Consider the following 71,088-nt stretch of genomic DNA (forward strand, 5'->3'; position numbering starts at 1 on the left):
TCTATTTGAACATGTATATTTTAAAAGTTTTTAAAGTGTAATAACAGTGTTATTACTATGGTTTTACCATGAATGTTTTTTCTAGACCTCCACAAGGCATATCCTTGTTGCTAACGGTTGTGGGCCCATCTCAAATGAACTTGCCAGTACCGGGGGGTGTTGGGGGGCGGAGTCTCCCCACAGAACCAAGTAAAAAATATCAGAAACATCTCTCTGAGCTAAAAACTTTATGCTAACTCATAATGCTAACAACCGGGGTTATATATACATACCGGGATCATCTTCCACATCAATCACAACTCTTACAATTGCCGCGGGAATTGTCTAGTTATTCACTACTTCTTCCAAAAAGTAACTGAGTTAGTGACTGAATTACTGTATTGTAAAAGTAACTAGTTACAGGGGAAAGTAACTATTTCCATTAATCTAAAATAAGTTGTATGTCAAATAATTTAACATTTTCTGAGCAGTATTCGAGTCAGTTGAATAAAGAAGACAGGTAGTTGAGTTATAGAACCGAGTAATATTCATTCGCACCTCACCAGTAACACATTTAAGTAACACTTGCAACAGAAATAAACAGTAAACAATATAACAAAAAAACTATTAGCAGTACACAATATAAAGTGAGTTTAATAAGTCAAATCTAACTCTCACAACCTGAGACAACTGGTCAAATAGACATATGCTACAGTACTTTAAGTATTTTCACACAACAGATTTAAACATTTCAACAATATAAAGTGTGGCACGGCAGCTGAGTGGTTAGCGCGTCTGTGGCACAGTTCTGAGGTCATTGGATCAAATCCAGGTACCAGCATTCCTGTGCAGAGTATGCATGTTCTCCCAGTGTTTGCGTTGGTTTCCTCCTGGCACACCCACACTTCAAAAACATGCATGTCAGGTCCCTAGGTGTGAATGAGCGAGTAAGTTGTTTGTCTTTGTGTGCCCTGCAACTGGCTGGCAACCTGTACAGGGTGTCCTCTGCCCATTGCCCGAAGATGATTGGTATGGGCTCCGGCACTCCCGCGACCCTACCGAGGATAAGCAGTGCAAATAATGGATGGATGGAACAATATAGAGTGTGTTTAACACTGCTGTGTAAAATAAATCAATCTTACAACCAGAAACACAGGTCAAGTAGAAATAGGAAACTGCACTTCAAATATTTTCTTCACACCAAAAATCAACAGAAAAACGTTATAAAGTAACTCTCCAATCCTTCTGTGTGATGCTATGAGCTTACAAACATAAGAACCACATTACCCATAATGCAACATTATTGCTAAGAATGCGGTGTGTGTCCCCTAATGTTTACAGTTGTATGTTACGGTGTACTTGAAAGTGACACAAAAGTAAACACGTATCCACGCCAACACACCTCATCTCAATTTATTCAAAGTAATGCACCACTTTTGAACACCAGTATTGGTAACCGCTTTGTAACGACAGAAATTTGTTTTTGTTAGGTTACCCCGTTACGTAGCGGTTTTATTTATAGCGGTGTTAAATATTTCCAACACTGGCAGTTAGACCTTTTCAGACCCTCTTTTATGGCATTTTTCCCACCATACGATATCTACAAATTTGCGTTACCAAAAACTGAACTACCTGGCTGAACTACCTTCCTACAATGCCTCTCTTCACTTCAGCTCAGGATTTTGTGAGCTGTGTAAAGACTTTGCGAGTCTGCAAATCGGCTATATATTAATGTATTTTTCACTGGTACGGTATTTTTGCACCGAGGCTTGCAGTGAAAGGAGTAGCAAAAACATGATAACCATTGATATGAAGCTTGCGATTATCAAAAAAATGAAGCAGGCACGTGAATCACTACCCACGCTAAGTTGCATGGCCGTAACCATTTGAAAATCAGAACTATTATTAAAAAGCAAAAAAATCTTCTAAGTGCAAGACAATCCCTTTCATTTCTGATCTGCCGTCCCCTCCACCCCTGCATCCACCTGTCACTCCACTCGACCAGCTCAAGTCATGTCACACTGAAGGTAAATAAAATGTAATGTTTTTAATCTGGAGTACTGGGAGTTGTGGAAGGATTATGTTGGGAATCAAATATCAAAATGTATCGTTTACCAAATTGTTCGAATTAGTTATCTGACTCCATTAACCAAACACAACCTACATTCACCCAACAATGCGCGCTCGTTTTTTGATGGAAAAGATGAACAAGAAAAGCCGACATTTTCACACGGGGACAGATTTAATTTCATTAGCAATTTAACTAAGTGAACTCCATCGAATATGGCCGAATTAGCGTCGCTCGAGTCTCTGTGAAGCCTTCTCTTCAAGTCCTCTCGCTTCTCCTCTCGGCCCACGTCTTTCCGCAAAATGGTGTCCCGGCTCCTCCCATGGGCGCGCCAATGAAGCCCCCTGTCTGGACCAACCAAAACAGTGGAGAGCGTTTCTCCAAACAATGCCTGCCGTCCTCCGTCAGAGTCCTGTTATCAACAGAACTAGACAAAATATTCTGCTTTCGGAACGGTGTGACCTGTCATTGAACTGAAGCCTACTCGGTGAAAATCTTCATTGCACTCAATAAATGTAACTTGTATTCAATCGTATACAATCCTTTATAGTCAAATGTATAAAATCCTTCAATTAGCTACACATTGCAATAGGTTTCCAGTCCCCCTGCTATCCTGCTAAGTTAAGATCCCTTCTTCATAACGTTCTCATGTTTTATACCGGTGTCTCTTGGAAGAAGAATGCAATGGACGATTGCAACTGTTATTGGCTATGTGTCTTCGCCTTCAAATGTCAAGATCCATGTTTCGAACAAGATTGAAGAGCGCTCCGATATCTAGGAACTTCCATCGCCAGACACCATCTGTCCGTTCAGAATAAAAAACATGGCCGACTGGAATGTGGATGAACTTGAGGGGATGCGGGTCAGGCGGAGGTTATGGAAAGCAAGAAATGGTTGGCGCACGCAACTCCACTCGACAATATTTACGAGTCAGGTGGCATTCAAGAGGAGGGAGGACATCCGGTTTGAACGTGCACAGTATGAAAATTTAGGTCACGTTCCCAGGTTTTGTTGGAGGATGATTAATTAGGAAATTACTAGGAAGAAAAATCCAAAGGCCTTTATGAAACAAAGCAGAGCTTAAATTACTGGCAAGGCTTGGTGGAATACACGTGTAACTCTTTGTTTTGAGTTCTGTTTGACCGGGAATGGCTACAAATACAATGAAGCTAGTTGAATGAATGAATGAAAACTTTATTCGAACATTAAAATAAAAAAACAGAACAAAAGTTTGACTCCACACACAGACACACACATACTTTTCCTGGTGGTTCTCACCTTTGGGATTATGGATTTACTACAGCCCCTTAAATTATAATTTCCCTCCTTCCGAATGAATAATTTATGGATGTTTCCTGTATCGATCCCCAATCCAAGGTGCGTTCTCCTGTCCCGGCTACTCGTATCCTGGTTCCGTTACCTGTATCGATCCCCAATCCAAGCTCCGTTCTCCTGTCCCGGCTACCCGTATCCTGATTCTGTTTCCTGTATCGATCCCCGATCCAAGGTACGATCTCCTGTCCCGGCTACCTGTATCCTGTTTCTGTTTCCTGTATCGATCCCCAATCCAAGCGCCGTTCTCCTGTCCCGGCTACCCGTATCCTGCCTGGTTCCGTTTCCTGTATCGATTCCTGGCTTCCCGCTCGTCCCGGCTACCCGACTTGTTCCGATCTCCGACCACGCTCCGTCTCCTGTCCAGGCTGCTCGACTTGCTTCCGATCTCCGACCACGCTTCGTTCTCCCGTCCCGGCTGCCTGGCTTGTTCCGATCTCCGACCACGCTTAGTTCGCGAGGACTTCCCGCTCATCCTGCCCGGCATGCACCAGATTGCTGTCTCATTTTCCTCTTGCCCTGACATACCCGATCTTTTTATAAATCATTGTGTGAAACGTTACGTTATGGATGTTTTCTGGAACTATGTTTTTGTTGAACCTAAATAGCAGTTGTGCAGTTAAAAATTTTACCAAATCATCCAATTTTAATAATTTGGACTACAGGAATAAAATATTAGTGTGATCTCAATATCCTACCCTGTGTATGGTTCTACTTGTCACAGACCAGAACGGACACAGGACTCAATAGCGTACGTTTCTCAGTTTTTTTTAAAAAAGAGGGAGAGTAAGGCTTGCTTGCTTGATCCGAGGACTGGTGGAAAACAGGAGCGAGCGAGGCGGGAGTGACACTTCCGTGTCGGACGAAGACAGGCGGGAATAGTAAGTCGTTTGGCCGGGGCTGGAGATCAGAGGCGATGTCGAGTTCGTAATCGGGGTCGTAGGCAGGAGGCAGGCAGGTAACGAGGCAAAACGGGTCAGGTAACTGGGCCAGGCAGAACGGGCGTAATCAGGTCCAGAAACGGGTCAAAAACGAAGATCAGGCAGGAGAAAGGTATAGCAGAAACGGAGTCGGACGGGAATGCTCACTGAGTGGAATACAACAGTTCGCAACGATCTGACAATGACTGAGAGGAAGTTGGGGGTTTAAAAAGGGAGTGTCCACCAATCAGCTGTCCGGGCTGTTGGCGCCAATCAAGCCTCCACAGGTGCTCCAGATTGGCAATCACGACACTAACTGAAAGACTGTGATGAGGTTAGCCCATTAGTTCCAGTGATAACTGAACTTTTTTATGCTGGTTATGTACCAGCAGTCTAGGTGTGACCTACTTTTAAGGTCATGGTTTTTGTTTAATTTCTATTATTATTACGTGTTTTTTTCCGGAGTGCCACGAATAAGCTTGTTGTAAACAATACCCACTAGGTTGTAATCAAAGACAATAAATGTCATGATTACTGATTTGAATCACCAGTGCCCGCTGATTGGCTCCCTGTCCCTTTTTTTTCATAACTTTATTTCTCACACAAATTTTGACAGAGGTTTGATTCCACCATCATACATCAGCACAAACACAAAACATATACACTTGACACACCCATAAATAACAGAAGGAACAACAGGAGAAAAATAAATAAATAAATAAAATGTTAATACACTACAATCAATAAAATAAAAATGGGGGGGAGGTGTTTAGACATCAAGCAAAATTTGTGTGACAGGCTTCCATCTTTTCTCGAATTGATCGAGTTTCAGCTGAAGTCTTGCAGTGATTTTTTCCATAATGTACATTTGCCTGTCCCTTTTTAATCCCGGTCCTGTAACTCTCCTTTGGTCAGTCCATCTGCGAACCTCTGTTGTTACAAGACAAGCCTTTTTGCCCCTGACTCCCGCCTGTCCTGTTTTTGCACCCATTTTCCCACCTGTCCATTCCTGATCCCCCCATTTGTCTCCGGCTACGACCTGTTTCTGATCCCGACCACGTCTGCTCTCCCGTCCCCGGCTTACAACCCGTTTTTGATCCTGACCACGTTTTGCCCTCCTGTCCCGACTATCGACCTGTTTTTCCGTCCCTGACACCGCCATCTCTCGCTACGGAAAATCAACTTCGACTTGCTTCCCATGTCCAACGAACACCGGAACGTAGGCGCAGCCCTTCCTCTTTCCTTCAATAAAACTTGTGAGAAACGTACGCAACTGGGTCCTGTTTCCGTTCTGGTCCTGACAAATACAGGTGTTTCATAAGCTATAAGGATGGAATTTATCCGCTTGTCTCACTGGGCCATCAACACAGGGGTGTGCCATCAAACGGGTATACTGGAACGGCTACAACAACAAAAACATCTTTTATTCCCCAAAAAGAATTCAAACAGAAACCAGCAGAACCAGTTCACAAACAAGAAAGATGTTTATTTTTTCTCCCTCCTCTGCAATAGAAGGCAGTATACCATTATCAAACAACCAACTTCTCACATCATAAAAAAAACAACATCGTGCAAGGTTCAGGCTGCAGGCGGATTTAGGGGAAGTCACATGACTTGCAATATACAGCTATATCTTTTCTCCAGCAGGGGGCGTTCATAGCAGTCTTGCAAATGGCATTTCTTTAGAAATGCTCCCTCGAGCTGGGAAATCCTGCTCTTGGCCACTGGCTTACCACCGCCACCTAGTTGCTTCAACCTTAACTCCAAGCAAACCGCAAACATGCACCTAACTAGTTTGTCATGCAGGAAAACTTGAATGCCCAGGGTTGGGTAGGGTTATTTTAACTTGATTACTTTCAATGACTTTTGGATTACTCCAATACCAAATATGCTAATAGAAGACAAAAGAAACTAAATATGAATAAAATGATGACTCACAACATGTGGTAAGCTTCCTCTCCTGGCTTTGATCTCTTTGATCTCCGGCAAAACTAACATAAAATGCGACAGAAACAAAATGAAAATAAATCCAAACAGCTTGCCGACATCATTTTTACAAACCCTTACGATACCAAACTGTATGTAACATCCTACATGCCGACATTTTTTGTGTAAATTTTGTGTAAATTATAACTATAACCTTATCCTCCTTGTTTTATAACCTCATCTTCTCTGTTCCTTTATCTTCTTGTTTTTTTTAACCTCACAGTGAATGTGTGAAACTGGAGTGTCATGCCCAATTTCGTTGTCACAATATGTTAACCCATTTTGTAACAATGACAATAAAGGTAGGGCAGCACGGCGTCGCAGTGGTTAGCGCATGTGCGGCACAGTTCATGTCATGGGAAACTCCTGCGTGGGTTCAAATCCAGCTCCAGACTTCCTGTGCGGAGTTTGTATGTTCTCCCCGTGCTTGCGTGGGTTTCCTCTGGGCACTCCGGTTTTTCCTCCGACATTCCAAAAAAACATGCATTTCAGGGGAATTGGCCGGTCCAAATTGTCCCTAGGTGTGAATGAGCGAGTGAGTGGTCCCCGTGTGCCCTGCGATTGGCTGGCAACCAGTTCAGGGTGTCCCCTGCCAAATGCCCCATGATTGCTGGGATGGGCTCCAGCACCCCCGCGACCCTACTGAGGATAAGCGGCGCAGCTAATGAGATGAGATGAGACAATAAAGGTATATTCTATTCTATTTTTGCCGTTCCATGTATTCCGTTACTCCCCAAAATGTAGTCTTTTGATTCATATTTAGTTTCTTTTGTCTTTTATTAGCATATTTGGTATTGGAGTCATCCAAAAGTAATTGAAAGTAATCCAGTTAAAGTAACCCTACCCAACCCTGCGTATGACATGACATCAGACGTTGAGAATGGTCCAATGATTATATCATCTGGAGATCAAAATTAGAGAACACTTTAAAAAAATTAATAACTTTAAAATAATACCGTCTTCACAACAGTTTTAGGTCGTTTTTTTTGTGTCAACCATGCGACCACAACACTTTTTCCACAAAATGACTCGAGAAAACAACGACAATGACTTTGGCATCGGGAAAAAATGTGAAGGTTACAATAAGTAGCAATTAGTAAGAAATCCGACTCGCACTGAAAGTAAACTCAGGACCAGTTCTCCTCTGTCCACACAACATGCTCCTCAGTAAAGCTTAGTCCAACCATAATTGTACTTGTTCTTTTACGGCAAGCCATCCCAATTCTCTTTCTACCCTAGTTAGAGCCTGTTTGTGTTGTTCTCTGAAGGGAGTAGTACCTCTCATTGGAGGAGATCTTCAGTTTCTTGGAAATCTCTCACATGGAATAGCCTTCATTTCTTAGAACAAGGATAGTCTGTCGAGTTTCAGATGTAAATTCTCTTTTTCAAGGCCATTCTGATAGGCTAATGACAACCACAAATGTGATGCTGCAGAGACTGGACTACCTCAAAGGAAGGTCGGTTTTATTGCATATTTAACCAGCCTAACTCTTTTCAGCTGTGCCAATATCATTACACAAGGTTTTTCTAGGCATCTTTTCTGTCACAAACCAGAAACAGAGACAGGAGCCAATAGCGTTCGTTTTACCCAGTTTCAATTGAGAAAAAGAGCAGTTCTTGCTTCCACGATCCGATGATCGTCAGTCACGGGTAGCTGACGGCAGGAACGCGGAAGTGGCACTTCCGTGTCGAGCGAGAGTAGTCGTAGACAGCGAGAAAACGGGTCGATGGCCGGGACGGAGGAGCAGAAGCAGTAACGAGTCCTTAAAGAGGTCGGCAACAGGTATCAGGCAGGAAACAGGGAAAAACAGGTCGATGGCCGGGACGGAGGAGCAGAGCAGAAACGGGTTCAGAAACAGGTCGGCAACAGGTATCAGGCAGAAAAAAACAGGGCAGGATAATGTCGGAGAGTACAAAGCTTGCCTAGCTGAGAGCATAGGTTCGCAGACGGTCTAACGGCTTCCTCTTGGAAGACGGGGGTTTAAAAAGAAGGAATAGAAAACATACCTTTGCAGCAGAAAATTGTTATTTAACATGTTAACAATGTACTGGGTGTATTTCTGAGTAATTTAATGTTATCTTCATTAAAAAAAAATTATTCCCTTAAGCAAAACAAGGACATTTCTAAACGACCCCCAAAACTCGAATGGTAGTGCAGCCTATATCAACCACACCAGCGGTTGTTTTATTCGCATCTTTCCGCTCTCGTCAAATCAAAATAAAGGCATGGCTGGCTTAAATATTTGCATAGCGGGATTGTGAAAAGCAAGTTTCCAGCATAAACAGCACCTGCGGAGTGTTTGCATGCCGAAGTGGATCTAAAAAAAAAAAAAAGAATGATAATTGAGGCTGTCGTTTTGTGCTATTACAAATAGCAAACAAGTTTTTTTTTTTTTTTAAATACATCATTAAACAAAAAAGAAGTAGTGGATATATCCTGATCATGCACAGCAAAAATCTGGGAAAAATTTAGAATCAAATATGATATAGGGCAGGGGTCTCAAGCCTGCGGCCTGGGGCCATTTGTGGTCCCAAGAATGATAATTTTAGGCCCCGGTCTCAATGAGAAAACTCAACTCTTGAATAGTCATCAATAGAGATACAGTGGAACCTCGGTTTTCGAACGCCTCTCAGTTCGAACAAATCGGAGTCCGACCAAAAATTTCGAGAAATTCTTGCTTCGCTGTTCGGTCAAAAAATCGGAGTTCGGACGCCGGTAATGCGTGAGTGCGTACGCTAGGGTGCGATGCTGAGCGACGTACGGGTGGAGATCGCTCTGTTATTGCGTGCGGACGTGCTTCGTTTTGCTTTCGCTTTTAATATAGGTGTACCAAGTGTTTTAGCCCCTAATTATGCCTCCGAAGAAAGTCAGTGCAAGCAGCAAAGTTGCTACTGGTGAAAAAAGAAAAGTAGTGCGTACAACTATTGCATTCAAGAAAGAAATAATAGCACCACTGTCCATCAGCGCCTTCTGCTGACCACCACAAAGGTAAAAAATCCTATTGGTAATTCTTTTCTTTATCCTTTTTTTTAAATTTTGACACGTTCATGTTAGCTTACTCTTTCGTACGGAAGATTACGATAACGCGGACATACGATCAGCCTGGGTTAGCTTTATGTTTCCGTTAAACATTCTAGGTAAACATTCAGGGTGCTGGAACGGATTAAAACGGTTTACATTACTTTTAATGGGAAAAACGATTTCGGTGATCGAACAAATCAGTTTTCGAACAGGGTTCTGGAACGGATTATGGTCGAGAACCGAGGTTCCACTGTACTAGGTATGAAAAGCAGTACACAAAATCCCCATGCGTTTGCAAAAATAATAAAACAGGACTTGTACCTGTATGTATTATTTAGCACCATCTAGTGGTGTAAAAGTTTCATTCATTAAAATACTGATATTGATTTAAATCTTAAGCAAAAGTACATGAACTATAATATAAAGTTGCATGTTTTAAAATACTTCTAGGCTGAGAAATTAGCGCTTATTTTACATAACTCTAGAGCTGACATAATTGTGTGCCATCTTGCTGCTACAGGTACCCAAAAAACAAAAACCTTTAGAAAGGCTGGCCAACAAAAGACGGAAAATGGGGCCATTTGGTCACTTTGAGTCTCCGTAGTTTGAATTCTTCCTTGAGCTTTGTAGCATTTGTTTTTGACTAATAGTTAGAAATTACACAGTGTCCCTTTAAGATTAGTGGAGCCTCTACTCGTTTGCCTGCCGGTGTTTGGGTTGGTTTGGGGTGGATTTTTTGGGTATTTTTTTTTCCAAAATGTTATAAAAATAAAATTGTGATTTCACAATAATAATAGTGCAGCCCACGCAAATTATGAAGTCATTTATTATTGATTGATTGATTGATATTCATATTAATAATTTATGTTTTTTTTAATCTTTTTTTTGTTTGGCATTTCAGAAAGGCGGCCCCCACGCAACAGAGATTGAGACCCTCGATATGGAGGTTGTTTAAAACATCACTTGAGACACTTCCTTAATCCACATTCCTTTTGAATGAACTCAATAAACCGTCTTTCCTTGGTGCTTTAACGCCACCTAGCGTCAGGTTCTTGATACAGCTTTTAACACGACAGACGGTGATGTCGAGAAATCCGAATTTTTCCGCGGAGGTGACTTTGCGGACATCTAGCGGCCGATAGTGTTAATGCATGTATTCAATATAAAACGTAAAAATGATGATGGCAAGTAGATAGCGCGAACGCAACACGTTAAAGGGACTGTGTGTACTGTTTAGCGCCGCCTAATGGTAAAAAATGTCACTCATTACAAAAAGACTATCCGAATTTAAATAACCAGTGAAAATACATGAACTATAAATAAAAATACTTGTAGGTCAAGAAATGTGTACTTAGTGGACATAAGTCCAGCTGCCATCTTTGTTTCTTCAGTTGCCGCCCAAAACCTATTTCTTTCTTTCTTTCTTTTTTTCTTTCTTTCTTTCTTTCTTTCTTTTCTTTCTTTCTCTCTTTCTTTCTTTCTTTCTTTCTTTTTTTCTTTCTTTCTTTCTTTCTTTCTTTCTTTCTTTCTTTCTTTCTTTCTCTCTTTCTTTCTTTCTTTCTTTCTTTCTTTCTTTCTTTCTTTCTTTCTTTCTTTCCTTTTCTCATTCTCTTTCTTTTTTCATATTTCTTTCATTAATATCTTACTTATTCTTGCTTTCTTTTCTTTTTCTTTCTTACTCTCTTTTCCTCTTCTACTTTTTTCTGTTTACCTTTCCCCCTTGTTCTGCCTTTCCCCCTTTTTACTTTTCATTTTCATCTTTCTTTTTACTTTTGTTTATTCATTCCTTTATTCTTTCCTTATTTTTCTTCTTTTCATTCTTTCTTTCTTTCTTTCTTTCTTTCTTTCTTTCTTTCTTTCTTTCTTTCTTTCTTTCTTTCTTTCTTTCTTTATCTCTTTCTTTCTTTCTTTCTTTCTTTCTTTATCTTTTTCTTTCTTTCTTGTTTTACCTTTTCTCTTTCCTTTTGTCATTCTATTTTTTCATATTTCTTTCTATTTCTTTCATTAATATCTTACTTATTCTTTCTTCATTTTGTTTTTCTTTCTTACTCTCTTTTCCTCTTTTCCTTTTTCCCGTCGTTCTGCCTTTTCCCCGTTTTACTTTTCTTTTTACTTTTTTTATTCCTTTCTTTATTCTTTACTTATTTTTTTCTGCTTTTCATTATTTCTTTTTTCCTTTTCTCTCTCTCTCTCTCTCTCTCTCTCTCTATCTATCCATCTATCTATCTATTTACCTACCTACCTACCTACCTGTCTATATTTCTTATTTTTTTGCTTTATTTCTTGCTTTTCTTCTATCTTTTCCCTCGTTTTTCTAATGGTACTGGAGTAATTAAATAATTGCCTTTAAAAAGTCCTAAAAAGTGCTTGAATTTGTACATGAAAAAGGTAAACAAACCCTGAATCTAATACACACTGTATAAAACACACCAGCAGTTTTATCAATTTGAAAATGATGACAGTCCTACAATTATTGAGGGCCATCTTACAATCTCACCACACATTATTATAAAGTGTTTCCAAAATATCTAATACATCATACATTCAACTCACTTCATTTCCAGGTACATTTTTCAGAGCTTGTTAAAGATATACTAAAACGGCACAGTCTTGTACCACGGACAGACTGAGGAGATCTTTTCTTCCTCATGCCATGAGGCTCTTTAACTCCACCCGGCGGAGTAAAGGCCCACATTAAACCACGCCCCCCACATGGCATATTACCGTATTTTTATTGCAGTGTGTATTCTGTGTAGCACTATCTAGATACTCTATATAACACGCTACATCTATCTATCTATCTATCTATCTATCTATCTATCTATCTATCTATCTATCTATCTATCTATCTATCTATCTATCTATCTATCTATCTATCTATCTGACATAAATCTATCTATCTATCTGACATAAATCTGTCTGTCTGTCTATCTATCTATCTATCTATCTATCTATCTATCTATCTATCTATCTATCTATCTATCTATCTATCTATCTATCTATCTATCTATCTATCTATCTATCTATCTATCTATCTATCTATCTATCTATCTATCTATCTATCTAGACATTTATCTAGACATCTATCTATCTATCTATCTATCTAGACATTTATCTAGACATCTATCTATCTAGACATCTATCTATCTATCTATCTATCTATCTATCTATCTATCTATCTATCTATCTATCTATCTATCTATCTATCTATCTATCTATCTATCTATCTATCTATCTATCTATCTATCTATCTATCTATCTATCTATCTATCTATCTATCTATCTATCTATCTATCTATCTATCTATCTATCTATCTATCTATCTATCTATCTATCTATCTATCTAGACATCTATCTATCTAGACATCTATCTATCTAGACATCTATCTATCTAGACATTTATCTAGACATTTATCTATCTAGACATTTATCTAGACATTTATCTAGACATTTATCTATCTATCTATCTATCTATCTATCTATCTATCTATCTATCTATCTATCTATCTATCTATCTATCTATCTATCTATCTATCTATCTATCTATCTATCTATCTATCTATCTATCTATCTATCTATCTATCTATCTATCTATCTATCTATCTATCTATCTATCTATCTATCTAGACATCTATCTATCTAGACATCTATCTAGACATCTATCTAGACATCTATCTATCTATCTATCTAGACATCTATCTATCTATCTAGACATCTATCTATCTATCTAGACATCTATCTATCTAGACATCTATCTATCTAGACATCTATCTATCTACAGGGAGTGCAGAATTATTAGGCAAATGAGTATTTTGACCACATCATCCTCTTTATGCATGTTGTCTTACTCCAAGCTGTATAGGCTCAAAAGCCTACTACCAATTAAGCATATCAGGTGATGTGCATCTCTGTAATGTGAAGGGGTGTGGTCTAATGACATCAACACCCTATATCAGGTGTGCATAATTATTAGGCAACTTCCTTTCCTTTGGCAAAATGGGTCAGAAGAGGGACTTGACAGGCTCTGAAAAGTCAAAAATAGTGAGATATCTTGCAGAGGGATGCAGCACTCTTAAAATTGCCAAGCTTCTGAAGCGTGATCATTGAACAATCAAGCGTTACATTCAAAATAGTCAACAGGGTCGCAAGAAGCGTGTAGAAAAACCAAGGCGCGAAATAACTGCCCGTGAACTGAGAAAAGTCAAGCGTACAGCTGCCAAGATGCCACTTGCCACCAGTTTTGCCATATTTCAGAGCTGCAACATCACTGGAGTGCCCAAAAGCACAAGGTGTGCAATACTCAGAGACATGGCCAAGGTAAGAAAGGCTGAAAAACGACCACCACTGAACAAGACATACAAGCTGAAACGTCAAAACTGGGCCAAGAAAAATCTCAAGACGGATTTTTCTAAGGTTTTATGGACTGATGAAATGAGAGTGAGTCTTGATGGGCCAGATGGATGGGCCGGTGGCTGGATCGGTAAAGGGCAGAGAGCTCCAGTCCGCCTCAGACGCCAGCAAGGTGGAGGTGGGGTACTGGTATGGGCTGGTATCATCAAAGATGAGCTTGTGGGGCCTTTTCGGGTTGAGGATGGACTCAAGCTCAACTCCCAGTCCTACTGCCAGTTTCTGGAAGACACCTTCAAGCAGTGGTACAGGAAGAAGTCCGCATCCTTCAAGAAAAACATGATTTTCATGCAGGACAACGCTCCATCACACGCATCCAAGTACTCCACAGCGTGGCTGGCAAGAAAGGGTCTAAAAGAAGAAAAACTAATGACATGGCCTCCTTGTTCACCTGATCTGAACCCCATAGAGAACCTGTGGTCCCTCATCAAATGTGAGATTTACAAGGAGGGAAAACAGTACACCTCTCTGAACAGTGTCTGGGAGGCTGTGGTTGCTGCTGCACGCAATGTTGATCGTGAACAGATCAAAGCACTGACAGAATCCATGGATGGCAGGCTTTTGAGTGTCCTTGCAAAGAAATGTGGCTATATTGGTCACTGATTTGTTTTTGTTTTGTTTTTGAATGTCAGAAATGTATATTTGTGAATGTTGAGCTGTTATATTGGTTTCCCTGATGAAAATAAATAATTGAAATGGGTATACATTTGTTTTTTGTTCAGTTGCCTAATAATTATGCACAGTAATAGTCACCTGCACACACAGATATCCTCCTAAAATAGCTAAAACTAAAAAAGCCCCACTCCAACTTCCAAAATATTCAGCTTTGATATTATTGAGACTTTTGGGTTCATTAAGAACATGGTTGTTGTTCAATAATAAAATTAATCCTCAAAAATACAACTTGCCTAATAATTCTGCACTCCCTGTAGACATCTATCTAGACATCTATCTATCTAGACATCTATCTATCTAGACATCTATCTATCTATCTAGACATCTGGACATCTATCTATCTATCTATCTATCTATCTAAAACTTGAATTCTTTTGTCTGAAAATCCGCCACGACTCTGTCGCCCGCTTCCTTTTCGTCTTGAACCTTTCGCCTGTGAAAATAGACATAAAGGTGGTGTTTTTATTTGGATTTCCATGTTCCATTTTGGATCGTTACTTAAAGCTTACCTGCATACGGTCTGCATTTGGGTTAGGGTCTCCGGCAGAGGCTTCCCAAAGGACTCTGGCAGCAGTAGAGAGAGGAAGGCTCCGGTAATGGCCAAAGCTCCCATTAGAATGTACGGCAGGGACTTATAGTATTGTCCTATGGTATGAAGAAAAAAAACTGTATTTTTATCCGATCTCAGTCAATTCATGGGAGTGAGGTAAGACTGCACAAGCCTAGGTAGATGATGAAAGGCGAGATGATTGTCCCAACGCGAGCCGACATGGAGCAACATCCCATGGCCGTGTTCCTGATGACGGTGGGGAAGAGCTCGGACGAGACGGCGTACACGATGCAAAAAGCCGAGGTCACGCCGAATTTTCCCAGCATCTCCAGCAGCACCGCCACCCACTCTAGATCTGATCACAGGTTAGGACAACATGAGGATTTCTCATAAATGTTTGGATTAGGGCTGCGACTAAGGACTGGTTTCATAGTCGACTAGTCACAAGCCAGGAACGGAGACAGGACCCGATAGCGTTCGTTTTACTCAGTTTTTATTAAGAAGGAGAACAGGACTTGCGTGCTTGATTCGATGATCGGCGGTCATGGGTAGCAGATAGCAGGAACGCAAAAGTGGCACTTCAGTGTCGAGCGAGGGTCGTCGTAGACAGCGAGAAAACAGGTCGATGGCCGAGACGGAGGAGCAAGGGCAGTAACGAGTCCAGAAAAAGGTTGGCAACAGGTATCAGGCAGAAAACAGGGCAAAACAGGTCGATGGCCGGGACGGGGGAGCAAAGCAGAAACGGGTCCAGAAAAGAGTTTGGCAACAGGTATCAGGCAAGAAACAGGGCAAAACAGGTCGATGGCCAGGACGGGGGAGCAAAACAGAAACGGGTCCAGGAAAAGAGGTTGGCAACAGGTATCGGGCAAGAAACAGGGCAAAACAGGTCGATGGCCAGGACGGGGGAGCAAAAACAGAAACGGATCCAGAAAAAGGTCGGCAACAGGTATCAGGCAGGAAAACAGGGCAAAACAGGTCGATGGCCAGGACGGGGGAGCAACACAGAAACGGGTCCAGAAAAGAGGTTGGCAACAGGTATCGGGCAAGAAACAGGGCAAAACAGGTCGATGGCCAGGACGGGGGAGCAAAAACAGAAACGGATCCAGAAAAAGGTCGGCAACAGGTATCAGGCAGGAAATCAGGGCAAAACAGGTCGATGGCCAGGACGGGGGAGCAACACAGAAATGGGTCCAGAAAAGAGGTTGGCAACAGGTATCAGGCAGGAAACAGGGCAAAACAGGTCGATGGCCGCGACGGAGGAGCAAAAGCAGAAACGGGTCCAGAAAAAGGTCGGCAACAGGTATCAGGCAGGGAAACAGGGCAAAACAGGTTGATGGCCAGGACGGGGGAGCAAAACAGAAACGGGTCCAGAAAAGAGGTCGGCAACAGGTATTGGGCAGGAAACAGGGCAAAACAGGTCAATGGCCAGGACGGAGGAGCGAAAGCAGAAACGGGTCCAGAAAAAGGTCGGCAACAGGTATCAGGCAGGGAAACAGGGCAAAACAGGTCGATGGCCAGGACGGGGGAGCAAAACAGAAACGGGTCCAGAAAAGAGGTTGGCAACAGGTATCAGGCAGGAAACGACAAAACAGGTCGATGGCCGCGACGGAGGAGCAAAAGCAGAAACGGGTCCAGAAAAAGGTCGGCAACAGGTATCAGGCAGGGAAACAGGGCAAAACAGGTCGATGGCCAGGACGGGGGAGGAAAACAGAAACGGGTCCAGAAAAGAGGTCGGAAACAGGTATCAGGCAGGAAACAGGGCAAAACAGGTCAATGGCCAGGACGGGGGAGGAAAACAGAAACGGGTCCAGAAAAGAGGTCGGAAACAGGTATCAGGCAATTTCAACCGCGATAACACTACATTTTGGGGACCCATAGATCTCTGTTGGGACCCATAGATTTTTGAGCATGCGAGTCCCTGGGACCCATCTCTTTTCACAGGTAAAATGAACACTGTTTCAGTAGAGATTATATTCATGTAGAGATGCCTGAAAAATGTGTCTGGCGGCAATACTCGAGAATGGAATTCATTGTCGACTATGCCTGTTATTGACTTAAGCATTTATTTGAAATCGTTACCTATCGGAATAAGATGGACGGACAAGATCATGGCGCCTCCCATCAGCAGGGTGGAAGACTGGCACAGGCGGCGATGACAAAAGTGAAGCAGCAAGAGGGCGATCAGGTATGCCGGAACCTCTGTCACAGCAGACAGGAAGCAGTTGAGGTAAGGGTCGCCGTGAAGGTTGGATGTGTTGAGGATCAGAGCGTAGTAGCTGATGGTGATGATAAACCTGGGGGCCCGGGAAAGATGGGGACCAATTTATTTGCTATCATGATATTGGGATTTCAGATTATGTTTCCTGATAGATTTGAAAATGTGGGATTTGTGAGCTTTTAGCAGTGCCTCTCGAATAGTGGGGTGCATACTCCCCAACACTAGGTTTTTTTGCGTAAAATTACCGTTTTTCTCCCCTTAAAATGCCTACTAATTAAAAAAAAATCTACCTTTTTAATTTTTTTTTCAAACAATTACAAAAAATGTCACAGTTGCCATGGTGCCCAATTGGCCCCGCCCGTGTGTCACCAGCTGCGGCTTGCTGACGGATTGGCTTTCCTTCTATTTAAGCTCAGTGCTCTCCTTCACTGTTTGTCAGTCCGTCAACGAACCTCTGCCCCGCAAGACGTGGGTTTTGACTCTGTCCTGTTTTCCTGTTGGTATCTCATCTCATCTCGTCAGCTGCACCGCTTATCCTCAGTAGGGTCGCGGGGGTGCTGGGCAGTGGGCAGGGGACACCCTGAACTGGTTGCCAGCCAATCGCAGGGCACACGGGGACAGACAACTCACTCGCTCATTCACACCTAGGGACAATTTGGACCGGCCGATTCACCTGAAATGCATGTTTTTGGAATGTGGGAGGAAACCGGAGTGCCCGGAGGAAACCCACGCAAGCACAGGGAGAACATACAAACTCCGCACAGGAAGTCTGGAGCTGGATTTGAACCCACGCAGGAGGTTCCCAAGACATGAACTGTGCCGCACATGCGCTAACCACTGCACTGCCGTGGTGCCCCCTAACCTGCTTATTGGGGGTATTAGGGGTTCAGTGTCTTACCCAAGGACACTTTGACATGTAACACGGACAAGCCGGGATTCGAACTGGGATCCCTAAATCCCAAGACGAGCGCTCTACCTCCCGAGCTACTGCCGCCGGTCTTAATTGTGATTGTTTCAAAACTAATTTGATGGGACTAATCTAGTGCAGAAGAACTATACCATGTAAATATCTGCATGTATACTTATTCCCAAATAAAAAAAATGGATCTTTTTCCAAGAAAATGCTGAACCTGATGCGGCCCCCGACTCCAAGATGTTGCCCACCCCTGGATAAGAACATGGAATGAGTTCTAGTAGGTGTGCAAATGATCAAGTAATAAGGGGCCCCAAATTTAATTTTGCTTAGGGCCTGATAGGTTGGTCGTTTTGGTTGTAACATTTCTCAGAATTCACTGTGTGAATATAACTTGTTTTTATATTCCTAAATATAAAAACAATCTTTCACACACACACACACACACACACACACACACACACACACACACACACACACACACACACACACACACACACACACACACACACACACACACACACACACAAAGTAACGTTTCAATAATCAGTCTAATTGCATCTTTTGTACGTTTATCAGTCTTGTACTCTTTTATTTTGAAGTCGCATTTCCGGTGTATTTTTCTGTTTCCTGTGTGAATAAAGTTAACTGCACACACGGGAGCGGGCAGTGCTGCCGGGGCACTCGCCACAGCATAGTGCTCTCCCGCTTGGGAAATTTATTTACCTTAATGCTTGTTTTTATTTGAGTAATTCTGCCAACATAGAGTTTATATAAGTTTTAACTTTATCAGGCCCCTTGAAGGATTATTTTGGTTTACCCGGATGCCCCCATGCTTTGCACACAGCAAGTGTAGCAGATTTTTAGGGGACACCATGGAAAAATATTTAACATGGATGAAAAAACAGGCGGAGAGGGACAAAGAAGGAAAACCAAAGTCTCCCAAAAGCAAAGCTGAGGAAGTACAGTGGGACCTCGCTACTTCGCGGTTCCACGTTCGCGGATTCAGAGCTTCGCGGTCTGTAATGGTAAAAAAAAAAAGGGGGCGTCGCTACTTTGCAGATTTTCACTTTTTGCGGGAATCCCCCTCGGCCGACGACCCTAGCACGGCGCGCCGTTCTCGTTTCCCGGTGTTGTGCCCAAATCCGACTCCCGTACAGGATCCTCCCCCCCTCGCGTGAACGCGCATTCTGCTGCGCCTCCGACAAAAGCGATCGTATTTTATATAATACGCTTATTGAAACCATAAAGCGAGCTAATTATAACAATTGGGAGATCCTAGTCTATATAACGCGTTTATTTAAACAATAAAGCGCGATCGTATTCTACAAAATGCGTTTGTTAACGCGGATGAAAAAGTCACCAACGTCACGTCTCCCGCTCGGGCGGCGATGGCTCTACATGGCGCTACACGGCCCTCGATGGCTCCGGCCGACGGACAGGGCTGCGGGGTAAAGGGGTAGGGGGGACCTGTGGGGTTGGGGGGGCGGTGAATCGGAAGCCGCACCAAAACCGCGCGCCGGTGTCGTGCCCAAATCCGACTCCTGTACAAAATCCCCCCCCCCTTTTCTTTTTGAAGGTGCGTCGCTACTTCGCAGATTTTCACTTTTTGTGGGTGGTTTTGCTCCCCATTAAACGGGTCTAAAAAATAATAATTAAAAAAATATATATATACATAATATATATTTTTTTCTTTTTAAAGTGGCGTTGCTACTTCGCAGATTTTCAGTTTTTGCAGGTGGTTTTGTTCCCCATTAACCGCGATAACCGAGGTCTTACTGTATAACAAAAGAGTTCCTCTTAGGAGGCGTGACAGAAAATAATCGGGAAGACCTGGACTAGAACGGATGAGTGATTAGAACGTCTGCTCAACAGATCAGAGATTCAGGGTTTAATTCTATCTACAGGTCTCACTGTGCGGAGTTTGCATGTTCTCCCCGTGCCTTTGTGGGTTTTATTCCGGGAACTTTGTTTTTTTTCTCCCACATTCCAAAAACATGTGTGTCAGGTTGATTGGCTGGTCCAAATTGTCCCTAGGTGCGAATGAACGAGTGAGTTGTCTGTGTCATGATTACCGATGTGAATCACCTGTGCCCTCTCATTTGGCGCCAACCTCTGCGGGCTCCGATTGGCTCCCTGTTCCTATTTAAACCCAGTCCTGTCCATCCCCTGTTGTCAGTCCGTCTGCGAACCTCTGTATATACAAGGCAAGACTTTTTCGACCCTGACTCCAGCCTCTCGTTTTTGCTCCCGTTTGTGTCCGGCTACGACCTGTTTTGATCCCGACCACGTCTGCTCTCCCGTCCCGGCTTACGACCCATTTTTGATCCCGACTACGTCTACTCTCCTGCCCTGGCTTACGATTCGTATCCAACCCTGACCAAGCTTTGCTCTCCCAGTCCCGGTTACCAACCAGTTTTTCCATCGCTGACACCGCCATCGCTCGCTACGGAAGATCCACTTCCGTGTTTGGATCACAGTCTGAGTGCTAGAGCGACTTGCTTGCGGTGTCCAGCGAACACCGGATCGTGGGCACAGCCCTCCCTCTTTCTTTCAACAAAACTTGTGGTAAACGTTGCGTCCTGACAGTCTGTCTCTGCGACTTGCTGGCAACCAGTTCAGGGTGTCCACTGCCCAAAGACAAATGAGATGGGCTCCAGTAGTCCCACGGCCCTAGTGTCGATAAGCGTGACAAAGAATATTTGGATGGACTAGAGCAAGAGATATAAAAACCAATTTTTCACTATAGTTAGCTAGTTGTTAGTCTCCTACAATCAAGATTGAGTTTTTTTTATATATTCAGACTTCCTTAAAGGTCTTCCATATAAAAGCACGCAAGAGAAGGACCAACATACCATAGAATTGAACACATCAGGGTGATCGTGAACACGTTGAAGTTGCTCAGGATGGAACCAATGTTGTATTTCTTCTCTTTTTTTAGAATTGCATCTTCAATCTGGAACAATGTGATTTCAAGAACTTTAAAGGTATGGATAGACATGAAGGAGGTGAAATTTGAGCAGCAGTATAATTCACACCGTATTCTTTTAAGTTGAACGTAATGACTTCATTCAAATTTTAAACTACATTGCACCTTTCCATATTGAACTACTAAAGACACAGTCACACGCTGTCACAGTCTTGTTCCACGGACAGACTGAGATCACTTCTTCCCCATGCCATGAGGCTCATTAACCCCACCCGGGGGAGTATAAGCCCACATTAAACCCCAACCCCACATTTGCATATTACCCTATTTCACTACAGTGTGTATTTGTCGTAACACTATTTAAATGCTCTTTATTGACACTCTATCTATCTATCTATCTATCTATCTATCTATCTATCTATCTATCTATCTATCTATCTATCTATCTATCTATCTATCTATCTATCTATCTATCTATCTATCTATCTATCTATCTATCTATCTATCTATCTATCTATCTATCTATCTATCTATCTATCTATCTATCTATCTATCTATCTATCTATCTATCCATTTATCCATCTATCTAAAAGGAACACGATGTGAAAACTAAGTACCGTATTTTCCGCACTATGAGGCGCACCTAAAAGCCTTTATTTTTTTCAAAAGCTGACCATACAGTGCGCCTTATTTATGGATTAATATTAAGTCGCAAAGTCTCGCAACTAATGCAGCAGCCGCCGACTAGATTTTCCCCCGAATGCCAAGTAGTCCGCGGTGTATGCTGGGATTTATTTACCGGCGTTTCATTGGCTAACCAATGTGTCAATCATCATTTGTATCGATCACTATTGGCTTAAGTTATTCGGAGGTAAAGGGGGCGGATCCTTTTTATCATTTACAGGCTGGCATAGGCTAAAGCGGCAAAACAAAGCCTGCTATTGGCTGAAAAAGATGAATGTGAATCACACGTTGGGTTGACGGCATAGAGAAAGCATTTTTTACTATTCTGTATTTGTAAAAAAAAAATTCTCCTGAATTTACTACACTCACGGATATAAGAGGACCGTGGTTGCGCATTATTATTGAACACAACGACTTCGGTGAGCTACTCCGGCTATATATTTTCCCTGTATCTTGTTTCAGACTGAACTCGATGTTTCTGTGATAAGCGGTGCAGATAATGGATGGAATGGAGTGTCTATTTCTAAATTAAACTCAATTCCAAGTGTTTATTGTCATATGCAGAGTAAAGTTGCGAGCGAAAAAGAAAATAGAAACTAAGGAATGTTTGGCATTTCTTGAATCCCAAAAAAATGACTAAATTTTGTGCAGGTTTGGGGAGTAACGGAATACACGGAACAGTAAAAATGATGTTGGCAAGCTGTTTGTTTCATTTTGTTTCTGTCGCATTTTATGTTAGTTTTGCCGGAGATCAAAGAGATCAAAGCCAGGAGAGAAGGCTTACCACGTGTTGTGAGTCATCATTTTATTCATGTTTAGTTTCTTTTGTCTTTTATTAGCATATTTGGTATTGGAGTAATCCAAAAGTCATTGAAAGTAATCCAGTTAAAGTAACCCTACCAAACCCTCTCAATGGCCACTAAGAATATTAAAAACTGCCTGACAAAAGAGACCAAAATTGCTATTTGCCTCAACCAAAAAGTGCATACTGTTAGTCAAATGCACATTAAAAATAACTTAAGAATGATATAAAAACGACTTGGTCTGTAAATTACACCTCAAAACTCTATCTACAACCTTTTCAGATATTTAGAAACAGACACCTAGATGCTTACCTCAGCCTCTGTAAAAATGGCCTCTGGTGTATCGATCTTATTCATCGTGGCCGCGTCCTTCAGGATTTTTGCCGCCTCCTCCACTCGGCCTTGGGAGAGCAGCCAGCGTGGTGACTCCGGTATGAACCTAGGACAAACGGTCCTGGTTGGTGAAAGGTTCTTACCTCAAAGATGACCATTAGGTGATCTTGACGTGCTCTCACCACCATAGAGGGATGTATATTAGTCCACTCGCGGCCATGGGGATCAGCAGAGTTCGCCATGAGCGCAGGAAGTAGGCTACGGGGGGCATGAGCATGTATCCTATGGCTGAACTCATGAAAACCCCCATGGAGCAGAAGACCACGCGGGCTTTGGGGCCTAGAATTTCCGTTCCTAGGAACATAGACGTGCAAAGACTTTCCATAAAAGAACAGAAATGGCTAAATTATTACATATGTACATATGAGACATCATAGGCGCCGCCGCCAGCGGCAGCCTTTCCAGCAGCTCGGTGTTGTTTCGCTCTTTTTGTGATTTATTGTTTTAAGTGTCTGCTTCTATCTTTTATGATTTTGTTCCGTTTGACAACTACACAATGGATTACTTTCTATCATAACGTTTTGGGTTTTAACGCACAAAAATGCGTTTATTCGAGGAATAACCTCATTGCCCTGAAGAATTCAAGTGCCGGCGTGATGATGGGGTTCTATCGTTGATGCAGAGCCGGAGCTAAGGTGAAGGCTAAACAGCTATCGGCTTCGGTACCGTCCGTAATCATGGGAAACATGAACTCTCTACCAAATAAGAACAACGCACTGGCTGCGCTGGTGAAAAACATCAAAGCGTAAAGGGAGTGCAGTTTGTTTGTGTTTTACAGAAACGTGGCTCACGTCTAGCATTCCGGACGCTGACGTGGAGCTACCCGGCTTCAGCGCTGTTAGGACAAACAGAGACACAAAAGCCTGCGGGAAGCGGAGAGGAGGTGGACTCGCTATCTTTGTGAATCGAGGTGGTGTAACCCTGGGCACAAAGATTTCCATCTGTTGCAGGTACTGGCCTAGCGTGTGACGTCATTCACTCTGCTGTTGCTAAACTACAACACAGCACCCCGAGTCCATCCTGTTAATCTGTTAATAAACAACAACTCTATCTATCTATCTATCTATCTATCTATCTATCTATCTATCTATCTATCTATCTATCTATCTATCTATCTATCTATCTATCTATCTATCTATCTATCTATCTATCTATCTATCTATCTATCTGTCTGTCTGTCTGTCTGTCTGTCTGTCTGTCTGTCTGTCTGTCTGTCTGTCTGTCTAAGCAAAGTAAAAATCAACAAATCAGTTCTAAAAGCTTCCAAGTGTCCACTAATCCATCAAACAATTAAAACACAGAAAATATTCCAAACATTCTGAGGCTATTGAAGATTTTACTGTACATGACAGCACCTCCTCAACTACCAAAGTTTAAACACAATTCGTAAGACATACTGATGTGTGTCCGAGATCCTCAATCTTGACAAATGTAAAAATAACACCTCTCAAATTCAAGAAATAGTCAAGTATGATATCCACGAGGTTTGAAGTAGATTTCATCTAATTGCCATATCATGACATGGTAACTAAACCTGTCTTTTAACAGTGTCTGAAATAACGTCTGCCGGGACGATTTTTTTTTTCAAAATAAACGTCTGCTTTATTCCGATTTCGAAATCTTCGTTCGGTTCGGAAATTTCGGAATTTTGTTTCGTTTGCCAATTTGCATACTCGGCAGCCAATCAGAAGCCTGAATAATTTTTGTGCTTCCGGATTTTCCCGAGCGTTATGTCCAAGGTTGGGTAGGATTACTTTAACGCGATTACTTTCAATTACTTTTGGATTACTCCAATACCAAATATGCTAATAAAAGACAAAAGAAACTAAATATGAATAAAATGATGACTCACAACACGTGGTAAGCTTTCTCTCCTGGCTTTGATCTCTTTGATCTCCCGCAAAACTAACATAAAATGCAACAGAAACGAAATGAAAATTAATCCAAACAGCTTGCCAACATCATTTTTGCCATTCCATGTATTCCGTTACCCCCCAAGCCTGCACAAAATTGAGTCATTTTATTCATATTTAGTTTCTTTTGTCTTTAATTAGCATATTTGGTCTTGGAGTAATCCAAAAGTAATTGAAAGTAATCCAGTTAAAGTAACCCTACCCAACCCTGGTTATGTCATGATGACTGATTCGAGGCAACTGCGTCTGCCCCGTTGGCGCCAACAGCCACGGGACCTGATTGGCTGTTGGACTCTTTTTAAACTCCCGTCTTCCGAAAGGAAGCCGCCAGACCGTCTGCGAACCTATGCTATCAGCTAGGCAAGCTTTTGTACTCTCAGACATTCCAGCCCTGTTTTCCTGCCTGATACCTGTTGCTGACCTTTTTCTGGACCCGTTTCTTCTTTTGCTCCTCCGTCCCGGCCATCGACCTGTTTTGCCCCGTTTCCTGCCTGATACCTGTTGCCGACCTCATTTCTGGACCCGTTTCTGTTTTGCACCCCCGTCCTGGCCATCAACCTGTTTTCTCGCCGTCAACGACTACCCTCGCTCGACACGGAAGTGCCACTTCCGCGTCCCTGCTGTCTGCTACCCGTGACCGACGATCATCGGATCGTGGATGCAAGCACTGCTCTCTTTCTTCATAAAAACTGAGTAAAACGAACGCTATTGGGTCCTGTCTCCGTTCCTGGCTTGTGACACGTTATAAGGTCGTGGATTTGCATGTAATTTTCCAAAGTAGACGCACAGAGAACACAAGAAAAATGGAGAAGTGGTAAGGAATCAAGCCAAAACCTCATCCCCAGAAGAAAGATTCAAAAGAAGCTAACAAAATGTATGACGCTACAAAACGAAAACGTACGTTAAAAGTATTGGGGAAAGAGGAGTTCACGTGGCTTGTAGCAGCCGACGCAACGCAACATAGCATGAATGAAGGTGAGTAAATACAGGTACATACAGATGGCAGATGGAAAACAGTGATGTCATATACATGCAATGAATGTTATAAGTAGATTTATAATAAACTTCATTTTAAAGTGTTGTCCTGTTATATATTCTGGTTATCAATCCTTAATACTTGAGTTTCAGACACTGCTCTTAAACATACCCAACACAAAGGCGATGATGTAATTAGAGAACCCGCCAGCGCCCGTCAGGAAAAACGTGAATGTGAAAATCTCCCAACTGTTTGAAAATATTTGTGCCGTTATCGCCACCGTCTGGAGGAACATCATCGCAAACAGCGCCGGCTTCCTTCCATATCTGCGCACACGGAACACAGATATTCCCTTTCTGGTTAATGAGCAATTCCATACATCTTCAACAGAGAGCATGCAAATTTCGCTTACCTGTCTGACACTTGGCCAGAGACAAATGCCCCGACTAGAACGCCAAAGTAGTGGATAGAGGTAGCCAAGGGTATTTTGTGTGCGTTCTCACAAACCAGATCCCACTGATGAATTTGCACAAGAAAACTGTTACCAACCAAGGACATTTCAATTTCACTCCCCCAAAGTACAGCATCCTAATATCTGTCTACTGTAAGGTTTTAACATTTATTAAACTGAAATCTGACTCCGAAAACACGTGTCTTGTCTAAACCCTTACAGTTGGAACACATTCAGAAGCCGGAGAAGTTTAATTAGCCAAACGACGAGTGTAGTCCACATATCAATTTATTTGGCCGGATCAAAGAGTTGAACAAATCAGGTAAATCTGCCTGTGCCAATTACAATCGTGTGCAGAAGACGACGAGGTCCCCTCCTCTTATCACCCATGGCGATGAAATGTTCACGCCCCATGATCAAGCCTCTGGCTGATTGGTCTGCGCCATGTTGATGCAAATGTCCCAATAGTCCTTTGAAGCTTGGGAGAAGGGTGATAGGTCATCGCCCTCCGGACAGAATGAGCACAACACACACATTCGAACCCCCCAGGCGAGGTGATAAGTCATTGTTATCTGCACAGACTGAAACCAAAAACAAATTCCAAAGCACAGGCGTTTTACAACACCCTTCTAAAATGTTGCACTCAAGGCTGAGGTCAAACTTAGGACAAGTAATTTGAGTATAAATGGAATAAAACAGCGTATAAAATAGTATATAACTTCAGTACTTAGATTAAACATATTTCATTATTGAAAACTCTTTCTTTATCATTCATAATGACATTTTTGCAAATGTCTCATTGTCATATGTTCAGAAATGAAGTAACAATCAAAAATTAATATATAAATATTACTTAACAATCAACGAGTCTCCATAGTAGACTGATTTTGACCACTCCTGAATGTTTTAGAAGATTCTTCATCCCTAGCCATCCTCAGTTAAATTATCAGAATTGTATTTCTGCTTTCATTAGATTTGATACAAGTGTGTTGAAAACTCCTTCAACATCTTCAACGACCAGACATGGTTTAGCCATCATATTTGTAATACAGTGTCACCTCTACTTAGAAATGTCTCTACATACAAAAGTTTCATGTTACAAAGTATCTGAAGGGGAAAATATTGTCTCTCGTTACAAAAGTGTTTCAAGATACCAAGTCAAAAACACTGAACAGTATACATTGCCATTCGCTGCTCCCAGAGTTCTACCTGGCGTGAGCCCCGCCATGCTCGTTGTGTCTCCTTCCCAGCATGCCCTTTGTGTCCCCTTCCCGGTTTATAAACAGTCTATTGTATGGTACCGATACTAAGAGCTATCATTCCCAAGAAAAGTGTTTAGAGGTTGGGATATCCCTTATTATGATGATGTCTGCCTCGCGCATTTCCGACGGATTGTCAAAAGATGGCAAAAGCAGACGTCATTGGATCAATTTTTCATGAAACGCAAGGCAAAAAAGGCTGTTGAAGACCTGTAACCAAAGAGGCCAGTTAAAAAGCTAAATTCAAATTTTTATTATTTCCTTTTTCCTTTGTTTCATTTTACATTACGTGCCTCTTGTTTTATGTTTATTGTGCAGCAATCGAATTTTATTATATTATTGTTTTATGTTCTCATGCTCTATTATAATCAGGGTTGGGAAGGGTTACTTTAACTGGATTACTTTCAATTACTTTTGGATTACTCCAATACCAAATATGCTAAACAAGACAAAAGAAACTGAATATGAATACAATTATGACTCACAACACGTGGTAAGCTTTCTCTCCTGGCTTTGATCTCTTTAATCTTCGGCAAAACTTACATAAAATGTGACAGAAACAAAATGAAAATAAATCCAAACAGCTCGCCAACATCATTTTTGCCCTTCCATGTATTCCGTTACTCCCCAAGCCTGCACAAAATTTAGTAATTGTATTCATATTTACTTTCTTTTGTCTTTTATTAGCATATTTGGTATTGGAGTCATCCAAAAGTAATTGAAAGTAATCCAGTTAAAGTAACCCTGACCAACCCTGATTATAATTCATTAAAATAAAGAAACTTTTGCGGGGCTTGGAACGGATTAGCGCATTTACATTCAAAATGTGTCTCTACTTACAAATTTTTCAGGTTACAAAGCTACTCTCATAACGAATTCAATACGTAAATAGGGCTACCACTGTAGTATTGGTGATAATTTATCTCATCCCTTTTGAAGAACAGTTTAACTCATGTTCTGAAATTATATACCGTAAATTCCGGACTATAAGCCGCTACTTTTTCCCCAAATGTTCAGCCCTGCGGCTTATTCAGTGAAGCGGCCAATTTATGTAATTTTTCTAACGGCCACCAGCGGCGTTGGAGTATAAAAGGTAAGATTAAGACCAGTAGAATATGTGCGCCAAGAAAGACTGCAACCTCTAAGTTTATGCATACATTGCCTGTAAAGGAAAGGTACGTTCCCGAGAATGAGGAAGACGCCCTTGATGGCGATAGTTATGAGGAGGAAGTTGAGGACGATCTACCGTGAATTTCACGATTACGGGATGCTTTCTTTTTGACGGGCACGTTTGATGCATTGTGAGCGTGATCCTACTAGCGTGTTGGTACCTTTCAAAGGCACGGTTTGGGATGAAAGTTATATTATTATTATCAAAGCTTTGAAAACTCTCTCGGTGTACCGTCTTTCTTCGTAAATATGTGTAACCATGTATAATATGTGTTTGCAACTGTTTATTTTTGCAATGTATTTATTTTAGAGATTTATTCTGTTATGTGTTCTATGGGCGAATCAAAAAGAAGGGGCAGAGCAAACGCGTGCTGATGGGAAGTGGGGTAAAGCTAAGTTACCGGTAGATCCGTCTGTTGTCGCAGCGGACAATAGTGGATATATATTTTTCCCACCCTTAACTTTGGAAATATACATTTTGTCTCATGGATTGCTTTCAACGGGACCGGGACTTTACAAGTCTGCATCATACGTTAATTACGGGTATCATTTTCCATTCATGATGCCGATTGTGGTTCTAAGACTGTCTTCTATTTTTTTAGTTATGTTAAGATTGTGGAGAAGGGTTGTTCAAACCTCACATTGTTTGTTTGCTGTTATTAGTGTCAATAAATTTGTTCAAACCAAAAAAAAAAAGTTCGATCGTGGAATTTACAGCCTGGTCTAAAATTGTGATTGCGTCACAAGTTTTAATGCGTGCGCACGGGACTTGTACAGAGGTGTGGGTTGTGTAAATACAAAAGTGGCAAATCATTTAAGAAGTGGTGGGTGCGGCTTATAATCAGGTGCGCTCTATAGTCCGGAATTTACGGTAAGTAGTTTTGGACTCCATCTTTATTACAGCACAAGCTTGTAGAAAAATGCTCCGTGAGAGACTGAGTTAAGACTTTTAACTCACCTCTGTAACAATGGTGGACTGGTAGATGTCTTTGCTATATGTCCACCCATCCAGGCAGGGTTCCAAAGGGATGTGGGCCACGTCCACCCCGACGTCCGGGAGCACTCCATTTTGAGAATAATTCTTAATCAAGTCCAGGTTGAGCCTGGCGCAAGACCTGGGCTTCACCACACCATCTACCATTTCATTGGGGATCGTTACGTTCCTCCATGCCTGGCTGATGTTAGAGTTATCGGGGATACGGCACTGGTGAGACGGTGTGTCTGCGACGAATACGACGTAGATGCCGATAAAGCCATTGGGGTAGATGCTGATGGCCAAAGCGAAGAAAATCCTACGCTGAAAGGTCCCCCACGGTCCCAGAAAAGAGGTGATGCTGTCATAGTCTCGAAGTTTCAAGTCGCCCATCGTAAAATGTCCGCTAAACAAATGACCGGACAAGAAGCGGTTGAGACCGATCCAAAATAAAAAGTAAAAGGACCTAAAACGGCCTCATCCGTGTTTACACATTAACTCTGTAGTTTGCACTTATTACTTACACTGAATGAAAATGTGTCTGCTTCGAGGGAACTGGCCTCAGACGATCTCTTGGAAAAGGTGGTAATCATTGACGTGTCAATGTACAACTGTCATAAATTGCTTTTCAAGCATTTCTCTATCCTCTGATTTTCTAACAAAATAAAGCAGTTACGATAAGGTCTCGGAGCTACCTTAGCAGTACTGTCAAAGTACATTTATCTTCTCACCAGGGTTGGGTAGGGTTACTTTAACTGGATTACTTTCAATTACTTTTGGATTACTCCAATACCAAATATGCTAATAAAAGACCAAAGAAACTAAATATGAATAAAATGACTAAATTTTGTGCAGGCTTGGGGAGTAACGGAATACATGGAAGGGCAAAAATGATGTTGGCGAGCTGTTTGGATTTATTTTCATTTTGTTTCTGTCGCATTTTATGTTCGTTTTGCCGGAGAACAAAGAGATCAAAGCCAGAAGAGAAAGCTTACCACGTGTTGTGAGTCATCATTTTATTCATATTTAGTTTCTTTTGTCTTTTACTAGCATATTTGGTATTGGAGTAATCCAAAAGTAATTGAACGTAATCCAGTTAAAGTAAACCTACCCAACCCTGACCACTTTTGACTGTCGTAACGGCAATGTAACGCCGGGAAAAGGAATTAAATACACCCGTGACTGAAAAATAACACTGTTATTCCCAACACTGTTTCTCAATAATAACTGCAGTGAGAAAATAATAAGTGGAGTTAAATAACAATGTCTCAATCAAAAATTGTGTGTTGTAAGACAGAGCTAAAATTGAAAACAAAACTAAAAGAATAGACGAATTAATAAAAACCCTGAGTTTTGGCTGTCAGGTTCCAATTTGAAAAGTTAATATTTTAACCCCCGTTCTTTGGAATATCAGTGACTGAGTGTGCAAATGTATCTACATTGGTACTGTTGGAATTTAATTATTAGAATATACCGTTTACGAAATTGTACGAATTAGTTATCTGACTCCATTAACCAAACACAATCTACATTCACCCAACGATTTATGCGCATTCGTTTCTTGAGGGAAAAATGAACAGGAAAGTCGACTTTTTCACACGGGGGCAGATTTATTTTCCCTAACAATTTAACTAGGTGTACCCCATCTAAGACGGCCGAAGTGACGTTGGAGTCTGTGTGAAACCTTCTCATGAAGTCCTTTAGCTTTCTCCTATTGCCCATCTTCTCCCCGCATAATGGTGTGCCGGCTCCTCCCATGGGCGTGCCAAGGAAGCCCAACGTGGGCTTCACAAACTCATAGACAAGCGTCCCGATGTCCCTCAAAACAACACCGGGCCTTTCTGCATCAACAGCGTCTGGGTTTGCTGATTATCTCATCAGCAGTACGCCCCGTTCCTGAAAAGAACCTCTTCCACCACTTATGCCTGCCCTGAGCTTTCACTGCTCATTGAATAAAGGCACAGTCAGTAAATAACTATAGCATTAAACTCAATAAATGTAACTTGTATTCAATCGTGTAAAATCCTTTATAGTCAAATGTATAAAATCCTTCAGTACTTAGCTACAAGACCTTTAAATTTTATGTTCATAGGCATACAATATTGTTGGTGACCTGGTGCTCTTGCTTGAAAATACAAATAGTTGAGATTTGGTTTTATATTCGGTTTTAATTACATTTGAATTAACTGAGGGCAAGTGAGGTATTCATGTGTTTTGATTTCAAACACAATTGGAAAGATCTACACAATCATTATCAAAATTCAATCATCAGCTGTGACTTATTCAAAAATAGCATCTTCAGATTTAAAATGAGAAAAACACGTTTGATACACAAAACAAAAGCTTCTTCAGAAGCTATACAGTAAGACTTTGGAGGTCACTTTTGGTTTCATTTTGTTTCTGTGGACATCTACTCCCTCCGTTTTCCTCGTAGTTCTTTTTGATGGTTCCGCAGGACAACCTGGAAAGATGGCGCCATTGGGGTGGTCACGACACAAACTGTAAATGTTTTTGAAACTCTGTTGTAAATATTAAGGGAAGAAGTCATACCCTTGCCATTGCTGCATCTGTTCCAGAGTTTCCGGAAGATCTTTGTTCAAGGTCTCTGGAAGGAAGATGTTAACTACACTAGAGCCAATGGTGAGACTTCCCATAACAATGTATGGCAGAGCCTTGTTATATGTACCTGAAATTTGAAAATACAGTATTTGAAAAACATACCACACTTATAGAAAATGGGCGCGTGATAACCCTACATACCTAAATAGATAACGTAGGGAGCCGTGATGCTTCCGATGCGAGCGGCCGATGAGCATATTCCCATGCCGAGGTTTCGGAGCACGGTGGGGTAAATCTCTGCCGTGTAGATGTAAACTACTCCAAACGCCATAGTGAAACCAAACTTTCCGGTCATTTCCAGTGCTAAGGCCACGTACTCGAGGTCTGGCGAATAGAAACCTCAACTGTATTCTATTGCGGTACATTGAAAGGCACAAAATAAAACTTTGGAGGATTCAAACTGAGCTATTGTAATTACCGTATTTTCCGCACTATAAGGCGCACCTAAAAGCCTTTATTTTTTTCAAAAGCTGACCATGCGCCTTATAATACAGTGCGCCTTATATATGGATCAATATTAAGTCGCAAAGTCTTGCAACGAAGGCAAGCAGCCGCCGACTAGATTTTCCCCCGAAGGCGAAGTCGTCTGCGGTGTATGCTGGGATTTGTATACTGGCGTTTCATTTCCTAATCATTATTTGAATCAGTCCCTATTGGCTAAAGTTATTCGGAGGTAAAGGGGGCGGATCCTTTTTATCATTTACAGGCTCGCATAGGCTAAAGGGGCGAAACAAAGCCTGCGATTGGCCGAAAAAGATAAATGTGAATCACACGTTGGGTTGCACTACGGCATAGAGAAAACATTTTTTACTATTCTGTATTTGTAAATATTTTACTCTCCTGGATTTACTACACTCACGGTTGTAAGAAGACCATGGTTACGTATCATTATTGAACGTGATGGCTGCAAGAGAACTTAGGTGAGCTATGCGGCTTTATATTTTCCCGGTATCTTGTTTTACAACGATCTTGATGTTTCTGTGATGAGTCTATTTTTAAACTAAATTCAATTCAAAGTGTTAATTGTCATATGCACAGTAAAGAATCCCGTTTCCCTGCACAATAAAATTCTTACTTTGCTGTCCACACAGTTGCCAGCAAAAAATAAAATGGAAACTAAGAAATGTTTGGCATTTCTTGAATCCCAAGACTTTAACCTTCCGAATGATATTTGGAACGATGCATTTGAGTGATTGGTGACATCGTACAGACACTGTTTCCGTACATGTCTGAGACACGTATTTGCTTCTTTGCAAGCTTTGGGAATGTTAAGGGGGTAATAAGTTGGACTGAACTATCTGACTGTTTTGTCCACGTTCCCATTGTAGCGCCTTATAATCCGGTGCGCCTTATGTATGGAAAATATAGGACCAAAAACCATTTTTTGGGGGTGCGCCCTATAACCCGGTGCGCCTTATAGTGCGGAAAATACAGTACTCATTTATCTTGGCTAATGTGGACCAAAACTCCTTCGTTATATGTGAAAATCCGCAAAGAACATTTCCTCCAACAATTTATGTTTAATGATTTCTGAGTTAAGAATTTTTGCCTTGGAATTTTGTTCCGCAGACGTAAGACTTACTTGCTGGAACGAATTGGATCAACAGCAAGACTCCCCCACCAATTAGTAGAAAAATGGACAGTAAAGCCCTTCTATAACATCGTTTCAGGAGCCATGTTGACACAACGTAGGCAGGCACTTCAATGGTCGCCGACAGGAAGCAGTTCATAAAGGGGTTCCCACTGAGGTTGGAGGTGTTCAGCGATAAACCAAAGTAGCCCACATTGATAGCCATCCTGGGTTGGATGAAATAGATGATTCCACAACTTGCATTAGGATGGTAATGATCTGTGTGTTTTTCGATCATGCTCACCAGAGAATAAGACACATTAGGGTGATGGATCTCGTGTTCTTGGATCTGAGGATGTCAAGCATGGTGTATGTCTTGCTGGGGGGCAGAGACTGGAGGACCAAATTTTGTATACTGCTGTAACTGAAGTCTGTAGCATGAGATCTACCTATTAAGTGCCACATGGATACTCCACCTCAGATCCTTTGAAGATAACAAGCGGTGCTTCGACGTTGTTCTTCCTGGCGGCGTCTCGAACAATTGCTTCGGCTTCCGCCACTCTACCCTGAGTAATAAGCCATCGGGGAGACTCTGGGATGAACCTGCATATACACAGTTTCGATCGTATGACCTAAAATCCTGGATAGCTCTCGAGTGACTAGCGTACCACCACAGAGGAATGTAAACCACAGAAGTCGCGGATAAAAAAGCCAGCAAGGTTCTCCACTCCCTGATGCCATACGCAATCCATGGGAGAATCATGTAGCCAATTCCGTAGAAGAGGAATGCCCCGAGGGTGGTGAAGATCACACGGAGTGTCTTGCTCAGCACCTCGGTCCCTGTCCAAGGCAAAAAAAAACAAAGATGCTGACTCGCAACAGACACAAGGCGGGAGAGACGAGCCCTTACCAAGTACAAATGCAGAGATGTAGAGGGAAATCTGGGAGGCTCCGACAAACAGGAAAGTGATGCAAAACATCCTCCATGACTGGGAGAAGGACTGCAACAGGACCGAGATGCATTGAGCTCCAAGAGACACAAAAACAATCTTCTTTCTTCCGAACCTAAAGAGGAAACAATTTGGGGGGCTTGATTTTAAGACTTCTTCAAAACAATTTTTATTACAGATCTTTTGACCCTTGTGGGCTTGTTTATATATAAAAAAAAACATTTCCAGATGAAGCCAACTACCCAAATTTCTCAAAATTCTTCAGTTTAGGCTCTTTGTTGCTTCTTTTATTGCTGGACTCCAACCACCGGAGTGGAAAAACCTGGTCTGCACTCATTGACTCTGCAGCTGGCTACAACTCTGCTGCCTCTGCCTCACATAGTGGGGTTAACAGCAGGAGGGTGGTCGTCGAGGCTACATTGTACGGGTTTTTACAGCTGTAACAAAACAGCATTGAGAATAAAACGGGGACACGCTCTACAGTCTCCAATAAAAGTCAGTTGGTTCACTCTCAATCACCAGAATTGTAACTTTTCAATTAAAAAAATAGTTGTACACACCACTCTAACAGGATATAGCTCAGACCATCACGCGCACAATGCTCACAATGCCTTCCGCATTTCTATCCCTGCATGATTTTTAATAAATGCATCTGGTAATCACGGATGAAGCACCTGTCAGACAGCTGGCCTGAGATCAATGATCCGAGAAGATATCCTACAAACAGAGTAGAAGACGCAAAAGGAACCTTCCACTGGTTGTCACAGACCAAGTCCCACTGTAAAGACACAGTCAATTATTTCTTCCTGTAGATTTTTCACTTTAATCACGTGACGGCCATTCTGACCTCGGTGACAATGTTGGCCTGGTAAATGTCTTTGCTGTAGCTCCAGCCGTCCACGCAGTCCTCTTGCTCCAAATCCGGGAGCTTGACGTCCATGCCCGGAGTGTATCCTTCTGCTGAGAGGTTCCTGACCACGTCCAGCTTGTAGCGCCGACATTGGCTGCGTACCTCCTGGCCGTCTACCTCAATGATTGGAATAATGGCTTCCTGCCACGCTTCCGTGAGGTTGACCTCTGGAACAAGGCAGTGATGCTCGGGGGCTGCCCCGACAAAGACGATGTAGAGTCCGTTAAATCCTGTGGAGATAAAAATGGTATTGAGGAGCATAAATGTGATCCAGAAGTAAGGTCCAGTCTCTCCCAGGAAAGCCGTGTCTTCGTTATAGTCGCTCATGTTGGACGGTGCGTGTGCGGTGGTGACTCGATCACTGAGCAGAACCCTCAGTGGGTCAGTCAAACCCCTCAACCCCAGCAGATCATTAACACCACCCTTTCAAGACATTTGGCAGCGGAAGAAACAATCAAGACTGATAGGAAGAGAAAGGATATTTTTTATCACGACACATCCTCTTAATCGGCTGATTTCATTTGATCAAACACTCTCCTGAAAAAAATGTCTCAATCCATCTGTGCCTCCCTGTCCCACTGCCAGCACATCAGTGGGCAACTGTTAGCTCCAAACAACATTCCACACTTGTTAAATACTCCTTAGAGGTACACGTGCTTGTACTCTAAATGGGTCTAAGTAGCTTTTCAGTACCCAAGTGAACTGGGTTTTAAAGTGGCAGCCAGCATGTGAAAGGTAACAAAAAAGTTTATTCATTTTGAACAACTTGGAAATTTTAAATGTAAACTAGTTCTAATAATGGTATTTGTCACTGATAACAACGCAGTGAACAATGTTTACAAAAAGATAAGTCAGGTCACATTTATTTGTATAGCCCTTAATCATAAAATGTCTCAAAGGACTGCATAGGTTACAATGACACCATCCCCTGATCTGAAACCAACATGCAGGCAAGGAAAACTAAAAAACCTCAGCATGAGGAAAAAGAGAAACTTTGAGAGGGGGCCTCTCAATTGGCAACACCTCTTCCAGGGTGCAATAGATTTAGCATTGGGTAACAATACACAAAACATTAATTAAAAAAAAAAACATAGGTAATATGTAATCATCTGTCCAAAGTGCATTTCAGCAACGAAGCCTCAAGCCTGTAAAATTGTCCTGGCACCCCAGGATAAACAGGTGATAAAAGACAAAAACATGAAAAAACAATATTGGTATATGTCACGGTTGCCCATTGCCCCCAATTGGCCCCGCCCGTTTGGCGCCAGCTGCGGCTCGTTGACTGATTGGCTTCCCTCCTATTTAAGCTCAGTGCTCTCACTCACCCTTTGTCAGTCCGTCAACGAACCTCTGCATCCGCAAGACGTGCGTCTTGACTCTGTCCGGTATCCTGCTTGTGTATCCTGTCCGGTATCGATCCCGTCTATCTGGTCCTGTTTGATATCTGGCTCCGGTCTCCAGTGTTTGGTATCGATTCTGTCTGTCTCATCCTGTCTGATATCTTGCTACAATCTCCAGTATCAGGTATCATACCCGTCTATCTCGTCCTGTTTTATATCGGCCTCCAGTGTCTGGTATCGATCCTGTCTGTCTCGTCCTGTCTGATATCTGTCTCCAGTCTCCTGTATTTGATATCAATCCTTTCTGTCCCGTCCTGTCCAGTTTTGACCCCATCGGTCCGGTATCTGCTCATGTAACTGGTATTGATCTTGTCGGCCCCTGGCTTCATGTTGTTCCACACCAGACTTCTGCCTTACTTCTTCCAACGATCGCCGAACCACTGGCGTTTGTGTTAACTTGCATGACTGCCCCATTCCTGAAAATAAAGCTTGTATGAGAAACGTTACGCATCTGGGTCCTCCTCCTGTTTTGGTTCTGACAGTATAGCAATGCAAAATTTACATGGTAATGCTTGTAGACTGTTGTAAGTGAATTGCAAGAATAGTGCAATGAAAAATACAGCATTGTAGCAATAGGGCATAAAAAATAGTGCAACAACATGTAGCAGGAACAAAATTCGCCAAATAAGACATGAATATCCTATTTTCTATAGATAGGTTTCTTGAAAAAGAATTTGATGCTGACTTATCAAACTTTATCAATATATTCCTTCGTCATTGCGAAAGGACTGATCGCTATAGAAACTCTGTCAAATGTAATATCCCAAAAAGTATTTAACGCAAAGTTTTCTAGATTGACAATCAGTCAAGTCAAACCAAAATCGCTTCCTTGTGGCTCCCTGACGCTTTTTCAAAAATGTTTGATAATGGAAAATGATATGGTTTCTGTAGGAGGACAAACATGACACAAGAATACTCAGCGTATATTCTCATTATAGACATCCATACAGTATGCAGTATATATATTGTTATAAGTTTAAATCAAGATTTTCTTTTTTTTTTGCGGCTTTAAACATATATGCAGGGTTGGGTAGGGTTACTTTAACTTGATTACTTTCAATTACTTTTGGATTACTCCAATACCAGATATGCTAATAAAAGACAAAATAAACTAAATATGAATAAAATGACTAAATTTTGTGCAGGCTTGGGGAGTAACGGAATACACGGAACGGCAAAAATGATGTTGGCAAGCTGTTTGGATTTATTTTCATTTTGTTTCTGTCGCATTTGATGTTAGTTTTGCCGGAGATCAAAGAGATCAAAGCCAGGGGAGAAAGCTTACCACGTGTTGTGAGTCATCATTGTATTCATATTTAGTTTCTTTTGTCTTTTATTAGCATATTTGGTATGGGAGTAATCCAAAAGTCATTGAAAGTAATAAAGTTAAAGTAACCCTACCCAACCCTGCATATGTTGTTTTTTGGGGGGGTCCAATATGGCTCTTTCAACATCATGGGTTGCCGACCCCTGTCCCCTGGTATGATTCTGAAAGAAACTGTGCTAGGACCAAGTCTCTTCCATACAGTCCATTCAGTCCCGACGATAAACGCCTACTAGTTGAATATGTACTAGAGGCAGTGTTGTTCTTGTGTGTGTGTCCAGGAGACTGTGTGTGAGGGTGGTGCCTGTGTGCTGGGATGGTGTCACTCTACTTGACCAGTTCAAACTAAAAAAACACTCCACCGCAGAATTAGTCTTACAGGATGGAGAAGGTGAACGACTATGAGGCTGACACAGAGTTCCTCGGAGACTGGGGGCCCTTCCAACGCCGCCTCGCCTTTCTACTCTGTGTCACCATGATCCCCAACGGTTATGGCGCCCTGATAGTAGTCTTCGTGGCCGACACGCCGGCCCACCGCTGCCTGGTGCCTACACAGGGACCGAACCTGACGGACGAATGGCGCAACGTCAGCATCCCCTTGACAGAGGACCTGCAGCCTGCTGCGTGCTCCAGGTACCGTTTGGATGCTCTAAGGGCTTACTCAGAGGCGGGCTTACGTCCTTCTCAAGTCAACCTAAGCATCGTGCCCCAAGAAGGCTGCCTGGACGGGTGGGAATACGACCGCAGTATCTATGCCTCTACGATTGTGTCTGAGGTGAGTAGAATTGCTTCATTGAATTTTGAGGATATCAAAACTCCAAATTTTCTCAGTAGTAAAACAACTCAACTTAAGTCTAGTTTAAAAGATATTGAGTATGCTTATCTGTTACAAAATAAGATCAACGCCAGAAAACAGGGAAAGATTCCTTATGATCCAGAACTTTCTCGAACCGAAATTGAGAAAGATTTGAAAAGGAGGCCCATGGAGGCAGGTTTACTGATCAACTTAAAATTTAGTGGACTCTGATCATGAGTGCAAGTACTGAAAAGCTGCAAAGACACTATGCCAAAAATGCCATTGGAAGTCTTTGGATTAAATTTTACCATTGAGCCTGACAGAGAGCAGAGAACAAGTCTCAATGAACCATGCACACTGCACAAAAAGTTTCACTCATCCACTTTGGGTGAAATCCAAACTCTTGATAAGATCCACAGGAAATTAAGATTATTTGGACTATTACTTTCTCCCATGAGAAGAGTTAGCGATGTTTTCTATATGAGACCAAATTTAGGATTTATTGAAATGAAATGAAATGATCTGCACTTATATAGCGCTTTTCAAGTCAAAGACTTCCCAAAGCGCTTTACAATGTGCTCCACATTTCCCAATAGCGGTCTTGCAGCCATGTAAGGCGCTAACCTGCTTATTGGGGGTATTAGGGGTTCAGTGTCTTACCCAAGGACACTTCGACATGTAACACGGACGAGCCGGGATTCGAACTGGGATCCCTTGATCCCAAGACTAGCGCTCTACCTCCTGAGCTACTGCCGCCCCATATTCAGGGATTAAAAATAATTTTGAGGCCAAATCATCCATGAGAAATTACAACACCAGTTTGACTGATTGATATGGAAGTTTGAGGGGGAGGTGGGCCATTTTGGTGTGTAGATATTTCCATAATACAGAAAGGAGAATTTATAACAATACCAAACTGTAGCAAAAATTCCTATTGAATCAAAAGTTAGCAATCCTTCTCAGACATGATGAAGCCTCCTTTTACCTGCGTGGTGTAATGTTTTAAAAGGATTGTTTGTCTTAACTTGATTATTTTGAGTGTTTTTGGAGTTTAATCCAGATCTCTGTGTTTATGTTGCAGTGGGATCTGGTGTGTAGCAATCAGTGGAGAAAACCACTGACGTTGTCGCTCTACTTTTTTGGCTACCTTTTTGGATCCTTCCTCTCTGGCCAGCTCTCTGACAGGTTAGCAACACATTGCTTGAACGTATAAATTTTTTGGTGTATTTTTATATTTTGCTAATGGAGTTGTCACGGTATTTCACATTCCCTATTCTCTTCTTTATTACACCGAATGGAGATGGGTTCATGAATCTTCTTTTGATTTCAGATTTGGCAGGAAGATTGTGATGTTTGTGGGCCTTGCTGGCCAGCCACTGTGCGCTTTCCTCATGGTCTTTGCTCAGTCCTGGTTGGCTTTTTGTGTCCTGTTCTTCTTTGGTGGGGTGTCCCACATCTCCAACTACCTGGCCGCCTATGTGCTTGGTACGTAAAAGCATTAGGGGGTTCTTGGAAACTCCTGTCCATATGGTGCACACAGTATCTCTGTCTCTCTCTGTTTCTGTCTCTCTCTGTCTCTCTCTGTCTGTCTCTGTCTCTCTCTGTCTCTCTCTGTCTCTGTCTCTCTCTGTCTCTCTCTCTCTCTCTCTCTCTCTCTGTCTCTCTCTCTCTGTCTCTCTGTCTCTCTCTGTCTCTGTCTCTGTCTCTCTGTCTCTCTGTCTCTCTCTGTCTCTCTGTCTCTCTTTCTCTCTCTGTGTCTGTCTCTCTCTGTCTGTCTCTCTCTGTCTCTGTCTCTGTCTCTCTCTCTCCCTGTCTCTGTCGCTCTGTCTCTCTGTCTCGCTGTCTCTCTGTTTCTCTGTCTCTCTGTCTCTCTCTCTCTCTGTGTCTGTCTCTCTCTGTTTGTCTCTCTCTCTCTCTGTTTGTCTTTCTCTCTCTGTCTGTCTCTCTCTCTCTCTCTGTCTGTCTCTCTCTCTGTCTCTCTCTCTCTGTCTCTCTCTCTCTGTCTCTCTCTCTGTCTCTCTCTGTCTCTCTCTCTCTTCTCTCTCTCTCTCTCTCTCTCTCTCTCTCTCTCTCTCTCTCTCTCTCTCTCTCTCTCTCTCTCTCTCTCTCAAAAAAACACACACAAACATTTTTGGACCATGGCCAACCCAAACACCCAAACACCCAAACAAGTTAGGCACCTAAGTTGGTCATGCTTTCGTCCCTCCAGAAGAAACGGGACACAAGAAAGCGGCCATGTCACTCGGGCCAGGGTGACACAAAACACTGTTCTGTTTAACAGCAGGGCCAGACAGATTTGGCTGGTTTACCCCTGCCGCATCATACAGGTGCCCTGCCCATCCCTCAGAACGCGTCCAAACATCCCACTATCCTTTTACAACACCTCTCCACTCATTCCTATCACCAACAAGAAACAGCAAGTGCATACAGAACCTTGGCAAAAATGAAACAAATGAGCCTCAATGGCCATTTAAAACCCACTCGTACTTACTTGCTACTGTAAGTGACTTTGTACTGAGAGAGTGTTTTCAATTGGAAAGTAAAGTGAAAGGTCTTTGTTGCAGGAGCGGAACTTCTCACTCCTCAAGTGCGCCAGTTCTTCACCACAGCGGGCACGTGCTTTTTCTTCGCGTTGGGCTACATGCTTCTGCCACTCCATGCTTATTTCCTGCGAGATTGGAGGATGCTGACGCTGGGCATCAGCACGCCCGGGTTCCTTCTCTTAACTCTTTGGTGGTAGGTGTGCAATTTTCCAACCCTGGTGCCGGTTTAACCGCTCAACCGGATCGTGTTTTATTGCATGTGCAGGACCATCCCCGAGTCGCCTCGCTGGCTACTGTCTCAAGGAAGGATTGGTGAAGCCGAAGCTATTGTGAGATGCGCTGCCAAGAGGAACAAAATACAGGCGCCTTCCAAAATTTTCGTTTCTTTGCAGGTTTGTGTCTTTCGGGTTTGTGTGAGGAATTTAGTCTGAGGTTATTAATGTAGTTTCAATGGTTCATAAAAAGGGTCAGTAGTTAATAACGGTAAGGAATTAAACTATATCTTTCCAAAATTTGAAAATTTACAGTTAAAGTTGGTTCAAAATCTGCAGGCTTGCTATAAATTATTGTACTTATTAACATACACTTCAGTTAAATTTTTATGTGGAAATAGAAATAGAGAACTAAAGGATTTCACTTTGGTAGACAATCTATTTTTGTCAAAAGTTATAATTGCCACACGAGGTCGCTGATTTTAAAAATCGGTAACATGTTTAAAATCTATAAAGAATTGCTAGTTTAATCATTTACGATTACGTGGAAATATGTATTTTCCCCGACCAGACTTAAGCTAAATTTGCAATATTATTTTCTCTACAAAGCTGTCAATGCTCTAGTGAATTTAATACTATGTGCCATTTAATTTATGTTTACCTCTCTTTGTAATCTTCTGCTCATTGATTATCTATAATTTGATAATTCAACGTTAATGAAACTGTGCAGAATTTGAAACTTTATCCCTTTCTGCTGTCATCTCTTGGATTCTTCCATCACTGCAGCCTCAGTAAGCCCATTCATGATGCACGTGCTCGTACATGCATTACTTCGATGCGCTCAAATGAACTCTTCTTTTTTTCATCTTTCTTGGGGTTTGTGTTGGCGGATGGACTATAATGAAGCAGCCCTTTTTTTATTTTCACCATTTTTATGCTACACTAATAAATGAGGGGACGAGCATGACATCACCTTCCAGCAGTCCTAAAGTGTTCTGCCCTAATGGCACTGGTAAAAATAAGAAAAAAGCAAATTGGTGCAGTGAAAAATAAAGAACAAGGGCTCTTTGAACTGAGTTGGACATTGTTAACACATACCTAATAGAGAAAATGTCTAATTTTTAACGGAGGGGTTATTCAGGCAAAACAATGACCACTTGTAAGCGTATTTCCGTAGTGAGCAAGATGATAGATGCTTGTTAGTGATGAAAAATAGGCCAACAAAAATTAAATAGACGCTCAATCTCAGCACTTCACCATCAATCATTAAACCAGCATATCTACAGATGTTTTTTTTTTCTTGTAAGAATTTTTCTTGCCCTCTTTATCTGGTTCACTGCTCAATGTCCACTTCCCGACAATAATTGACATGCCGACGCACATGTTTGTGCGTGTTCCAAAGTGGAACCCTGCGGGGGAGACAGAAGACCCGCTGAAACTGGAATGTCCGGCAAAACGACCCCCAACATGCTGCCGTGACCCTAAGCCCAATTTCTATTTGTCTCATGGGAGCCGTTGTAAAAAGGATTTTTAATTAATAAAAACGTCAATGTTCACTTATAAGCAAGATGACATTCATTGTTAAAATCTCATTGAAATGTACATTTTATGGAATGTCTATTGTCCTGTAGAAAGAATGTGGCCCGGAAAAGATGTACACCATCTGCGACATGCTTCGCTCTCCGAACATCCGCTGGATGTCTGCTGTGCTGTGGCTTGTCTGGTGAATTGCACTCACACATGAATCCGTTTCTTCGATTTTCTTACTAAAGAAAAATATTTTTTAGAAGAAAACGTTAGTTGTCAACGGACAATATTTATTGTTGCTGAAGTAAATTTCAGGGTTTTTTTTAGATTTTATTTTCCGCTTATGTCACGGAACGGACCAGGAGGCAAGAAGTGTGAACTCATTTGCGTGTACGATCTGTTACTTTAATTTAGAAAATAAAAGTTGTCCAACACGCAGGGACCAAAGACAAAACAAAACAGGCTTAAAAGGGAATCAAAAATTCAAACTAGGTAATACTCACAAAACAGGTTTAAAGGCAATCAAAATCACAAACTAGGCATTTACTCAGGACAAACGGGCATGAACAGGTTTTTCCTCAAGTTAAGCAATGGTCTGGCAACGGGCAGTCCCAAAAGGAGCGCTTAAGTATCCCACACGCAATCAAGTCAATCTGTCTCAGCCGGTGTCAAGGGGCGGAACCAGCTGGGTGCCATGACGACCGTGCAGGACATGACAGCATAATTTTTGGATTTTAGGAAATGTATTTTTTTTACTATATTCCACTGAAATAAAAGTATTAAAGTATGTTTGGAATGAGAAACATTTCACATCTTGCTAATTTAAGCTTTTTTTTTCTATTGTCGTTCCCAAATATTTTCAAATGAATCTGAAAGAAATTCTCTACCATCTACTAGCCATGACCAGTTCACTGATTTTATTACATCCATCCATCTGCACCGCTTATCCTCAGTAGGGTTGCGGGGGAGCTGGAGCCCATCCCAGCTATCTTCGGGCAGTGGGCAGGGGACACCCTGAACTGGTTGCCAGCCAGTAGGAGGGCACAGAGAGACAGACAACTCACTCGCTGATTCAAACCCAGATCCCTGCAGTGAGAGCACCGTTGATGACATAAAAATAGGTATTAGATACTCCATTACAGTGCCATGTTGTACAACCTTGTCATGGAGCATTATGGGAATGAGTTCGCCCAAAACAACGGTATGCAACAATTGACCAATCACCTTCAAGATATAAGAGGTGAGACAACGTGGTACTTTGAGTAAAAATAGTGTGATGATGAGGTAAAATCGAAGGCCGTTTCATATGTCGTCCAGGAGCCTGGTAGTCTAGTAATTTAGGATTTAGGCTAATTATTATTGTTGTTTGGATTGGAGGGAGAGGGGCGCCACCAGGCTGTTCTTGCCCAACACACACCACAGGAAATGGTGCCCCTATGACCCTTGTGTTTAAGGCATTCACCCATCATACCAACCCACCCACCCCATTATTTTCATGATTAGAGTTAAAATAATAATAATATTTATTATTATCATTTTTATTAATGTTATTATTGTGCTGGGTTGCGAGAATATAGTCAGACATTAAACCGGTCCATGGTACAGAAAAGGTTGCTGACCACTGTTTTGGAGTATGTTAAAAATATCACGTGAAAGATTTGAATATTGAAGGATTTCGTCAGGAATTGCAAAACATAAAATTGGTGAACACTTAAATTGAGGAAGAAATGAAACATACTAAAAAGTACTACAAAAAAGAGGTACTATAACATTCTAACAAGTACTGAAGAGTACCGAGTAGTATGAAAATGTCACAAGCCAGAAAGGGAGACAGGACCCAATAGCGTTCATTTTTACTCAGTTTTATTGAGAAAGAGAGCAGTGCTTGCTTCCACGATCCGATGATCGTCGGACATGGGTAGCTGATGTCGAGCGAGTATAGTCGTAGGCAGCTGGAAAACTGGTCGATAGCCGGTACGGGGGAGCAGGGGCGGTAACGAGTCCAGAAAAGAGGTCGGCAACAGGTATCAGGCAGGAAACAGGGCAAAACAGGTCGATGGCCGGGACGGAAGAGCAAAGTTGAAACGGTCCAAAAACAGGTCGGCAACAGGTATCAGGCAAGAGAAAACAGGGCAGGAGAATGTCGGATAGTACAAAGCTTGCCTAGCTGAAAGCATAGGTTTGCAGAACGGTCTGACACTGGTAACAGGGAGCCGGGGGGTTAAAAAAGTGGCAGGGAGTCAATCAGCGACCAGGACTGTTGGCGCCAACGGGGCAGCCATAGGTGACCCGAATCAGCAATCATGACAGAAAAAGAATGAAAAAGTATGAAAAATGCACACTTTTTCTAACTTAGGTAGATAATTATTATTGTTATAATTAATAATGAGATTAGTGGAATATTCTCAGACATTAAACCGGTCCAAGGTAGAGAAACGTTTGCCGACCACTGGCGTAAACCCTCTCTTCGGCAGGAACACGATATCCATCGCCTACCTGGCCCTGTCGCTCAACACATCCAACCTGCATGGCGACGCCTACCTCAACTGTTTCCTGTCGGGGGCAGTAGAGATCCCCGCCTACATCATAACTTGGATCATGTTCCGCCGATGCCCCCGTCGACTCACCATGGCCGGTAGTCTCCTGGCCTCGGGATTGTTCCTCCTGGTCATCCAGCTCATTCCTACAGGTCACAAACACAAATCAAAGCATTCCTACAACACAGTGGTACTTCTTCTTACAAGCTAAATTCGTTCCAGAATAGTGCTCGTAGCTCAAAACGATTATTTAGCGAGCAACTTTCCCTGATTTGAAATATTAAAAAGTGATTGTTCTGCTCCTGTCCTCCCGAAAGCATATACCGTATTTTCCGCACTATAAGGCGCACCTAAAAGCCATTATTTTTTTCAAAAGCTGACCATGCGCCTTATAATACAGTGCGCCTTAATTATGGATCAATATTAATTCGCAAAGTCTTGCAACTAACTTGCCGCCGCCGACTAGATTTTCCCCCGAACGCCAAGTAGTCCGCGGTGTATGCTGGGATTTATTTACCGGCGTTTCATTGGCTAACCAATGTGTCAATCATCATTTGAATGGATCACTATTGGCTAAAGTTATTCGGAGGTCAAGAGGCGGATCCTTTTTATCATTTACAGGCTGGCATTGGCTGAAGCGGCAAAACAAAGCCTGCAATTGGCCGAAAAAGATGAATGCGTATAGCGCGTGGTTGATGGCATACAGAAAGCATTTTTTTACTATTCTGTATTTGTAAATATTTTATTCTCCTGGATTTACTAAACTCACAGATATAAGAGGACCATGGGTTATTATTGAACACAACAACTTCGGTGAGCTACTCTGGCTATATATTTTCCCTGTATCTTGTTTCAGACTGAACTCGATGTTTCTGTGATAAGCGGTGCAGATAATGGATGGAATGGAGTGTCTATTTTTAAATTCAACTCAATTCCAAGTGTTTATTGTCATACATACAGTAAAGTTGCGAGCGAAAAAGAAAATAGAAACTAAGGAATGGTTGGCATTTCTTGAATCCCAAGACTTTAACCTTCCGAATGATGGAACGATGCATTTGAGTGACATCGTACGGACACCGCATCAGCACGTGTTCTCGACACGTATTTGCGTCTTTGCAAGCTTTGGGAATGTTAAAGGGGTAATAAGTTGGACTGAACTATCTGACTGTTTTGTCCACGTTCCCATTGTAGCGCCTTATAATCCGGTGCGTCTTATGTATGTCAAAAATAGGACCAAAAACTATTTTTTCGGGGTGCGCCCTATAACCCAGTGCGCCTTATAGTGCGGAAAATACGGTAATTGAACCCAAAATAGCTATAAAACACATCTTCTTGATCATTAAAATCACATTGAAATAGTAATTAAATATACACCAAATACAGTGAAAAGAGAAATAAGATTACATTGACTACCGTATATGAAATGCGAGTTTATTATGAGTGCCCGTGCTTCAGAGGAAGGAGGCGTTTAAAGGAGTCACGGAGATCGCATACCTGTCAGTTCTTGTGTCCCTGTATACTTCCATAAAAACAATGGCCAACATTTAAACATTTAAAATATGTTCTATTTATAATTAAAGGTATACAATCTCAAGTACTAAAACACAACTTGTACCGGTAAATGTAAACGTGAAAGAAGGATTCACTTATATTATCTTTTTTCCTCATGTATTGCAGAAGCATCAGATTTAACACTCTCTATTGGGATACTGTATACAAAAAAAAGTAATATATCAATTAGCTATTTTTTCCTTTTCTGCCCTAGCCCCTGTGCAAATTTTCCAAACCAATTCAGCCTGTGACTCAAAAAGTTTGGAGATTGCTGCTTTACATAAACGCTTTTACAGCACAATTCTTTACTTGCCTGTAGTTTTTTGAATGTGAAAACTGGGCGAGCTAATGCTAACAGTAAGTGGTCACGAGTGGTGATCTGTCTTGAGCGGTCTCTAGTGGTAGCCTCCGGGACTTCTCGTAAATGAGATTTCCCTTCGTTTAGCGTGGTAGATCACGCTTCACGGATCGCTTACCAGCATGGGTCGTCAAGGCACTAATGAGGACGCAACTCTGGACAGCTTTTTCCACTTTTGACGGTCTTTGGCCTGTTCTTGGGTCGGGGCAAAGTTGGCACCATTCCAATCCTTAATGTTGTTCTTTTACGGTCTTCCTCTCCTCCTGCCCCCCGGGACTGTGCCAGAGAATTATCTTGATCAGTCTTAGTCGATATTACTGTAGTCTTAGTCTTAAATTCGCATAGAGACGCTCCCCTACTTATGACCATTCGACTTGCGTAAAAAGGGTAGATACTAATATTTTTTCGGGTTGTCGAAAAATATCCGGACATTGCTGTAAGTTAGATTTGGTATTTTGTGCACCTTTTTCCGTAGTGTAGTGCTTCTTTCGGCCACCACCGACGTGTGTTGCTGTGAGAGTTCACCAAGCATCCACCCCGAATAAGAAATCCGGCTTCCTCTTCCTAGTTCGTATCTAAACATTCTATACTGTATCTCCAGCGCGCTAAGAACTTTGCCATTTTTATTGTTTAATATCTTGTGCATCCATTCAATATGGTTGGCGTAAAGTTTTAAGAAGTGGTGAGCCGTTTCTTAAATGAAAGTGGAATAAGAAAGCTTGATGCGGTTGAGAAAATGGTCGGAACGCTTTTTTTCGGCAACTTTTTACCACGGAGGAGGACCTCTGGAAGCACATCTTCCAAGAGTAAGTTGCACTCATCTTTATTTATCTTTAAAGAGCATATTTGTCACGAAACGGACCGGGAAGCAGGAAGTTGGAACTCAATTGCGTAGAAAGAAAAGTTATCCATCACAAACACGGACCAAAAACAAAATAAAGCAGGTTCAAAGGCAGGCAAAATTACAATCTAGGCATTACTCAGGTCAAACAGGCATGAAAAGGTTATCAAAAAGGTTAAGCAATGATCTGGCAGCGGGCAGTTCCAAAAGGCGCGCTTAAGTACTCCAAGAGCAATCAGTCCAATGCGTCTCAGCCGGTGTCAAGGGGCGGGGCCAGCTGGGCGCCATGACAACCGTGCAGGACATGACAATATTACTTTATGAAATGTTTATTTTTTAGTACAAAACGATACAGGTTAGCCTTAAACATACAAAATATAGCACTGTAGCAACCTACGAACAAATTCAACTTACGAAAAATTGTCCGGAACTTGTTCATAAGTCGGGCAGCGTCCGTAACAGTTTTCGTACAAAGAAGTCCCACTGTACTTGACTTGACCCAAAACTCGAGTATATTCCTGCTGGCAGACATGCACTGGCTGGCGGTGACTTTGGAGATGATGGGGAAGTTCTGCTTGACATTAGCCTTCTCCCACGTTTACGCCTACTCGGCAGAACTCTACCCGACAGTACTGAGGAACACGGCCTTGGGTGCCTGCTCCATGGCCTCCCGGATAGGCAGCATCCTCGCACCATACATCATCTACCTAAGTAAGAACGAGTATGAATGTGCTTCAATTTCCTTTAAATAATGCAACATCATCTCTCACTTTATTTCTCTTTGTTTCCGCTTTTTACCGCATTTTTCACACCCTTTGCCACAGGAAGCTATTCTGTTTCACTACCGTACATCCTAATGGGCGGCCTGATCTGTATTGCGGCGTTGCTCAGCCTCCTGCTGCCCGAGAGCTACGGAATGCCACTGCCGGAAACCCTTGAGCAAATGCAGCCCTTCCCCGGGTGAGCAGTTGCCGAGAAACCGGCCTCGCTGCCCGTGTCCATGTAGTGAGGCCGATGTCGACGCTTGTCTTCAATGGCCGCTCGGCATGGATCATTTGTAAACAAGCAATGAAGTTGATGTGATAAGCCGTCTTTAGAATTGGGGGGAGGTGGAAGAGAGAGAGAAAGATAGAGGGAGAGGGAGCACGCAAAGAGAGAGAGAGAAAGCAGGTGCGAGAGAGGGAGCACACGAGAGAGAACTAGAGGTAAAACCATAAAGAGAGAGTGGGAGAGAACAAGAGATAAAACCATACAGAGAGCGAGAAAGAAAAAAAGAGATAAAACCATAAAGAGGGAGCGAGGAAGAACAAGAGATTAAACCATAGAGAGAGCGAGAGTAAACAAGAGATGAAATCATAAATATAGTTAGAAAAGAACAAGAGTCAAAACCATAAAGAGAGAACGAGAGAGAGAAAAAGAGATAAAACCATAAAGAGAGAGTGAGAAAAACAAGAGATAAAATCATAAAGAGAGAGTTCAAGAGATGAAGAGATAAAACCAGAGAGAGTGAGAGAGAGAACACGAGATCAAACCATAGTGAGAGAGAGAGAGAGAGAACAAGATGTAAAACCATAAAGAGAGAGCGAGGAAGAACAAGAGATTAAACAATATAGAGAGCGAGCGTGAACAAGAGATAAAATCATAGAGTGAGGAAAGAACAATAGATAAAACCATAGAGAAAGCAAGAGAGAGAACAAGAGGTAAAACCATAGAGAGAGCAAGAGAGAACTAGAGATGAACCATAAAGAGAGAAAGAGAGTGAGAGAGAGAACATGATATAAGACCATAAAGAGATAGCGAGAGAGAACAAGAGATCAAACCATAGAGAGGGCGAGAGAGAGAGAGAGAACATGATGTAAAACCATAAAGAGAGAGCGAGGAAGAACAAGAGATTAAACCATATAGAGAGCGAGCGTGAACAAGAGATAAAATCAAAGAGAGTGAGGAAAGAACAATAGATAAAACCATAGAGAAAGCAAGAGAGAACTAGAGATGAACCATAAAGAGAGAGAGAGAGAGAACATGATATAAGACCATAAAGAGATAGTGAGAGAGAACAAGAGATCAAACCATAGAGAGAGCGAGAGAGTGAACAAGAGATAAAATCATAAAGAGAGAATGAGGAAAGAACAAAAAATAAAACCATATAGACAGCGAGAGAGAGAACAAGAGATCAAACCATAAAGAAAGAGTAAGATAGAACAAAAGATAAAACCACAGAGAGACCTAGAGAGAGAACAAGAGATAAAACCATAAAGAGGGAGCAAAGAAGAACAAGAGCTAAAACCATAAAGAGAGAACGAGAGAGAGAAAAAGAGAGAAAACCATACAGAGAAAGTAAGAAAACAAGAGATAAAATCATAAAGAGAGCGTGAGAGAGAGCAAGAGATAAAACCATAAAGAAAAAGCGAGAGTGAAGAAGACATAAAACCATAAAGAGTGAGAGAACAGAAGATAGAGAGAACAGATATAGTGAATACGGTAAATAGAGAGAAAGAAAGATAGAGAGAAACAATCAGTAAAGAAAAAGCGAGATAGAAAGAGTCAGATAGAAAGAAAGAAAACAATTGAAAAGAGTTGTCTACCCCACACAAAAATATCGAATAAAGATTCTTTGTACAATATAGTCTTTAATTACACTAAAATTACGAATATTCAAAGGAAGTCTCGCATTTAAAGGAACGGTTATGCCCATTTCAATGCTCTGACTGTGGGAAGGAGGTTTTTCCCCAAAATCTAACAATACCCCAGTCATCCTCTCTTTAATGCGGTGCACAGAAAAACATCCCAGAGCACGATGCTACCACCCCTATGCTTCACGGTAGGGATGGTGTTCTTCGGATTGTACTCCTCATTCTTCTTCCTTCAAACACGGGTTGTGGAATTATGACCAAAAAGTTCTATTTTGGTCTCATCTGACCACGAAACTTTCAGTTCATTGACCAACTCATGTAGTGTAGTTCCGGGCTGATTCCTCACTTTACTTAGAATGATTGAGACCCCACGAGATGATATCTTGCATGGGGCTCGACTCCGATTGAGATTGACCGTCATGTTCAGCTTCTTCCATTTGCTAATGATTGCTCCAACAGTGGACCTTTTTTCACCAAGCTGCTTGGCAATTGCTCCGTAGCCCCTTGCAGCCTTGTGGAGGTGTAACATTTTGTCTCTGGTGTCTTTGGACAGCTCTTTGGTCTTTGGCATGTTACAAGTTGAAGTCTTAACTGATCGTATGGGGTGGGCAGGTGTTGTTATGCAGTTAAGGACCTCAAAATGGTGCATCTGACTCAGAATGATACATGGAGTGCAGGACTTCTAATGGGCGGACTAACGGATCTTTAGTGTATCACACAATTAAATTGTAAAAAAATCATGCATTGTGATTCCTGGATTTTTCTTTTTAGTTTATCTCTCTCTCAGACCCCTCCATGATTTCTAAGTGGGAAAAATAGCAAAACAGAAGGGGGTTCAAATATTCATTTTCTTCACTGTAAGCGTCGATATTTCCCTTTGAAATATATTATGAAAATGCACGAAAAACAATGATTTACACAAAAGTACTATTAAGAATGTTAGGTTTAAGTCCCCAACATTTATGATAAAACGCTCTGAAATAAAAAGACAACAGAGAATCTGATCAGTTTAGATATCTTGCAAGGAAAAAGATCGAAGAGATTGTATACCGCCAATCTCCCAAATCACTCTGAAGAAATCTTCGATCTCTTTCCTCTTTTTATTAGGCTTCGCCCTATTGTACATAAGTCTCAACTTCTCTAAAGGGAGGGGTTCTATCTAACTGGTTGAGACCGCATTCTAACTGTTGCTACGCCGAGTTAATCTTCTTTCGCACGCCTTGCTTCCCGCCCGATGATCACAGCTGGTTTCTGTTTGGACACCTCCTTTCTTCTTTCAAGGCTTTCGGTGAAAAACAACTTGTCAGGGGAATTAGCAGGCCAATCAAGGACAGTGATGCCATGGTCAGTGCACCAGTTACTGGTGGTTTTGGCACTGTGGGCAGGTGCCAGATCATGCTGGAAAATGAAATCCTCATCTCCATAGAGCTTTTCAGCAGATGGAAGCATGTAGTGCTCTAAAATCTCTTGGTACACAGTTGCATTTACTCTGGACTTGATGAAACACAGTAGACCAACACCAGCAGCTGACCTGGCTCCCCAAACCATTGCTGACTGTGGGAGCTTCACACTGGATTTCAAGCAACTTGGATTTTGCTCCTCTCCAGCCTTTCTCCAGACTCTGGCGCCTTGACTTCCAAATGAAATGCAAAACTTGCTTTTGTCTGAAAAGAGGACTTTGGACCACTCTGCAACTGTCCAGTGCTTCTTCTCCATAGCCCAAGTCAGACGCTTCTTCCGTTGTCTTGAGTTCAGAAGTGGCTTGACCATGGGAATACGGCTATTGTAGCCCATTTCCCGGACACGTCTGTGAACTGTGGCTTTTGATACCTGGACTCCAGCTTCAGCCCACTGTCTTTGAAGCTCCCCCAAATTCTGGAAGCGGCTCTTCTTCACAATTTTGTTAAGGCTGCGGTCATCTCTCTTGGTTGTGCAGCGTTTCCGGCCACATTTTTCCCTTCCAACAGACTTTTTGTGGATATGCTTTGAAACTGCACTCTGTCAACAGCCTGCTCTTTGAGAAATTTCTTTTTGTGTCTTACCCTCCTGATGGAGGGTATCAATGATGGTCCTCTGGACAGCAGTCAGATCAGCAGTCTTCCCCATACTTGTGATTTAGTTTACTGAACCAAGCTGAGTGTTTTTAAGGCTCAGGAAACCTCGCAAGGTGTTTCGAGTTAATTAGATGATTCAGGTGATTAGTTGAATAGCCTACTTGTATACTTTTTCATGATATTCTAATATTTTGAGATAGGATTTTTGAGTTTTCTTAAGCTGTAAGCCAAATTCAGCAATATCAAAATAATAAAAGGCTTGAAATAGTTCAGTTGATGTGTAATGAATCCAGAATGTATGACATTTTTGTTTTTTTAATTGCATTACAGAAAATAAAGAACTTTATCACAATATTCTAATTTTCTGAGACAGTCCAGTATATGTATATAATTCCAACAAAGAATTATGCTGAATGTAAATGTTCCAGCCAAAATAACATGTCGCATTTTCCATTAAATGTTCTTTATTTTTTTAGGTGCTGTCGAAAGTATATCTACAAAAGCACTAAAACGGACGAAGAAGACACCCAAGGGAAGTCAATTGTTGGCCAGTGAATATATAATATGTATTTTATAATATATATAATATTCAGAATAAAAAAAGAATAATTCCCGAACGTGATGATTGTTGTAGACAATACTTTTATTTTTGAAAATCAGTTGAATATGCAACACTATTATCAATAGAGGGTTTATTTTATGACCTGATTTCTATGTGTTTTTAGCACTTTTCCATTTTTGATTCACATGGAGCTACACAAGCTGCCGTTGAGTGGATCTATGTACAGCACAGGTGTCAAGCATGCGGCCCGCGGGAGGGATCAGGGCCCCCGTGGGTTTTAATACAGCCCATGAGACAATGCTAAGAGCACAAGAGAAAAATGTGTCCACTGGATGTCACCAAAGCAAGGGGGCAAAGCAACTGGAGCTGTATTTCTTTCTTTTTCTCTGCTTCATTCGCTTCTTTTATTTTCTCTTTTTCTGTCTCGCTTTGTATCGTTCTTCCTCCCTCATTTTCTCTTTTTCTCATGCTTTTCTTTTTTTCTCACATTCTCTCTATCTTTCTCTCTTTTTTTCTCTCTTGTTTTCTCTGTTTCTCATGCTCTTACTTCTCTTTTTCTCACATTTTCTCTCTCTCAATCTCATTCTTTTTCTTTTTCATTCCCCCCTTTTTTTCTCTCTCTTTCTCACCCTCCCTTGTCCTTGTCCTTTGTTTCTCTATCTCTTATCCTCACTGTTTTTTTCTATTCTATTTCTCTCGCTCACTCTTTCCCTCTATTTCTCTTCTCTCTTTCTTTTTTATCTCTTTAGCTCTCTTGATTTGTTTCTCTGTCACTTTTTTCCTCTCTCTGTTTCTTACTCTCTTTTAGCATCTCTTTCTTTCTCTCTTTTCTCTCTTTTTCTTTCTCTTTCTCCCTTTTCTCAATTTCTTTTGATATTTTGCTCTCTTTTCTGTGCTCTCTCTATTTTTCTCTCTTTTCTCTCTCTTCTCTTCTTTTTCTCTGTCTCCCTTGTTCTCTCTCTGTTTCTCTTTACTTCTCTCTTTTTCTCCCTCGCTCTTTTGACTCGACTATTCTGGCCCCAGGGAGAATTTTTTTCCGTAGCATGTGGCCCCCAGCTAAAATGAGTTTGAGACCCCGATGTACAGAATTCAGTTATGAAGTTGATTGGTAAAATCCTGTGTTAAATAAGTTTTTCTCAATGTTGTTTGAAGCTTTTGTCCTCTCCACGGCTTTAAGGAACTCTTTTGGAAGATTGTAGAGAGATTTTGGCAGACTGAATTGGTAACATGTGAAATAAAAATGACCTTCTCTGAGACGTGTAGAGTTAATTAATGACGGTCGAGATGACGAAGGTGCCGTATCTGAGTCAGGATCCAAATAAAAGGACAGGAATCATCAGCAGAGGTGGATGCTCAGTGGTGTCTTGACGTCAAGGGATCAGTTAATCATGAACTGTGAACATTCCAGGAGGACGGACTATTTCTCCCTCTCCATGTTTGAATCGACATCCAGGTCACGAGAATGGTTGAAATAAGGTGTGGATTAAGCAATTTGAGGATTTTATTACAATAAAACAGATTAGATGAATAAAACTGAATATTCTGAGCTTGCGATACTCAGGCTTTTCCCAAATGATTCAGGATCCGATATCAGATTCAGAATCAGATTCAGATTAGACCTAAGATTTATGGCCCGAGCCCGAACCCGAACCCGAGGCAATTTCGGGCCGGGTCGGGCCTGAAATGTCAGTCATACGGTCGGGTCGGGTCGGGTTCGGCCCTGCTTTTTTTTTTTTTTTTTTTTTTTTTTTTTTAATTAATTAATAATTATAAATATATGTTCATTAAAAATATATACTTAAACTATGTATGGATACTAGACCAAGGAATACTTGTTATAAAATAAATAATTTGGATAAAACGGAGAAGGAGCTGTAATTGCTTTTAACGGAGCCAGAGCATGCTCTGTGCACGTGACGTGACGTGAATGCTGTCCTCTTAATAATCTTCCCCTCCGCAAATTCGCGTGATTTTGGCCTGGTATCCCCGATATGGAGTCGGACCAACAAGAAGTTAAGGATAAACTCAAGAGAGGAGAACTGACGATTAGCTCGCTTTATTTTGTTTTAAAGCGTATTATATAGAATACGATCGCTTTTGTCGGAAGCGTACATTGACGTTGGTGACATTTTCATCCGCGTTAAAAAACGCAATTTGTAGAATATGATCGCGCTTTATTGTTTAAATAAACGCGTTATATAGACTAGAATCTCCCAATTATTATAATTAGCTCGCTTTATTTTGTTTTAAAGCGTATTATATAGAATACGATCGCTTTTGTCGGAAGCGTACATTGACGTTGGTGACATTTTCATCCGCGTTAAAAAACACAATTTGTAGAATACGATCGCGCTTTATTGTTTAAATAAACGCGTTATATAGACTAGGATCTCCCAATTGTTATAATTGGCTCGCTTTATTGTTTTAATAAGCGTTTTATATAGAATACGATCGCTTTTGTCGGAAGCGTACATTGACGTTGGTGACATTTTCATCCGCGTTAAAAAACGCAATTTGCAGAATAAAATCACGCTTTATTGTTTAAATAAACGCGTTATATAGACTAGGATCTCCCAATTATTATAATTAGCTCGCTTTATTGTTTTAATAAGCGTTTTATATAGAATACGATCAGGGGGGGGGGGGGAATTTGCATAGGAGTCGGAAAAGGGCACAACACGTCAACACCCCCTCAATGAAAGTGGTGCGCTAAAATCTTAAGGACGTACTACTACTGCTGCTGTGGATTATGGCCCAATGATCAAGTCGTCAAAATGACGGACGCCCTTAAATGTTTTCGCTACCTCAAAAAAAAAAACCCGTCAATGACAGATTGTCGCTTAATGTAACATCTGCAGTGCAGACACAGAAATATAAAAGATGTAAATGTTTATACAGTTTTATTTAACTTAGGCCTAGATGTTGTAACAAAAGGCAGAGTTTAATTTGTTATCATAAATCACCCCTCCTTATAAATAAAATATGTAATTTCGGGCCCCCTCGGGCCGGGCCAGCAAATCCAGTTAATTAGTCGGGCTCGGTCCGGGTCGGGTTTAATACCCCTCGGGCCTGCGTCGGGCTCGGGTGCTTTTTTTTGGCCCGATCTTACCTCTAATTCAGATATACTTTATTGTCATTCTAGTACACGTGTATACAGAACGAAATGTCGATACATCTGACCCGCACAGTTTTCTTGAATGTACAGATATATATATAAAATGTTGTATTGAGTTGGAGTATTGAAGTACTAATAATATACTAAATAATTATGGCTATGTATAGTATTATACATTAGTGCAAAGAGTGCAAGAGTAGTATAGCTCACCAGATGTGCAAAATGGGCAGTCAGGTAAACAAGTCAGTGTACAGTAACAATAACACTGTAGTACGATAGTGCAGAGGAGAACAGATGTGCAAAAGAGTGGCATAAAGAACTCCTAGTAGTGCAAAAAAAAAAAAAAAAAACCAACAGATGTACAGATTAGCAGCAGTGTAGACTTACTATGTGTGTGATTGACCATTTAACAATCTAATGGCCAGGGGGACAAAACTATTGCAGAACCTGGAGGTCCTGCACCGCACACTGCAGTACCTCTTCCCAGAGGCTAGCAGAGTGAACAGTCCATGATGGGGGTGAGAGGGGTCCCTAATGATGTTCTTGGCTCGGGATAGGCAGCGCTTCTGAGAAGTCCTGATGATTTTCTCTGCTGTCCTCATCACCCTCCTCACACTACCCCAGTCCGAGGCACTGCAGCCTCCACACCACACAGATATACAGCTGGTCAGGATGCTCTCTATGGTGCCCCTGTAGAATGTGAAGATCAGTCAACTGCACTCGCACAAAGTCAGCTTGTTGGTTTACAAGAACAGGACAACACAATAAGCAGAACCATGTACTTTGTGCATAGACACAAGAGACCTACCAGGCGTGAGAGAGCTGTCGAGTCGCCTAGTGTGATGAAACTACTGAAGCATTGGAGCAGACTCACCATACAGAATGGCATGCTCTACAAAATAAGGAAAGATCCTCGCATGGCCAAGAAAATCTTCCAGTTTGTGGTGCCTGACTCATTGAAACAGAAAGTCCTTCACGGTTTACATGACTCAGCAGGTCACCAAGGCCAGAACCGTACTTTGTCTCTGGTGAGGCAACGATTCTTCTGGAATGGCATGGAACGTGATGTTGTGAACTATGTTAAAACCTGTCAGCGTTGTATATTAGGGAAAACACCGGAACCACACAACCATGCACCACTCAAGAACACCTCACCTCTGAGCCTATGGAGTTGGTCTGTATAGACTTTTGGACTGCTGTGCAAGAGAACAAGTCTGTAGATGTCGAGGTAAGACGCTTTACACCGACAGCAACAATGACCAGTTGATGAAAGTGCTGTATCTGAGTCATATCAGGAGGCTTCTCTTGCTACTAGTAAACATGAGAGCTAACCTCTACCCCCCAAAAAAATCGTCCGGAAGAGGGATGGGCGCCACCAGGTTGTATTTGCCCAAGACTCACCACAGACATTAGTGTATTTCTTATACACAGTGGAATCCCTACTTAGGTCCCCTCCATGTTTATCCAAGAGTATGTTGCCACGCTGTGCTCCGAGGCACCGGCCCTTGCTTGCACCAGACAACACTGTGCCATCTAGCGGCCAAATATTACACATGGGAGCCCTTAAAGGAGATTTTCGAATTGGAATTGTTTTTTTGTGGCTTTTTATTTAGGCCACAGCACAAAAACAGCATCAATCATTAATCAACAAAAGGAAACAATAAACTATTTGCACACAAACTGCTGTGCGATAATATAATACGATACTTAAACATGTGCCCTCGTCCAAACTCTTTCAGGTCGTCCATGATGTGTGTGCGAGTACAGGCATTTCTTAGACACGCTCAAATCAACTCCCCTTTTTTCATCTTCATACTCACCATGACTGTTTTATTTGTAAGAGTGGTGCTTTTCTCCCTTCAAAACTGCCTACCTTTCATTTAAAATCAAACGTTTTTTAAATTTAAACAACAACAAAAATAATGTTGACTAGTATTTTAGTCCAGCGGCTTTATCCTATGCGTGAATAAACCGCTCCAACCATCGCATTTGATTTCCGTTTTGGTGAAAGTTTACCACTTCCTGTTTCAAACAAACGCGTGTGTCATGATGACCGATTGGACTCACCTGTGCCCGCTCATTTTGCACCAACCGCCGCAGTCCTGTTAATCCCCTGTTGTCAGTCCGTCTGCGAACCTCAGTGTATACTTGGCAAGCCTTTTTCGACCCTGACTCCCGCCTGTCCAGTTTTTGCTCCCGTCTGTCTCCGGCTACGACCTGTTTTGATCCTGACTACGTCTGCTCTCTTGCCCGGTTTACGACCTCGTTTTATCCCCGACTACATCTTCTCTCCCGTTCTGGCTTACGACTCGTTTCCGACCCCAACCACGCCTTGGTCTCCCAGTCCTGGCTACTGACCAGTTTTTCCGTCCCTGACACCGCCATCGCTCTCTACGGAAGATCAACTTCCGTGTTCGGACCACAATCAAAGCGACTTGCTTCCCGCGTCCAGCGACACCGGATCGTGGGCGCAGTCCTTCCTCTTTCCTTCAATAAAACTTGTGAGAAATGTAACCCAATTGGGTCCTGTTTCCGTTCTGGTCCTGACAGCGTGTTGTTTGTTTTTTCCAATATTCTGGAGATGGATTGCATTTTGTGTGTAAGATAACATCAACTGCTTTTTAATGTCAAAAGGTGTATGGTGTACAAACTGTACATACATACCATACTTCAAGACCATCTCAGGGGCCGGATGTGGCCCCTGGGCCTTGACTTTGACGTATTGGCTTTAAAACAGTGGTTCTCACCTGGTCTGATTTGAGGACCCACCATTCCACCCTAATGACAAGCTGCGACCCAAATTATCGCATATAAGTGACACCCTAAAACATTTTTAACATAACCACATGCAAATAGAAGTTCGTACCCAAAAGATTATAAAATTGTGTACTTAAATGATGATAATTACTCAATTGTGTAGATCATATAACATGTTTAAACCATTAACTGTTGACTTCAAACAGTGCTTCAATGGCAGACACTTCTCCAATATTTTCGTATTTCTGATCATTTCCCTTTTTCGACTCAATCGGTGTCACTGTTTTCCACTTTTCATCTCTTTACCACAAACTTTTTTGGAAACCATAATTATGGGCAGAAAAAGGAAATAAAACAATGAAAATCATCATGAAATGAGAAATGATCCCTCTCAAACACAATTGGGACGACGCTGATTGACTGAGCAGAAAGAAGAGATTGAGCAGGGCATCATTGCCATCTACTGTGTAATTCTTATTATTAGCTTCATTTTGCCAGGGCAAAGGCGTGCAACCCACTGAAAATGGGTCCGTGGCTCAATTTTGGGTCTGGGCCCACCAGTTGAGAAACACTACTCTAAAATAAGCAACACTTTTGAGAAAGGCATTATAACTATGAATGACAGGTAGCGTTTTTGCAGCATATTCGAAATGGGATGACAGGGATATTTGGGGTCTACGCGGGCCTCACATTTAAGAATGTAACTAGCTTTGCAATCAAAATATGCGTTTGTTTACAGTAATAAGAAGTACCGGTAGGTTGAAAAGATTGCCTGTTTGAAAATAAAATAATCATGGTTTTACCCTAAATATTAAATATACGTGTCAAGAAAAGTACATGTAATGTTTTTAACTTTATTATGAAATCCTTTAATGAATTGAGCTTAAAAAAAGTAAAACAGAGTTTTTATAGAGAAAAAAATTATCGGCAAAATGATTGTGACGCTTTTATGTCATTGCGCATCACTGTTGATTTTTACGGTAATGAAAAGTGGTCGCAAAAGCGTGCCTATCTAAAAATAACATAATAAATGATTTTAAATGTAACATACGAAGCGATAAAATTACATTTCATCCATATTTTACTTTATTAAAAAATAATTCCTAACTGTAACGCACTAAAGGCGTGTATTTTTCTTCCAAAATCGACCAAATCGATGACGTGTACATAGGGGTCCTTCCGAACTTCCGGGTGTGGGTAAACAGCTCTCAAGTCGAATCACCTGGCCAGAAAAATGTACGTTTTTACGCTTTAACATCTGACGTTTTGTTGAATTCTTCAGCCAAAGTTCCAATAAACAATGTAGTGATTCCTTTCCAATATATGCTCTAATGTGTAGGTCTAAAGTAACGTTTAAAATCACGCTGACGTCGGACCCCAAGCTCCCGTTTAAAGTGTAAGTATACGGTACTCAACTGCCGGTTGAAATCAGTGATTCTGAATGATTAATCTTGTAGTTTTTGGTCTCATTTCTCCTTTTGCTTTGCTAATAGGACGGTTTATTAAATTGTAGATATTAAGGATAGAATATTTGCGACCCTGGTGAGTGGCCAGTCTAGATAATTTATTGAGCAAAATCAATGTGTTCCGTTCTATTCTATTCATCCATCCATTATCTGCACCACTTATCCTCAGTAGGGTCGCAGGGGTGTTGGAGCCCATCCCAACTATCTTCGGGCAGTGGGCAGGTGACACCCTGAACCGGTTGCCAGCCAGTCGCAGGGCACACAGGGACAGACGACTCACTCGCTCATTCACACCTAGGGAGAATTTGGACCGGCCAATTAACCTAACATGCATGTTTTTGAAATGTGGGAGGAAACCGGAGTGCTCGGAGGAAACCCACGCAAGCACGGGGAGAACATGCAAACTCCACACAGGAGGTTCGATTTCATGACCTCAGAACTGTGCCGCACATGAGCTAACCACTGCGCTGCCGTGCTGCCCCCTATTCTATTCTATTCTATTCTAAGCATTGTGTCAACTATATTGACATTGTAACATGTGATACACCCAACAAAATCACCATTATCTCTGGTACCGTGACCAAGAATAGTGATCCTTAGATAAAATCGGCTGCCTTTTCGTATATCATCTGAACCCCTGGCGTTCCATTTATATAATTCAGTACTCTCATTGCAGCAAACCGTGTTCGATTCCCGTTGCATCCGACAGCAAAGTTGGTGCTAAGAAAAGTCAAGTCTAGTCATGTTTATTTGTATAACCTTTATCACAAAGAGTCTCAAAGGGCTGCACAGACCACAGATTATGGCAAACCACAGACTTATTACACCATCCCCTGATCTAAAACCTACATGAGGGCAAGGAAAAACTCAAAAACGTCAACATGAGGAAAATGAAGAAACCTTGAGAAGGGACCGCACATGAGGTAATCCCCCTTCCAGGATATCCAGGCTGCAATGGATGTTGCAGTAACAAATAATACACAGATATTGTCAACAAAAAATATAGGTTATTCATATGCTATAGAATAGAAGTGTGTTTTAAGCCTAGATTTAAACAGTTCCACTGAGGTTGTAGATCGAATCTCAGGGGGAAGAGCATTCCACAAGACTGGGGCCTGAATGGAGAACGCTCTCGAACCAAGACAACATTTCATACCGGTTTCCAATAAACAAAATAGGGATGCGCGTTATAAACAAGGGAGTGTTTTACACCATTAATTACAGTATATCTAAAATGGTTATTTTCTTTTATAATGCCAAGCAGTTGTTTTGCGCCCAACGTCCTCACAACACAGCGCCTTGATGTCTGGCTTCCCAAAACAACATCGCCTGCAGTCCTGCGTCAGCAAATCCACAAGTCCTGTTATCAAAATTCCCTAAACAAAATATTGTGCATTTCCAACAGCCTGCCCTGACCTTCAGTAGCCTAGATGGTAAGGCGCCCGCTTTGAGACTGGGAGGTCGGTGGTTCGCGCCCCGGCCGAGTCATTCCTAAGACTTAAAAAGTGGTCGGCGGCGCCCTCTGTTGGCTGCGGCTGCATCGGCTCGCTACAACGGGTCAGGTGCAATCGACATTTCGTTCTGTGTACATTGTTACACAGAATGACAATACAAGGAAATTATTATTATTATTATTATTATTGTACATTGAACTACAGCCCACTCAGTAAAAATCTTCATAGCATTAAACTGAGTCAATTGTATAAAATCCTTTATAGTGGGGCGGCAGTAGCTCAGGAGGTAGAGCGATCGTTTTAGGATTTAGGGATCCCAGTTCGAATCCCGGCTTGTCCGTGTTACATGTCGAAGTGTCCTTGGGTAAGACATTGAACCCCCAATTACCCCCAATGAGCAGGTTAGCGCCTTACATGGCTGCACAGATCACGGCCGCTATTGGGAAATGTGAAGCACAATGTAAAGCGCTTTGGGAAGTCATTGACTTGAAAAGCGCTATATAAATGCAGATCATTTCATTTCATTTCATATAGTCAAATGTATAAAATCCTTTAATGGTAAATGCCCACCTATAACCAGAATTGGTGAAAACACGCTGTAAACATGATACGCGATTTCCTTAATTGAGTACATTCTAGACTGGGTGTAACCAACATGGTGTCCGTGGGCATAAGGTAGCCCCCTAAGAACATCTGAGTAGCCCACGGACTGGTTCTGAAAATTACTCGCTGGTCATTGCGATTTTCTGTGAATTTGTATACCTAACTGGCATGTACATTGTTTCAGATGATCAGTGTCTTTACATTTTTTTAATATTAGTCTATAATTTGTAAATCCTAAAGTGGCCTATAAAAGACAGATGACCAAGCCGGTTTTAACCCTGCTTTTAATAATCAATACATTCATATAACACAATCGTAACACAGCAAATGTAGTACATGATTTAGTCTGATATCAAACTGTTCAGATTATGTATAGAGATGCAAACTTAAACTAACACTAGCAAATGTACTATGCTAATTTCAGAAAAAAACAATAAGGTTGTGATATGAGGGGAAATTACGATTATCTGCAAACATTTAGCTTATTACTTGCAATGGACCAGAATTTTGGAATAGCTTGGAAAATGACTTGAAAGACTTGTCAAGCCTTTACACCTTCATGAGAGAATGCATAGCAAAATTGATTCAAGGTTAAATTGATGAATCATACTAGAAATGATAATTTTGACCCTTCATATACAAGATCTTATTGTTCATATTTAACCACGAATGAATGACAAAATAATTAAAAACAAATAAACATACATTTATATGTGTTATAATGATTTAGTCTCCTTTTGTGTGTGATTACGATCAATTAAACGGTGGGATGAGAAAATAAAATTGTACATTTATTATTTGACTTCATAGTAAGAGTTAATTAGTTTTTGCTTTTCTTTGGATGAAGATATGATTAATTTTACATCTAATACCTTGTAATAGGGGCAGCACGGCGGTGCAGTGGTTAGCGCATGTGCGGCACAGTTCATGTCATGGGAACCTACTGCGTGGGTTCAAATCCAGCTCCAGACTTCCTGTGCGGAGTTTGTATGTTCTCCCCGTGCTTGCGTGGGTTTCCTCCGGGCACTCCGGTTTCCTCCCACATTCCAAAAACATGCATTTCAGGTGAATTGGCCGGTTCAAATTGTCCCTAGGTGTGAATGAGCGAGTGAGTTGTCTGTCCCCGTGTGCCCTGCGTTTGGCTGGCAACCAGTTCAGGGTGTCTCCTGCCCACTGCCCGATGATTGCTGGGATGGGCTCCAGCACCTCCGCGACCCTACTGAGGATAAGCGGTGCAGCTGATGAGATGAGACCTTGTAATAGCTGGTTACATGATTTGAATAATGTGTATAGTGTTTGGATGGAAAGCATTAGTCCTTTTTCCCCTTTTTATTTCCTCAACCTTTTATCAAAATTATTAATTTCGAATTCATTGTAACCTTATATTTGATGATCAGCGGGGAAATGGTCAAACGTCAACACTAGTTGCTAATTTGGAAATGCATACCAATTTGGTAGATTTTTTGGGTAATCAGGAAAAAATAGGACTTTTAGTTTCAAAAGGTTGGTGACCCCCCCTTGTTGTAGACTTAATCAAAGTCCATTTTTCATCACATGGAGCATGTAAATAAAACATCAAATTAATTATGTAGGGTGCAGTATTTGAATGTTTTTGCTTTGTTTTTGGAATAGATTAAGTGTCCCAGAGAGCACGCCGTTCACTGCAGTTTTGAAGTTTGCTGCTGAGGAGGTAAAAAAAAAATTATTAAGTAAACTTGAGTGATTTTACTTGAGCTTCCGTGCTTTAAAAAGCAATCAGTAACTAGAAATTTCCATCAAATGTAGTAGAAATCTACTTAGACTTGCCTGTTAGAAATATTTTAATTCAAGACCAAATTTAAAGTATTTTAGGAAAAATCTGCTGCTCTGTCTTAATGTTTCAAGTAAATCCTGTTTATTTGTGTAGCCCTTAATTATAAGAAGTCTCAAAGGGCTGCACAGACCACATACTGCAAATTACACTATGACTTACACCTGATCTAAAACCTACTTTTCCTTGCAGTTCAAAGTGCCGTCAGCCACCAGTGCCATCATCACTAATGGTGAGTCAGTTTTCCTTTTTAACTTTTGTTTTCCCCCTTCTAACCTCCGATGATCAACGTCTTAATAAATAGTACTATTCTCGATGTTAAGTTCCATCATTGTCATTCTTGTCAACCAATATTTCCCCTTATTAATTTAATAATTGCATCTCCCCTTATGAGGCGATAATACACTTTACAAACACAATGGTGCACTTATTCACTCAAAGCAAGACAGATTATGTAGAATAAAAACAAAGGTAATTTGTGTGAAGAAGTTTTTATTATTTAGCAAATATTTGTTGGAGGACATGGGACAAGGGTGAGAGGGAAAACAAGCATAGGAGAGCAGCCGTGCAGTTATGAATTCAGCCAAATTTTCCAGGCAGGAATTCAACCCGATACCAGTGAGAGAGCGGCAGTCAAACCTGTCACTTCCCACCTGTGAACTCATACCAGCTGATCTTCCCTTGCCTCTCATAGTTACACCCCTAGTTGAAATGTAATATTCCTTCTACACATCCTTGGAAAACGCTAAAAGTGCTTGTGTGACCTTTGTCACGCTACACAAACCATATGAAAACAAAAATGCATTTCCCTCCCCCATCTTTTTCAATTTGTAAGCATTTTTGTACCAGGGAGCCATGCGACAAGGCTACAAAGCCACATGCAGCCCCCGAGCCACGGGTTGCTGACTCATGCACCTGCCAATTAACACACAGCGTTTTGTCCTTGCAGACGGAATCGGAATCAACCCTGCGCAGACAGCAGGTGACCTGAGATATGATGGATGCATGTCATTAAGCTGAACTAACCTTAACAATGTTTCATGTGCTTACAAATTTCAAGAGAATATTTGATACTAAAAAAACGAATTTTTACTTCCTTGCAGGCAACGTTTTCCTAAAGCACGGCTCGGAGCTGCGCATCATTCCCAGAGACCGAGTGGGAAGTCGAGGATCCTGCTCTTCTCTGTCGAGGAGTCAGTGACCTCCTCCTCATCTTACATCCTATTTATGTGCTGCTTCACCATGCGTGTACAACTAGTTCATTTTACTATCATGCTGCCCACCTCAACATCCTCACTGAATCAGAAAACTTCACTTTCTTCCTAATTAGAGACAATAAAACACCGTTGCATGACACACACACACAGGACTTAATTCTCCCTCTGTACATTCCAGGTGCAGAATGTTAAGCTTTGTACTAATTTCTTCAAAAATTCGCCAAACTGATTTATCAGGGTCTAACCAAGACAATGCAAGGCTGCTGTTGTACAAAGCAGTTCAGGAGTAGATGAAAATGGAAAATATATACATTCAAACACAGTTTATCATGACTTTGATTCATCACTTATGACGGGGTTTGTACAGGTGCTTGAAATCCTTGAAAATGTCAAGTCAAGTCATTTGTATAGCCCTAAATCACAAAAAGGCTCAGGGGGCTGCACGAAGCACCATTACAACATTTTGTGATCTGAAACCTACACGAGGGCAAGAAAAAACTCAAAAACCTCAGCCTGAGGGAAATGAAGCAACCCTGAGGAGTCATACATGTTGTTATGCCCCTTTCAGGATGTAAAGGATGTTGCAAGGGAATCAACAGACAATGGTTGAATTTAAATTTTGTGTTTTCAAGGATTGAAGGTGCTTGAATTTTTGGTGAAGTGGTCGTAAATGCTCGAAATTGTTGTCACTTTTCAATACACATCTGCTTAAAAATGACGCTGACACTGCTCTCTGGTGGCTTTGCTTTGCCATTGCATATTGTTTTCCCTTGTGACTAACGGCAGCTGGCATTGGTTTGTATGGCCTAGTCCTATTGTCTTACGTCATTGCCCCCTATAGGACATATGCATGTTACACCTAAACAGAGCACTATGAAATTTGAATTCGGGAAAGGATTACGCTTCTTATTATTGGCCATGCAAAAAAATTAAGGTAGTGTTTCCCAGTGGTAAATTGTAACAAGAACTTCCTGCAACTGAAAATCTTAGCTACATATAACTATTATTTTTACCCAACCCCAATATGGAGAGAGATTTGTCTCAAAAACATTTAGCCACTTATTGTTCCCAAACAAATTTCCGATTTACTCAAGACGGAAAAAACCTATGCATGGAAAAATTTAAAGTTGCATATGTAGCTTGAAGATATATTTGAGAAGCTGCAAAATTCATGTTGCATTTTAATGGTGCTTGAGAAATTGAAAAATTGGCTTTGAATGTCCTTTAAAAATTCTTGAATTTGGCCTTGAAATTGTACTGTAGCTGTTAGCTTTAGACTAATATTGAGTTTGAAATAGACACAGAGTATAACTTGTCGAATTTGACACCATTAAAACTGGAAAAACGAGCACACTTTTTGTTCCTTTTAATACAAAATGGGTTCCTTTGTATGCATAAGTGTCAATGATTGCACCACAACATGCTAACTGGTCAAATTGACCTAAAAGTGGCACGTTGGTCCAATTTTTAATCAAATTTGGGTTAAAGTTTCACTCACGAGTCTTAAGAGTCATGCAGTGAATATAAAAAAAACTCCACTATAGCTAGAAACTGCATGTTTTGGCAATTATCAACTGATTTAATGATCAGAGAGATTTTTTTACTACTCAATGCCGTCTTGGTCATCTCATTTCCTTAACTGTCAAAGCTGAAATAAAAAGACTTCAGAAAAAAAATGGTTATACTCCTTTTTAAATGCAGTGTATATTTTAGAATTCCAAAATTGTCCACTAGAGCACAGGTGTCAAAGAGGCGGCCCGGGGGCCAGATCAGGCCGGCTAAGGCATTGAATCCGTGAGACAACAACCAGAGAAGCGCAAGAGAAAAACAAGCTGCTAGTTGAAATATGTCAACTTGATGTTGCCAAAGCCAGGGGCCTCGAACAAAGACACTGTATTTGTATTTATTTTCTCTGTCTGTCTCTCTCTTTTCCACACCTTTTCTCCCATTCTCTGTCTCTTTCACCCCCTTGTGTCTCTCTTGTTCTCTTCCTTTGTTGCTCTTTGTCTCTTTCTCTCTCTGTGTCTTTTTAACTTCATTTGCTCTAACTTCTTTTTTTCCTTTTCTCTTTCTCTCTTCCTACCCTTTGCACTTTCTTTTCTCTCCTTCTGTCTTTCTATTTCTCTTTGTATTTCTTTCTTCCTCTGCCTTTCTTTCCCCCTCTCTCATGACTTCTCTTTTTATCTCTTTTGTTTCTCACGCTCTCTCCCTCTCTCTCTTTCTTTGTCCCGCCCTCTCTCTTCTTTTCCCTCCCTCTTTCTCTTATTCCTTTCTCTCTCTTTTTCTTTCTCTTTAATCTACTAGTCCGGCCCCCGACTGAATGTTTGTTCTATTGTGTGGCCCCCGAGTTAAAATGAGTTTGACACCCCTGCACTAGAGAGTGCTACAGCCGCTTCCAACTTTTATTATCCGCCAAAATGTATTCTTCTATTGTATTTGTAAACTGTTGTAGTCTACAAATTCAAGAAGTCTATATTGCCTTCTTTTTTCAAGTGGTACTCGCTGCAGAACCACCACAGGTTCAACCCTGCCTGCCAGGTGCAGCCCCGCCCACTGGACATCGCTAAGTACACTGTATCTTCTATAGAATCTAAAGGGGTGTCAAACGGGCGGCCCACGGGCCGGATCAGGCCAGCGAAGGGATTGAATCCGGCCCGCGAGACCACGCTGAGGGAAGTGCAAGAGAAAAACGAGCTGCAGGTTGAAATATGTCCACTCGATGTTGCCAAAGTTAGGTGCCTCTCACAAATGCTGTACTTGTATTTCTCTCTCTCTCTCTTTCACTCTCTCTTTCTCTGTGTCTTTTCCCTTCTTTTGCTCTCTCTTCCTTTTCTCCTTTTCTTTCTTTCTTGCGTTCCCCTTATCTCTCACTCCTTTTGTCTCCTTTCTTTTTATTTATCTTTGGACTTCTTTATCTCTCTTTGTCGCCCCCTCTCTCACTATTTCCCTTTCTATCTATTTTGTTTCTCACATTCTCCCTCTCTCTCATTCTCCCTTTCTTTGTCCCACCCTCTCTCTTTTTCTCTCCCTCTCTTTCTCATTTCTTTCTCTTTTTCTTTCTCTCTAATTTACTAGTCCGGCCCCCAAGTAAACATTTGTTATATCGCGTGGCCCCCCGAGTTGAAATTAGTTTGACTCCCCCGCTATAGATGTCTCTTTCTTAATTTGATGAGTTGGCATTGTGGATAACAGTGTTGATATAAAAACTGGTGTGTAGCTTTCAATCCTCTATTCAGTTTTTTTAAGTTTCATTTTGCAATAAACTACTAATAAAAATATTGTAGTTAGTGGATAAAGACATTGTTATTAAAGGCAAAAGATCTTTAAAAATATTTGACCATCCAAAAACGATGATCTTTATTAATTGAATGTTTTATTTTAAGGCCGTATTTATTAATTGAATGTTCCTTTTTTTAACTGAAATATGGCATTTTTGGGCTTTCATTAAGTGACACTAGTAAGGGGAGTGGGCGAGAGCGGGGCTAGGAATCAAATGGACTGAACCATTTTAATGCAGTGGAGTATTTGCCATGCTGTGTTGTTCACCTTTTTTATATTTTGATTAGCGTTTTTGTTCTATGAAAGCATATCCTGTCCTTTAATAGGGATAAGTGAGTTTTTGAAATGCTATATCTTTTTGAAGTGCTTGAGAACCCCCAAAAACGGTCTTGTTACGCCAGGGGTGTCACACTCATTTTAACTCAGGGGCCACACAATAGAACAAACGTTCTGTCGGGGGCCGGACTAGTAGATTAAAGAGAAAGAAAAAGAGATACAGGAATAAGAGAAAGAGGGAGGGAAAAGGAGAGAGGGCGGGACAAAGAAAGAAAAAGAGAAAGAGGGTGAAAGCGTGAGAAACAAAAGATAAAAAGTCATGAGAGAGGGAGAAAAGAAAGAAATCCAAAGAGAAATAGAAAGACAGAAGGAGAGAAAAGAAAGCGCGAAGGGTATGAAGAGAGAGAGAGAAAAGGAAAAAAGAAAGTTTGAGCAAAAGAGGTTAAAAGACACAGAGAGAGAAAGAGACAAAGAGCAACAATTGGAGAGAAAAAGAGAGACACGGAGAGTGAAAAAGACAGACAGTGGGAGAGAAGGGGGTGGAAAAGAAAGAGAGAGAAATAAATACAAGTACAGTGTCTTTGTGAGAGGCACCTGGCTTTGGCAACATCAAGTGGACATATTTCAACCTGCAGCTTGTTTTCTCTTGCGCTTCTCTGAGTGTTGTCTTGCGGGCCGGATTCAATCCTTTAGCGGGCCCGATCTGGGCCGCCTATTTGATAATGTGTGTTACACTCGTGTGTGAAACGAATGCACAATTTCTCCGCTGTAATTAGAGAATCCATGCAATTATTTCTCCTCTAGGGGGCAGTATCGCACTAAAAGCGGGCTTCACGCTCACAAGAAACGAACGACGAAGAAGAAACACCCGTTGTCAATATTCCTAGTGGCCATTATTCAGAAACAAGTGTCTCCTTATAAAGAGTTAAATTGATACATAAAAGATTAATTATCCGGTTATTCTTTCGCCAACTGTCGCCGGCGTCCAATATGAGCGACGACGAAGCTTCCCCGCCGCGCAGGGAGCCCTCCAAGGCCATTCTGTTGACGAAAGACGGTCAGCGCTACATCGTGGGCGACAGCCGCTCGGTGGACAACCGCAA

At 41.6% G+C, this 71,088-nt stretch overlaps 5 protein-coding genes across 5 annotated transcripts in view; 3 read left to right on the forward strand and 2 right to left on the reverse strand.

Annotated features, from left to right (window-relative positions):
- Window positions 1-14,746: 14,746 nt before the first annotated feature.
- Window positions 14,747-30,014, reverse strand: slc22a4 (solute carrier family 22 member 4). The gene is made up of 10 exons (XM_088321675.1): window positions 29,607-30,014; window positions 26,181-26,284; window positions 25,940-26,094; window positions 23,002-23,173; window positions 22,799-22,925; window positions 20,926-21,026; window positions 17,019-17,233; window positions 15,112-15,294; window positions 14,899-15,034; window positions 14,747-14,822 (listed from the first exon to the last, which is right to left on the reverse strand). The coding sequence occupies exons 1-10, from the start codon at window positions 30,012-30,014 to the stop codon at window positions 14,747-14,749; spliced, it is 1,677 nt and encodes a 558-aa protein (XP_088177801.1).
- Window positions 30,015-31,763: 1,749 nt separating this feature from the next.
- slc22a5 (solute carrier family 22 member 5) lies at window positions 31,764-36,259 on the reverse strand. Its single transcript, XM_088320636.1, has 10 exons — window positions 35,608-36,259; window positions 35,435-35,538; window positions 34,721-34,875; window positions 34,479-34,650; window positions 34,287-34,413; window positions 34,115-34,203; window positions 33,823-34,037; window positions 32,382-32,564; window positions 32,172-32,307; window positions 31,764-32,082 (listed from the first exon to the last, which is right to left on the reverse strand). The coding sequence occupies exons 1-10, from the start codon at window positions 35,995-35,997 to the stop codon at window positions 31,977-31,979; spliced, it is 1,677 nt and encodes a 558-aa protein (XP_088176762.1). The 5' UTR covers window positions 35,998-36,259; the 3' UTR covers window positions 31,764-31,976.
- An 855-nt stretch (window positions 36,260-37,114) lies between these two features.
- slc22a21 (solute carrier family 22 member 21) lies at window positions 37,115-54,068 on the forward strand. Its single transcript, XM_088320626.1, has 11 exons — window positions 37,115-37,194; window positions 38,762-39,169; window positions 40,272-40,375; window positions 40,521-40,675; window positions 41,755-41,926; window positions 41,999-42,125; window positions 43,577-43,668; window positions 45,947-46,161; window positions 49,288-49,470; window positions 49,584-49,719; window positions 53,923-54,068. Exons 2-11 carry the CDS (start codon window positions 38,777-38,779, stop codon window positions 53,999-54,001), a joined length of 1,656 nt encoding a protein of 551 aa, XP_088176752.1. The 5' UTR covers window positions 37,115-37,194; window positions 38,762-38,776; the 3' UTR covers window positions 54,002-54,068.
- A 6,982-nt stretch (window positions 54,069-61,050) lies between these two features.
- ufm1 (ubiquitin-fold modifier 1) lies at window positions 61,051-66,752 on the forward strand. The gene is made up of 6 exons (XM_088321465.1): window positions 61,051-61,116; window positions 61,220-61,276; window positions 65,036-65,093; window positions 65,406-65,445; window positions 66,163-66,195; window positions 66,317-66,752. Coding segments are annotated over exons 1-6 (288 nt in total). The 5' UTR covers window positions 61,051-61,114; the 3' UTR covers window positions 66,415-66,752.
- Window positions 66,753-70,821: 4,069 nt separating this feature from the next.
- The window catches only part of rfxap (regulatory factor X-associated protein), an 8,050-nt gene continuing 7,783 nt past the window's right edge, over window positions 70,822-71,088 (forward strand). Inside the window, exon 1 of the mRNA XM_088321586.1 lies at window positions 70,822-71,088. This exon is cut by the window's right edge and continues 313 nt beyond it. Coding sequence (XP_088177712.1) covers window positions 70,976-71,088 — 113 coding nt within the window. The 5' untranslated portion in view covers window positions 70,822-70,975.

This window comes from Urocampus carinirostris, chromosome 17 (genome assembly GCF_059441175.1).
Source record: "Urocampus carinirostris isolate Australia breed hairy pipefish chromosome 17, RoL_Ucar_1.0, whole genome shotgun sequence".
Taxonomy (NCBI): Eukaryota; Metazoa; Chordata; class Actinopteri; order Syngnathiformes; family Syngnathidae; genus Urocampus; species Urocampus carinirostris.

Bases quoted from the DNA above. Each gene is read 5' to 3' on its own strand.
- slc22a4 (XM_088321675.1), bottom strand. From the start codon at position 30,014: ATGGGCGACTTGAAACTTCGAGACTATGACAGCATCACCTCTTTTCTG. The intron at 23,174-25,939 runs GTATGTTTAAGA...CTATGTTCCTAG, and splicing joins CATCATCGCCTTTGTGTTGG to GAACGGAAATTCTAGGCCCC. The intron at 17,234-20,925 runs GTATGTTGGTCC...CCGGGCCCCCAG, and splicing joins CTGATGTGTTCAATTCTATG to GTTTATCATCACCATCAGCT.
- slc22a5 (XM_088320636.1), bottom strand. From the start codon at position 35,997: ATGAGCGACTATAACGAAGACACGGCTTTCCTGGGAGAGACTGGACCT. The intron at 32,565-33,822 runs GTAAGTCTTACG...TCTATTCGCCAG, and splicing joins GATCCAATTCGTTCCAGCAA to ACCTCGAGTACGTGGCCTTA. The intron at 32,308-32,381 runs GTATGTAGGGTT...TTCAAATTTCAG, and splicing joins TCCCTACGTTATCTATTTAG to GTACATATAACAAGGCTCTG.
- slc22a21 (XM_088320626.1), top strand. From the start codon at position 38,777: ATGGAGAAGGTGAACGACTATGAGGCTGACACAGAGTTCCTCGGAGAC. The intron at 40,376-40,520 runs GTTAGCAACACA...TTTTGATTTCAG, and splicing joins TCTGGCCAGCTCTCTGACAG to ATTTGGCAGGAAGATTGTGA. The intron at 41,927-41,998 runs GTAGGTGTGCAA...TTGCATGTGCAG, and splicing joins CTTCTCTTAACTCTTTGGTG to GACCATCCCCGAGTCGCCTC.
- ufm1 (XM_088321465.1), top strand. The intron at 61,277-65,035 runs GTAAGTATACGG...TTTTTGGAATAG, and splicing joins CCCAAGCTCCCGTTTAAAGT to ATTAAGTGTCCCAGAGAGCA. The intron at 65,094-65,405 runs GTAAAAAAAAAA...TTTTCCTTGCAG, and splicing joins TGAAGTTTGCTGCTGAGGAG to TTCAAAGTGCCGTCAGCCAC.